The following is a 72089-nucleotide window of genomic DNA, read 5'->3' as shown; positions in this document are numbered from 1 at the left end:
TATATTCATTGATCATTATTGTTTTATATATGTGCACATAATATGTGATATAAATATATCCTGCTGAGTCAGTCAGTTATTTCTGTGTAATGTTTTAGGGATAACCACTCTGCATTGGACAACCAATAAGGGCCTTTTCCCTGTGAGATATTCATTTTTCTTCTCTCAACAGTCATTAGCCCTTTGTAGTTCTTTGTCTAGGAATAGACCCCAGGGAACTTTCTCTTTCCATGTTAACAGGTCCATTGATCTTCCTTTGCCTGGCATTTAGACTTCTAAAAGTTGCAAGTGTTGACCTTGTTATTCTCTCATTTCTAGGGAAGAATGTTTCCTAGCAGACTTTCCGGTATTTTTCCTATTTTCTCTTCTCTCCTCTCCTCTTCTCTCCTCTCCTCTTCTCTCCTCTCCTCTCCTCTCCTCTCCTCTCCTCTTCTCTCCTCTCCTCTTCTCTCCTCTCCTCTCCTCTTCTCTCCTCTCCTCTCCTCTCCTCTCCTCTCCTCTCCTCTTCTCTTCTCTTCTCTTCTCTTCTCTTCTCTTCAGCAATACTAAACTGAGCTATCTAAATGGGTTTAAAGAGTGGGAAGTTATGCTTGATATTGGAAATATAGCCAGTTTCCTGAAGCTAGTGAAGTCATAGACCTTAGGAAAATTTACACTGCCTCATTGCTAGAACAGTCCAATTCTTTACAACATTATATATTTACCATTATATCCACAGGTAAGTACAGCTTCACATGTAAAAGTAATTGTTATATACTTCAGACAATGGCTGACTTGAGAGTTGTACCCCCTAAGACATTTCAGACTCTGAAATTTATTGCGGAATAAGAATGCTTTTTCTAGTTCTTTCTGAACTCAGTTTGCTGCTTCAACTCAGATATTCTGGCACAATCTCCCCTCAAAGCTGACTGATTCAATCTGACTGTTTTAGCATCTCACTGAATCGCTCTGATTGGCTGCAAATAGTAAGACATTATTTACCATACAAATGACTGAACAGAGTACGATCTAAACTCTGTATGAGAATCTGATGCAGACGTGATCATTGTTGAATGTGGTCAGATAAATATGCCTGTTGACAGTTAGAGGCTGTCTTAGTTAGGGTCTTATTGCTGTAAACAGACACCATGACCAATGTAAGTTTTATAAAGGACATTTAATTGGGGCTGGCGTACAGGTTCAGAGGTTCAGAGGTTCAGTCCATTATCATCAAAGTGGGAGCATGGCAGCATTGCAGTATCCAGGCAGGTATGGTGCAGGAGGAGCTGAGTTCTACATCTTCACCCAAAGGAAGCCAGGAACAGATTGAGCATTCCCAGGCATTTAGGAGGAGGGTCTCCATTCTCTTCCTCACAGTGACACACTTCCTCCAACAAGGCCACACCTCCTAATAGTGCCACTCCCTGGGCCAAACATATTGCAAACCATCACAGAGGCAAATTCTATTTTGAAGGAAAATTACACAGTGCATTCTTGTTATGTATTGTTCCTGGTCAGTCTCCCCTCCAAATTGACTGATTCAGTCTGACTTCTCTCAGCTTTTCACTGAATTGCTCTGTTGGGCTGCAATCTAACTCTGACAATCTGTCCTAATTTTCTAGCTTCTTTTTATTCTTTGACTCAGTCTGTCTTCGTTTGTATCTAGCTTGTTCTCTCTGCAACCTGTCTCTGTAAAACTGTCCCTATGAAAACTGTCTCTGAATGTCATGACCTGAACTCCTTCAAAATCCACTCCACTGCACTAACTCTTAACTCACTAATTCAACCAAAATGATTGACTGCAACTCAGAGATCTGCGTGCCTCTGCCTCTTGAGTGCTGGGATTAAAGGCATGCACCACCACATCTCTATCTAAGCTTTTCTTTACCTGAAACCTGCAGTATACCAAGCTGGTCTTAAGATCTGCTTGCCTATGTTTCCTGAGATTAAAGCTGTGCCTGAATTCCAGCTGAATCACACAGACCTAGAAGACCTTTGGATGTCATCCCTTGTCAGAAAAGCCATGATGTTGCTGAATTAAAGTTCCTCTACACTCACCACTAACCAAAGTATTCTCTTTTTAAAGCAAGTGGAAAACAGAAGAGAAAAACAAGACTGGATACAATGAAGGAACTCATGGGCAGCCCAGCTCTGATATACACAATGTAGTTTCTTTTCTTTTTCTTCCTTTCTTTCTTCTTTCTTTCTTTCCTTTCTTCCTTTCTTTTTGTTCTTTTTCTTTCTTCTTTCTTTCTTTCTTTCCTTTCTTTTTTCTTTTTCTCTTTCTTTCTTCCATCTTTCCTTCCTTTCTTTCTTTTTCTTCTTTTTCCTTTTTTTGTTCTTACTCTACTCCTTTCTTCCTCAATTTTCTTTTCTCTTTAAAACATCATTTTATATAATCCATGATAACTTTGACTTTTCTGTGTAGCAGAGGATTGTTTTGAATAGCTGTCCTTCCTTTTTTTGTGTACCCATGATAGGGCTATAGGAACAGGCCACACATCCAGCTGTAATGCATTGCTAGTAATACTTCAACCACCCCAAGAAAGATCTTTGAAGTCAAATAGTAAGACTTTATTTACTGTACAAATGTCTAAACAGAGTACGGTCTGAACTCTATAAGAATCTGACCTAGATGGGGTCATTGTTGAATGCGGGCAATTAAATATACCTGTTGACATTTAGAGGCAAGTTCTAATTTGAAAGAAAATCACTCAATGAGGTCTTGTTACGTATTGACTTTTGCTCCTTACCTGATTCTGACTGTATTGAGGTCTCAGTATAACACAGTATCAGTACACATGATATCAATGTTAAGATGTATCTCATAAAGAGGCAAAAATGATAGACAATAAGTTCCCTCACCACCAAAATATTAGTCTATTAAATTACTAACAGAAAGTCCTAAATTAAAAGCTTAAGTATTTACTAGCATTAGTACCATAAAAAGATTTAACAACGAATGTTATTATTTGAGCAGAAGCATTTGGAAACTTAAAATACCTTTCATTAAAAGTATTTATTTATATGTGTACTTCTTTGTGGTTATTCATTTATTTGAACTCATATTTACCAGGTGCTATAAAATTATTTTCAAAAATTAAGCTAGACTTTACTTTCTATTCATTAAATTAAAGATTTAAACAATATATAATCCTCACTGTATCTTAGCCCAAAGGCCAAGAAGCGATCCTCACTGTATCTTTTTGTAGACATTAAGATTCATCTTAGATTCTATTAGAAAACGTATCTTTCCTAAACAACAACTCCAGCCCTACTAATTATCATTAATTCAGAGTCTGGGCATTATTCACTAAAGAGAACAGGAACTGTCCTTCATATCATTTTCTTATAAGCCTGAATATTTGGAGGAAGGCCTTCTTAGAGTATTGCATATTTGTGGCTTTTCTGCACCTTATAAAGATACCACTGTTTTGTAGTAGATTCTAAACAAGCCAGTTAAACCTGAAGGTTCTGGTATGTGACTGAGCATCTATTCAGATGTCCCCATTACATAGCTGTTTCTTCTATGATGTTGCATTCCCTCCTGGGAGAGGAGAGGTCTCTTCTATCATAGAGCTATAGAAACTTAGTAATTTCTGAAAGTTGCAAGAGTAACAAGGCCATGAGTTAATCGAATGGTAACATTACTGAAGAAAGAACATTATCTGGTTTAGCTGCTTCCAAACTGGCCAGAGGATGTCATTTTCATGAGTTACCACAGATACTTTCTGTAAGGGGCTCCTGAAAGTCGTCACTCACTTATGGTATTTTAAGCGATGCCAATGTAATCACTGGCTCACTAAATGAGACTTAAGTGGGCTTATTTCTCTGGTCTATTATCAGTGCCCTAGCTTGGATCAACAGACATATTTTTTTATGTCTCCCAATGAACAGACGACACAGAATGGCCTTTAGGATATTTTTGCTAGCATCAAGTACAGTACAACTACTAGCATCATCTTTTATCCACAGGAGGAATATAAAATAGTTACAAACAATATTTTAGAAATCTGTATACTCAGATAACTTAGAGTCAATTTACATTCGTGGTATCTGTTCATTAGTTTGTGGTGTGTGTGTATGTGTGTGTGTGGGTGTGTGAGTGTGTGTGTGTGTGTGTGTGTGTGTGTGAGATGAAGGAAAGAGCAAAAGACCATATATGCACAAAATATGTAATGCTTCCTCAGTTTTAATCGGTATAATTGATAATATAAACAATGACTCGTGTTATCCAGATTAATGAAAATGAATTTATCATTTATGCAGATGACAGTACAACATCTATTAACATCATTTTTAAATTTAAAAACATACATTTTAGACCAGTTTCTGAATTATAGAGAAATTGAGTCTGTAGTGTTCAAAGTATTAGCACACTCTGTTTGCTTATGAAATTGTCCCTAAAATTAATGTTTTGAGCTACTATTATGTTGATTTAATTACTAATGAACCCACCTAGACAGATTAAAATAACTCCAATGTGAAGGTTTAGTCTTAGGGCCTTGCATGCTCCTGTGCCATACAGGATGCTGTATCTACCCCCACTCCTGTATTACAAAGCAGTTTCACCTTCTTCTCTCCCTCTGAACTCATGGGGACCATATCTGCACAGATCTGATTACTGTCTCCATAACTTTGCTCACCTTCCCCGTAAATGAAAATCTCCTAGAAAGTGACAGCTTTAATCATCCATACGTATTGAATTTGTCACTTTCCCCTGCTACAATCATGCTTGATGACTTATGCCTGAAATCTTATCACTTGGGAGCTCGAGGGAGGAGGTTCAGGAGTTCCAGGTCACCCTCAGTGACCTACCTATTTCAACAACAGCAGCCTGGGATAAATAAGACCATGTCTCTAAAAGCATAAAGTGTTTTCTTTCTGAAGAGGGTGGCATTTCCTCTTGCATTTTTTTCTTAAAAAGTACTTCATATGTGTTTAGTGTATGGATAGTGATTGCTACTCTTTTATTTCTTATACCTAAATATTGGTTCCTTCATCAATTTTACTTGCACTCCACAGTTAAAAGTCCTTTTCCTCTGATTTTACTTGGATGACTGTATCTGTCCGGATCAGAAGTTATTCCCTGAGATTCGCAGTCATTTGAGACCCAGACTTATCAAAGATGTTTTCTACTTCTGTGTCAAAGATTTTTCCAGACTTTTGAGTATTGACTCGTTCTCAAATTTTCTATCTAAATACTCACATTATGCTGCCTGTCTTATTTTGCTTGTCTTATAATTAAAGTCCTAGTCTCCAAAGCTGAAACCAATCACCAGGTATTGTTTACGAATGCTGACTTCTTTGAGAGGAAGAACACTGAGATGTCCTGTAAACCAGAAATCTTTCTCTTTTCCTGTTTCCCTTTTTCCATTACCACAGTCAGTAAAACTTAAGAATTTTTTTCCCTTAAAGTCCACCAGAGAAATCAGTGCCTTGATATCCCAAAGCCTGCCATAAAACCTAGAGATATTACATTAACCTTCTCTGTCTTACTTTTCTATGAAGCACCAAGTAATAATGAAATTGTCTGAGCTATCTTGTCAGATAGATTAAAAAAAAAGTCTCATTGCAAAAGCAGGCCAGACTCAAGAGGAAACACTACACTAGGATGCCAGGAGTAATCAGACCAGGCAGTCCTAGCCATTTCTCTAGAGCCTAAGACATGCCTTGTGTTGTTCAATCTTAATTTTACACATTGTTCACTTGCTTCCTCCCCAGTGTCTTTGTCTCTTGACTTATGCTGGCTGCTGACTCTAACGTTACTCACATTTTGATGAAATAAATCTATTTTGTTTTTTTCCCCCACTGTCTGCTTATGGCTACAGAAGTGTCAGTGATGACCCTTGTGATGAGGAGAACAGGTTACATATTCTACCATAGTGTGTTGGGTCTATTTTTTTTTATTTTATTTTAAAATTTGAACTATCTCTGTCCTGTCCTAGCTTGACCTGATATATACTTTGTGCCTCCAGGCTTCATCTCTTTTACTTTTATTGCTATTATGTCAACAAAGTATTTAGTGTTGAAAGTTAAATACAATGTATATGCAATGGGGGCTAAGGGAATCAGAAGTTTCCAGGGAAATTTCGGGCTACCTTCTAAGACTTATACTGTTAACATTTTCTACAGCTTGGCTGCTAAATATTTCAGTTTGTGTCACTTCAGTTTTGTTTCATTTTGTGCATTTCCCAAGAATGTCTTGAATCTGTTTGCTGCCGATCTCTGTCACAGCCAACTTTTGGAGCTCTGTTAAAGCCCTGGGGAGGAAAAACCTTGTCTATGCCCAAGATTAATGTAGGCCTGCTTACGTGGTATACACTCCCTATGGTGTTAAGGTATTTCCTAGCCCATTTCTCCACAAAGCATTGCTAGAAAGAGGAGACCGAAGCTGGCTAACAATACTTTTTCTAGGTCAGATACAATTCTTGGAAGTAGCTTCCTTTGATGAGAAGCCCACTTTCCTGAGAACACCTTTTGACATTTTCAAATTGCTTCTTTCCTGAGCTTTCTGCTAGAGCGCTCGCGCGTCTTTGTCTCCTCTCTCATCCGTAAGAACCTTGTGAAGTTCTAGTAAAACCCATGCCGTTTAAAGACTCTATGTCAGAGTGGCCCCAAGATCTCCAGACAATAGGCATGCATCGCCCAGCAATTGCTCACTCCTGCTTTAATTTAAACGGTCCTACCAGCTATGGCTCCCATGCTTTTGCTGCGGCTGACCTGATCTCATGATGATGCTGAATTTGCTTGCCTTTCAATTGTCGGGATGGTGGTTTTTTTTCCTATGACCTCATTTCACTTAAGAAAGGAAGATAGACACTAGCTGGGCGCGTGTCTGTTTTAATTTTAGTGCAGTAGCAATGAATTCCTTTTTTCTATATGTTTAAGTGGAAATCACACAGGACACAGTTTTCTTGCTACAGGCCTTAAGCAATTGGATAAAAGACTGGTGATCATCTTCCTTTGCTATATTCATCAGTCGAAGTTTAACCACAAGGCTGCTTGTTCGTTTATGTGCATGAGAGCTTATATTTATTGATTTTCCATCAAGTATAAACCTTAATAAATTATATATTAACTAGTCATTGCATTATTTTTATGACTTTATATTTTCAGTATTATTTACTACAATTTTGATTACTTAGCTCAGAAAATATATCTGTAGAAGACTTCAGTATATACCTCACTTATATTCATTAATTTTAATTCATTAAGCAGATCATTCTAGGCACCTTGGTATAACTAATATGTGCTTATAAAATTTAGAATTTTTAAATATAAAAGCATTGCTTTATTTTTGAAGTACTATTAGTCATAAAGCTGAATATAAGTCTTGTTATTTTCAGTACACTAAAGATAAAACCTGCATTTATATCCTTTACCTGCATATGTTCTGCTAAAGACACATGGTTCTCTGTGCACTAAAGATACTGCTTTCACCAGAAGATCCTGGACTGATGTTATACAGACCCTAAGAGAACACAAATGCCAGCCCAGATTACTGTATCCAGCAAAACTCTCAATTAACATTGATGGAGAAACCAAGATATTCCATGACAAAACCAAATTTACACAATATCTTTCTACAAATCCAGCACTACAAAGGATAATAAATGGTAAAGCCCAACATAAGGAGGCAAGCTATACCCTAGAAGAAGCAAGAAACTAATCGTCTTGGCAACAAAACAAAGAGAATGAAAGCACACAAACATAACCTCACATCAAATATGAATATAACGGGAAGCAATAATCACTATTCCTTAATATCTCTCAATATCAATGGCCTCAACTCCCCAATAAAAAGACATAGATTAACAAACTGGATACGCAACGAGGACCCTGCATTCTGCTGCCTACAGGAAACACACCTCAGAGACAAAGACAGACACTACCTCAGAGTGAAAGGCTGGAAAACAACTTTCCAAGCAAATGGTCAGAAGAAGCAAGCTGGAGTAGCCATTCTAATATCAAATAAAATCAATTTCCAACTAAAAGTCATCAAAAAAGATAAGGAAGGACACTTCATATTCATCAAAGGAAAAATCCACCAAGATGAACTCTCAATCCTAAATATCTATGCCCCAAATACAAGGGCACCTACATATGTAAAAGAAACCTTACTAAAGCTCAAAACACACATTGCACCTCACACAATAATAGTGGGAGATTTCAACACCCCACTCTCATCAATGGACAGATCATGGAAACAGAAATTAAACAGTGATGTAGACAGACTAAGAGAAGTCATGAGCCAAATGGACTTAACGGATATTTATAGAACATTCTATCCTAAAGCAAAAGGATATACCTTCTTCTCAGCTCCTCATGGTACTTTCTCCAAAATTGACCATATAATTGGTCAAAAAACGGGCCTCAACAGGTACAGAAAGATAGAAATAATCCCATGCGTGCTATCGGACCACCACGGCCTAAAACTGGTCTTCAATAACAATAAGGGAAGAATGCCCACATATACGTGGAAATTGAACAAAGCTCTACTCAATGATAACCTGGTCAAGGAAGAAATAAAGAAAGAAATTAAAAACTTTTTAGAATTTAATGAAAATGAAGATACAACATACTCAAACTTATGGGACACAATGAAAGCTGTGCTAAGAGGAAAACTCATAGCGCTGAGTGCCTGCAGAAAGAAACAGGAAAGAGCATATGTCAGCAGCTTGACAGCACACCTAAAAGCTCTAGAACAAAAAGAAGCAAATACACCCAGGAGGAGTAGAAGGCAAGAAATAATCAAACTCAGAGCTGAAATCAACCAAGTAGAAACAAAAAGGACCATAGAAAGAATCAACAGAACCAAAAGTTGGTTCTTTGAGAAAATCAACAAGATAGATAAACCCTTAGCCAGACTAACGAGAGGACACAGAGAGTGTGTCCAAATTAACAAAATCAGAAATGAAAAGGGAGACATAACTACAGATTCGGAGGAAATTCAAAAAATCATCAGATCTTACTATAAAAATCTATATTCAACAAAATTTGAAAATCTTCAGGAAATGGACAATTTCCTAGACAGATACCAGGTATCGAAGTTAAATCAGGAACAGATAAACCAGTTAAACAACCCCATAACTCCTAAGGAAATAGAAGCAGTCATTAAAGGTCTCCCAACCAAAAAGAGCCCAGGTCCAGACGGGTTTAGTGCAGAATTCTATCAAACCTTCATAGAAGACCTCATACCAATATTATCCAAACTATTCCACAAAATTGAAACAGATGGAGCCCTACCGAATTCCTTCTATGAAGCCACAATTACTCTTATACCTAAACCACACAAAGACACAACAAAGAAAGAGAACTCCAGACCAATTTCCCTTATGAATATCGACGCAAAAATACTCAATAAAATTCTGGCAAACCGAATTCAAGAGCACATCAAAACAATCATCCACCATGATCAAGTAGGCTTCATCCCAGGCATGCAGGGATGGTTTAATATACGGAAAACCATCAACGTGATCCATTATATAAACAAACTGAAAGAACAGAACCACATGATCATTTCATTAGATGCTGAGAAAGCATTTGACAAAATTCAACACCCCTTCATGATAAAAGTCCTGGAAAGAATAGGAATTCAAGGCCCATACCTAAACATAGTAAAAGCCATATACAGCAAACCAGTTGCTTACATTAAACTAAATGGAGAAAAACTTGAAGCAATCCCACTAAAATCAGGGACTAGACAAGGCTGCCCACTCTCTCCCTACTTATTCAATATAGTTCTTGAAGTTCTAGCCAGAGCAATCAGACAACAAAAGGAGATCAAAGGGATACAGATCGGAAAAGAAGAGGTCAAAATATCACTATTTGCAGATGACATGATAGTATATTTAAGTGATCCCAAAAGTTCCACCAGAGAACTACTAAAGCTGATAAACAACTTCAGCAAAGTGGCTGGGTATAAAATTAACTCAAATAAATCAGTTGCCTTCCTCTATACAAAAGAGAAACAAGCCGAGAAAGAAATTAGGGAAACGACACCCTTCATAATAGACCCAAATAATATAAAGTACCTCGGTGTGACTTTAACCAAGCAAGTAAAAGATCTGTACAATAAGAACTTCAAGACACTGAGGAAAGAAATTGAAGAAGACCTCAGAAGATGGAAAGATCTCCCATGCTCATGGATTGGCAGGATTAATATAGTAAAAATGGCCATTTTACCAAAAGCAATCTACAGATTCAATGCAATCCCCATCAAAATACCAATCCAATTCTTCAAAGAGTTAGACAGAACAATTTGCAAATTCATCTGGAATAACAAAAAACCCAGGATAGCTAAAGCTATCCTCAACAATAAAAGGACTTCAGGGGGAATCACTATCCCTGAAGTCAAGCAGTATTACAGAGCAATAGTGATAAAAACTGCATGGTATTGGTACAGAGACAGACAGATAGACCAATGGAATAGAATTGAAGACCCAGAAATGAACCCACACACCTATGGTCACTTGATCTTTGACAAAGGAGCCAAAACCATCCAATGGAAAAAAGATAGTATTTTCAGCAAATGGTGCTGGTTCAACTGGAGGGCAACATGTAGAAGAATGCAGATCGATCCATCCTTATCACCCTGTACAAAGCTTAAGTCCAAGTGGATCAAGGACCTCCACATCAAACCAGACACACTCAAACTAATAGAAGAAAAACTAGGGAAGCATCTGGAACACATGGGCACTGGAAAAAATTTCCTGAACAAAACACCAATGGCTTATGCTCTAAGATCAAGAATCGACAAATGGGATCTCATAAAACTGCAAAGCTTCTGTAAGGCAAAGGACACTGTGGTTAGGACAAAACGGCAACCAACAGATTGGGAAAAGATCTTTACCAATCCTACAACAGATAGAGGCCTTATTTCCAAAATATACAAAGAACTCAAGAAGTTAGACCGCAGGGAAACAAATAACCCTATTAAAAAATGGGGTTCAGAGCTAAACAAAGAATTCACAGCTGAGGAATGCCGAATGGCTGAGAAACACCTAAAGAAATGTTCAACATCTTTAGTCATAAGGGAAATGCAAATCAAAACAACCCTGAGATTTCACCTCACACCAGTGCGATTGGCTAAGATCAAAAACTCAGGTGACAGCAGATGCTGGCGAGGATGTGGAGAAAGAGGAACACTCCTCCATTGTTGGTGGGATTGCAGACTGGTAAAACCATTCTGGAAATCAGTCTGGAGTTTCCTCAGAAAATTGGACATTGAACTGCCTGATGATCCAGCTATACCTCTCTTGGGCATATACCCAAAAGATGCCTCAACATATAAAAGAGACACGTGCTCCACTATGTTCATCGCAGCCTTATTTATAATAGCCAGAAAATGGAAAGAACCCAGATGCCCTTCAACAGAGGAATGGATACAGAAAATGTGGTACATCTACACAATGGAATATTACTCAGCTATCAAAAACAACGAGTTTATGAAATTCGTAGGCAAATGGTTGGAACTGGAAAATATCATCCTGAGTGAGCTAACCCAATCACAGAAAGACATACATGGTATGCACTCATTGATAAGTGGCTATTAGCCCAAATGCTTGAATTACCCTAGATCCCTAGAACAAACGAAACTCAAGACGGATGATCAAAATGTGAATGCTTCACTCCTTCTTTAAATGAGGAAAAAGAATACCCTTGGCAGGGAAGGGAGAGGCAAAGATTAAAACAGAGACTGAAGGAACACCCATTCAGAGCCTGCCCCACATGTGGCCCATACATATACAGCCACCCAATTAGACAAGATGGATGAAGCAAAGAAGTGCAGACCGACAGGAGCCGGATGTAGATCGCTCCTGAGAGACACAGCCAGAATACAGCAAATATAGAGGCGAATGCCAGCAGCAAACCACTGAACTGAGAATAGGTCCCCCGTTGAAGGAATCAGAGAAAGAACTGGAAGAGCTTGAAGGGGCTCGAGACCCCAAAAGTACAACAATGCCAAGCAACCAGAGCTTCCAGGGACTAAGCCACTACCTAAAGACTATACATGGACTGACCCTGGACTCTGACCCCATAGGTAGCAATGAATATCCTAGTAAGAGCACCAGTGGAAGGGGAAGCCCTGGGTCCTGCTAAGACTGAACCCACAGTGAACTAGTCTATGGGGGGAGGGCGGCAATGGGGGGAGGTTTGGGAGGGGAACACCCATAAGGAAGGGGAGGGGGGAGGGGGATGTTTGCCCGGAAACCGGGAAAGGGAATAACACTCGAAATGTATATAAGAAATACTCAAGTTAATAAAAAAAAAAAAGAAAGAAACTAAAAAGTTTCTGTAGGGCAAAGGACACTGTCTTTAAGACAAAATGTGAACCTACAGATTGAGAAAGTATCTTCGCCAACTCTACATCTGACAGGTAGCTAATATCCAAAATTTATAAAGAACTCAAAAAGTTAAACACCAACCACCCAAATAACCCAATTAAAAACTGGGGCAAAGAGCTAAGCAGAAATGGAATAATCTTGATTGGCTAAGAAGCATTTAAAGAAATATTCCAAGTCCTCAGTCATTAGGGAAATGCAAATCAAAACAAAGATCCCATCTTACACCAATCAGAATGGCTAATAAAAATCTCAAATGATAGCATATGGTGATGAGGATGTGAAACAAGGAAAACAGTTCTTTGCTTGTGTGCAAACTTGCATGACCACTTTGGAACTCAACTTGATGTCTCATAGAATTGGGAGATATTTTTCCTCAATACTCATCTGTACCACTCCTAGGAATATACCCCAAAATGCTCCAAAAATCCCACGAAGATACTTGCTCTACTCTTTGTAGCACCTTTATTTTTAAGAGCCAGAAACTGGAAACAATGTAGATGTCCCTCACTTGAAGAATGACTGAAGAAACTATGTAGATGTCCCTCACCTGAAGAATGACTAAAGAAAATGTGGTATGTCAATACAATGGAATGCTATTGAGCTATTAAAAAACATAATACATCTTGAATTTTGCAGGCAAATGGATGGATCTTGAAAATATCTTCCTGAGTGAGGTGACTCAGTTCAAAAAGACCATGCACAGTATGTATTCTCTCATAAATGGATATTTGCCATAAGCTACAGGTTGCCCATGCTATATTCAACAGACACAAGGTGGCTGCACAGAAAGAAGGGCACAAGCAACGACATTTGTGTCTCACTTGGAAGGGGAAATGGAAGAGTCAAGAAAGGCTTCTGGAGTAAGGGTACTGAGTGGAAAAGGGGAATTGGAGGGGAGGAGGGAGGGGTTAGCATTGGCTATGGAAGGTGTAGAGGAGATGGCCAGATAGAATGAATGAAAATTTGCAACTGATAGGAAGAGAATGTGTGGGACATCTCCAGGAAGAGACAGAGACCTGGAATAGGAGAGTTGCCTAAGAATCAGTGGGGCTACCCTAGGTTGTGATTCATAACATTGGGGATATGGAATCTGGAAAGGGTGTGTCCTCTGTCCAGGCAAAAACCCCAGTGGAGTGGACACAAACCCACACACAAAACTTTTGACCCCAAACTTGTCCGGTGTATAAGACATGCAGGGATTTGGTTGGAGCAGAGACTGAGGGAATGGGCAAACAACTACAGACCAACTAGCGACATATACTATAGGCAAGTATAAATCCCTGACACTATTAATAATATTCTGTTGTGCTTCCAAACTTCAGTCTAACGTTGCTGTCCTCTGAGAGGTCATACCCGCCAACTGAGTCAGACAGAGGTATACACCCACAGCCAAATAGTGAATAGAGCTTGGGGATTCTAATGGCAGAAAATGAAGAAAAATTGCCATCCCTAAATGCATAGGAACTCCACAGGGAGACCAACAGCATGAACTAACATGGATCACTGGGCTCTCATAGTGTGAAGCATCAACCAGACTGTACATAGGTCTCAATGCACATGTGTAAAATTTGTGCATCTTGGTTTTTATGTGGGTCCCAAAACAGTGGAGGTGGCTATACCCAAAGCTGTTTCCTGTACATCGGATATGTTCTTCTAACAGGGTTGCCCTGTCTGGCTTCAGCGAGCAAGGAGGAGTCTACAGCTATTCTTGTAGACAGGATGGGGGAATTCCCAGCAGAACCCCATCTGTTCAGAGAAGGGGGCTTAGATGGTAGAAGGTTTGTGGAAGGGTTGACCAGGAGGGTTGTCATAATAAATAAATAAATAAATAAATAAATAAATAAATAAATAAATAAATAAATAAACAAATAAGTAAATAAATAAATAAGTAAATAAATAAATATAATAACAAAAAAAAGATACTGCTTTCATAACTAGCTTCCTCCATTTTTTAAATTTTATTTTAAGGGATACGAATCAGTTTCACACAATGTGCTACGGTACTCTGACCCACTGGAAAGAAGTCCTTTGACAAATAGGTATAGTAAATTGAAATAAGTCAAACATGCTATTGTATTTATGAGTAAATCTATAATTCTGGAATCAGTGAGACTATTATTCTAAAGAGTAGACATGCTTGCTTTATTGTTACAAGATACGGCATTTGGGGGACAATAGATTGATCCTTGCAGATTGTCCAATGTGTTCTTTCATTTAACAGGGATTCCTGCAAAGTTCACTGAGCTGTGTTTATTTCCATATCCCTTCCAAAGCCCTTGTTCACCTCAGCTAGACTGCACTGCCTCCCTGGTCTCCTCTGCTATTCCAACACCTCACCCTCCCAACTCATTCTCAAAAGCTGTCCATGTTACCACAGCTCCCTTAAAACTGCACCATATCTCATCCTGCATTGTTTGAAGCTCACATATGTGTAAGTAACTTGTTAGGAATAATAGTCTAACTTAGATTTTTCTTACTTTGCAAATTTATCTGACCCTTTTTAATAATTTGCATGGAACATCTTTTTTCAATTTGCTTAGAACATTCAACTCTAAACCCAGACTTGCAATGTCTTCTGTTTACCCCCAGGACTGTAGCAGTATGCATTAGATATTTTAACTATGTAAAGAATTGACTCATGGTTTTAGAATGTTTAAACCATGGCTACTTGGCCCAGGGCTCTCGGGAAGAACACCAGACTGGCAGAATTGCATTGAAGAAGAGAGCTATTCACTTCATGGTACATGGAGGAGCTGACACAGTGGAGGGAAGGATGGGCGATTGTGTCCTGAATGATGTAAGCCTGGTGACCTAAGTCCTTCGATTATGTTCCATTTCCTAAAGTAGGCTCTATAACTTCCCAAAGCATTCACAGTTGCACACGATCAGACACGCAAAGCATGAGGTTCAAGGAACGAATAGTCTCCAATCAATAACAAATGACTTCTTCTGTACAATGTAGAAATTGCACGCTTACCATTCAATAATTAGCCTAAAAGTTAGTGATGGCAAAAGTGAAGGCACTCACTGCTTCTTACAAAGCTGTAGGTTTACTGAGAGGGAGGTCGCTTTGGCCTGTGTCGTCTTCAGAGGATCTCAGTTTTCTCCCACGGATTCAGTTAGGCTTCCCTGTTCTTTATCAACACAAGTGACATTTCCGTAATGCCTGTCCTCTACCCTGAAAGCCTTTTATCCCTCCTGGGATGAACTAGGGTTTTCCATACAGGGGACAATGTCCAAACCAAAAGCTCCCTCACACGGTTTGCAACTCCTTATGTGTGGCTATCTAAGCTATTTCTAAGTAAAAATCTAATTCCTGCCCCTTGGCGCATATAAGCAAAATAAGAACCAAGTGCATATAAAGAATGGAAATCAAGCCCGTGCTTCAGTAACAGTAGCGGGAAATCCAAACCACAAAAGGAATTCAAGAAATTATTTCATGCTCCTTTGAAAATAATCTGCCTCATGAAATCATAATCTTACTTCACTTCCTGGTCCCTGAGAAAGAACATCATAAAACTGTTTCATCTACAAGCTTTGCATGGTTTGGAGTCTTCATAGAATGTGTCCTGTTCCCCACTGTCATTGATTATATGCTAATTATGCACAATTAATATACTATACCCATTTATGGATTGTATTTATAATTATCTTAAATTAGAATCGAGTTGTCTCCATGCTCACACCAGTATAGTCAATAGTCACTATTGTACATACTGAACTGACTAAGCTCGTTTATGTAAATGAATGACTAAGGGTATCTGGAGGAGGCACATATGTTTTGTGGGATTAAAACTCTTTGAAATGTTAAATAGCAAATTTTAATATCTAGATATAAAGTGAGTATTGATACAGCATTCACAGACAAAATTTTACTTCCTTGACAGTTACATAGTAACATATTTCGACTTTTGTAAAAGAAATTGAATGCATTAAATTTGAAAATAGTGTATATAAAAAGAAGATAAAATAAAATTATTTTGAACTAGGAAATAGGATGCGCCTTTTAGACTCTCATTTTACTCGTTCCATAATGTGCTTACTCTTTGATAAAAAGATAAGAGGACTGTGAGCTATTATATTTTATCTCCAAGTATAGGACTCACCCATCTTCCTGGCTGTGAATCCTGAAACGTAACAGTCACTGTCCTGACAAAATAGCCCCACTGGTGCACTAATGGAGAAAACACTTTGGGGTTAATTAACCACTCCCTGATTGGGTTTAAGGTCCACTTTATAAGGTGAAACCTGCATCTGCCCTGTTAGCAGGGCGGAGAGCCCTGAAGAGCAGCCCTATGGTGGAATCTACAGTGGTGGTTTTAGCAAATGGTTATAATATTGAGCCAATTCCCAAGGGCTTGCTATTGCCTTTCTCCATCATCCTAAACATTTCTGTTTTTCGGTAGATGTTAACACCAAGACTCACAACTGATCAAGGAGACTGTAGGATGCTCAGCTGGACACAGGCCATCTGTATAAACTTCCTCCTCCCTGGTTTCAGTGATTATCGTAGAAAAGAGAGCATGATGATTGTAGCAGATTGAGGCCTCAGTGGAGAATGCATGGGCGAGGGGAAGAGGAGACTAAACGCCAGTTGATGAGTGACATAAGCAAGAAGTTACACCTGGATCAAGAGGATGGAGCTGTTGTAGTTAATAGTAACCGAGAGGTGGGAAGTTAGGTGTTTGTTTGTTTGTTTGTTTGTTTGTTTTTGAAGAGTCCAAACACTCACAAGTATTTTTGAGTTTGTCTTCTGACATACTCAATTCAATGAGTGCTTTTTGTAGAAATACAAACTAAGTTCATCCAAAGAGAATAATACTATATACATATATATATACACACACATACATATATATATATATATATATATATATATATATATATATATATATATATAGGCTGTGATGAAATGATATTGGATAGAAGGTTACAGGCAGACACAGTGGGGATTCTGAGAGGAACAAGGATCCATACTGGGAAACAACACCTGCAATCGGGACTTGAAATGTTAGAGCAATATCTGATCTTGGAAAGACTGTTGTTTGCAAAAAGATGTTCCTTAAGTAGTTCAATTCCAAATAAAAATAGGACACAAAATTTAGCTATATGAATGCCACTAAGGCTGAGAATAGATGCTATAAATGTCTATAAATCAACTTAAGAATTAATAATTATATATTCAGTTACTTGTAGAATTTATAACAAAATAAATTTTAGATAATTTCATATTACCAAAGTCAAAATTTTAATATCAACATTTGTTCAAAGTATCAAATATATCGATCGAGGAAAAAATATATAAGATATAATCAGTGTTGCCAATGTGTCATTATTTTCTTTAAAAAAAATTCTTCATGAATACAAAGTACAAATTTGCATATAACAACACATAATCTAATTACTTAATAGTTTTTATTATGCTTAATCACATTATAGCTTTAATTTTACTATTTCTTCCTCACAGAGCTGTTAAATATTTAGTCATATTTTCAGTAGCCTGAAGCTTAGATCAAGTGGAAAATAATTGTCACAGTGCCTTTGTGAAGAGATTACCAAGATGTGAACCGCGTTGTTAAGTTACTCATCTTCCAGCAGATGGCGGCCTTACAACAGGTATTGTCTGATTTTACATGTACTTAGAGAAAATGGATATGTAAAACCCTTTGTGTTATTGAAGCCAAAGAAGCACCACCAGCACGTTACCTACATTCCTTTCCCAAGTCTCCAACGAGGAATCTTCACATATCTGTAATAAGTTGCTTCATTTCATGAGAATTCTGGAGAATTCCAGTCTGCAGCTGTAATATGTATACAAAAGCAACTCTTTACTGAGTTATTTTGCCTTAGATTCCTATCTGACTCTGGTAGTTTGCTTATTCTCAGCAAAATAAGGCAGAATTTATATGTTTTTCCTTGACTTCTTAACCTTTATTTGATTATGTGCTTTTAGGTCAGCTTTTTGTTTTATTATTTTGTTTCGTTCTTTTTTTTCCTGATTATTGTTTTAGGAATGTTCGTAATGTTCCTGAAATACAATTTACCAATTATATCCAGGGAGGTGTCATAAGTTAAATAGTCTGTTCCTTTAAACAGATTCCTATTTATTTATATATACAGTTGGTCAGTTTAGTAGCTGAATTTGTGTTTTATTTCAGAATGTAGCAGTGATAACTAATATTATCACCTCATTCTTTTACTTCTGTTTCTTATTATGGCAAACTCTTAAACCAACAATTTTCCTTAATTCATGTCTGCTCCTAAACTCACTCATATACTAATCATTGAATCTCTCAATCAATTAATAGTTTTATTCTATATTTTTCCATGGATTCATATTGATTTGAAAATAGATTGCAATAAACTGGGGCTTATAAACTGGACAGACTGTATTCTTGGTGTCGGTTGGTTTAAATTATAATCGTGCTTACCCTAAGTGAGTGAGCTTCATGGGTGACAGCCAATGATGTCATACAGGATCTAGGAGGACCTCCAGGAAGATACTGGGATAACGAATCTAGTTAACCTGGCAAGTAGACGATGGTGGAAATTGGTCATCTCAGAGGTAAAGGCAATTAGAGAGACTGAATAAGAAAGATGTCCAGAGTCCATTTTGGAGGCTTCAGGCATTACTGAGGGTGTTTTTCTCCCAGTGTGAGTAAAGGCAGTGGGTAAGATGTAAAAATCAAGGCAAAGGGAAGGACTAGGAAATTTTATATTACACTTCCAGTGATGAGTGATTTTTAAAATATTTATTTTATTTTAAGTCACGTGTATTTGTGTATGCAATGGAGGGTAATTATGGCCCCATGTGAGCGCATGTGTCCACATCGTCCAGCAGAGGGCGTCAGTTCTCTATTTCACAGATTTCAGCCCACATTTGACTATTTCTTCGCATTAATTCTCTCTGGGTATTATTTCTTCCCGTTCTAGAGCCTCCAGGAATTTCATTAAATTACAAATATGAAATGTCTATCTTTTTTTTTGATGTAGAGACTTGGTGTTATGAACTTTGTTTTAGAACTGCCGTCTGTGTGTTCAATAGGTTTGATGTTGTCTGTGTTTAATTTATTGAATTCTTTAAAAATGTTAAGCTTCTTTTTTATTTCTATCTTGACACAACTTTCATTCAGTAGTGAGCTGTTCAATTTCTGTGAGTTCATATAGATATTAAAAATAAATAAACCTACTGCTTCTTATGTTCATTTTTTAAAAGTATCTTTTCCATTTTTACCCTACGGTGGTGTCTATTGTTTATGTTGAGATATGTTTCTTTTGTCCAGAAGAAATATTAATCATGGTTTTTTCTTTTTGTTTGTTTGTTTGTTTGTTTTCTTTTTATCGGAGCTGGGGACCGAACCCAGGGCCTTGCGCTTGCCAGGCAAGCACTCTACCACTGAGCTAAATCCCCAACCCCCATGGTTTGTTTTTTAATTTAGTCTCTTAGTCTGTCTTTTTATTGGGGGAAACTAAGGCTATCAATATTGAGCTATCAATCAGCTGTGTTGTTGTGGTTTGATTTCCCTTTTGATTTACTAGTCTCGTATTTTTTAATTAATAGCTATTTAATGGTGTGACTAACCTCTTCAGACTGAAATTTTTCTTCTAGTGCCTTCTAAGGCCTAGATTGGTAGATAGAAATGGCTTAAATTCATATTTTTATGGAATGTGATTCCTTCTCTATTGACTAAGAGTGATAGTTTTGCTAAGTAGAGTAGTCTTCCCTGACATCTGCGGCCTCTCAGATTTTTAGAACACCTCTCCAGACCCCTGTGGATTCCAGGCTTCCATTGGAAAGTCGGCTGTTATTCTAATAGTCCTTCATTTATTATTTCCTTTGACTGAGTTATCTATTTCCTTTACCTTGTCTTCAAGACATGCAATTCTGTCTTCCCCATCCTTTAATTTATTGGTGGTACTTACACCCGAGGTTTAGTTTGACCTCCTAAGTTTTTCCTTTGTAGTTTTCTTTTGGGTTGAATTTTCTTTTTAGTTGCCTTATTTCTTAGTTAAATTCTACTGTCATGTCTTTAGATGTTTTCACTATTTCCTTCAACTGTTTGTGTTATCGCCATCCTTGAGGCATCTATTTTCATCCTCTTTGAGATCCTTGAGCACATTCATAACTTCTGGTCTTGTTCTTCAGCAGAGCCAATGCTTGTCTCTGGAAGAGGCACACTGTCTGGGCTGTTCATGTTTGTATCTACAGTCATAATGTTTGAAGTGTTCTTGTTTTTTATGTAGTTGTGTGAGCTTGTTTTTGTTGTGTGGGTGTCCTTTTGATATTGGTGGATGATAGACTGGATTAATATAGAAAATGTTCTTTATTACTGAGTGCTGCCCTCTTAAAGAAGCGTCATTGCAAAAGGACAAGTGCCATCCACAAATACTTCACACATCAATGTGTAACACCCACAGTTTAGCCTTTTCGTCTGCCTCGTATACAGCTCTCGCTTGCTTTCACTTTAGTCTGTCAGGTACATTATTTCTGTTCACTGATTCCATATTTTAAAAGGAGCAAGTGAAGATTTCAAAAATGATTTCTAATCTCTAATCTAAAATTTGCTTCCTATTGCACTGCATTTATTAAATGTCACAATTCGATACCATTATTAGATATTTCTCCAGAATAACGCATTTAGCTTCATTATTTTGGAAACAAATGGAGCCTGATCATTCATGAAAGAATTCCATACTCAACATTCATTAAATCTGACAGTTCTGAATATATGCTAGGTGCTGGCCTTTCTAAAGCTGAAGTCTTATAGGGAGATGAAAGTATAAGCAAAAATCTGGTAGTGACTCAGTAGACTCATTCAGTGTTGTCTTTGTCATATTGCAGTAAACAACTTCGTATGATCTAGCTGTGTGCTGACATGGAGTAGAGATGGAACTTTACAGTCCTCTCGGGGAGTACAGGAGAGATTTCATTGTTTGACAAAGTGTCTAGTAAGGGCTGATGTGAAAGTCTACTCCCTGGAGCTTTGTTGAAGCGCCACATTCAGAAGTGTATAGATGCTCTCAACAAGAAGAAAAGCAACCGTGATCCACTGAGAAGAATGTTGAAACAGGCGTAGGCAAAAATCTAGATTTCAAAGCGAGTCAAGTGTGAACACCTAAGGTTTCAGGAAAGGTAAATGGCGAAGGGAAAATCCAACCCAAGAAATGACGGTGACATTAAAATTATCTTATTCTTTGGAAATATGAATGGTAAGCTTCATAGGAAACAGGGACATCTAAGAAACATTAAATGTATCTTTGAGTATAAAGGAGGGTAAGAAAAGATTAAGCTCATGGAAGATAGTTCTTAGGCTGGCAGTTTATCTCGGGGCGTTTGATTCCAAGGGAACACTGATGAGAGCCGGAAGGCCTGTAGAGTCTACTGGGCGGTAACTAACACACATTCAAGTAAGTATTCAATAAGATGGAAAGAAAGCTGAGTGTTGGGAAAATGTCATTCTTGCTCTGTACAGTGTATTTGACTGGGAGCATGTAATACAATTAGAATGAAGATGTGTTTGTCCTCAAGGTGCATAGCTGGGGAAGGACCTCAACTCTCCAGAAGCCTGAGAAATGGGAATGGGCTCCTCATGCAAAGCACTAGCTTTGTGACTCTGGTACAACAGTTCTCAACCTAGAGGTCAAATCACAATTTATAAAGTATCAAATTTATAGTTATGAAGGAGCAATGACAATAATTTTATGGCTGGTGGTCACCACAACACAAAGAACTGTGTTACTAGGTCACAACCTTAGAAAGATAGAGAACCACTGCTTCAGGAGGAAAGATGCTTGAGGTATCTAAGAAGACCTAATACCAATACTCTTCAAACTAGATCATACAGATCTAGTTTTAAAATAGAAACAGAAAGAACACCACCCAATTCTTTTCGCGAAGCCACAATGACGCTTATACCTAAACCACACAAAGATCCAATAAAGAGAAGTTCAGACGAATTAACCCCATGAATATCGATGCTAAAATAATAAAATTCTCACAAACTGAATTCAAGATCATATCAAAACAATCATTCACCATGATCAAGTAGACTTCATCCCAGGTATGCAGGGATGGTTCAACATAAGGAAATCCAGTAACATAATCCACTATATAAACAAATTCAAAGAAAAAAACACATGATCATTTCATTAGATGCAGAGAAAGCATTTGACAAAATTCAACACCTTTTCATGATAAAAGTCTTGGAAAGATCAGGAATTCAAGGCCCTTACCTAAACATAGTTAAAGCAATATATGGCAAACAAGTAGCCAACATCAAATTAAATGGAGAGAAACTTATAGCAATCCCACTAAAATCAGGGACTAGACAAGGCTGCCCACTCTCTCCCTACCTATACAATATAGTACTTGAAGCCCTAGCTAGAGCAATTAGACAACAGAAAGAGGTCAAATAGATACAATTTGGAAAGCAAGAAGTCAAAACATCGCTATTTGTAGAAGATACCATAGTATACTTAAGTCACCCTAAAATTTCTACCAGAGAGTTTCTAAACCTGAAAAACAACTTCATCAAAGTGGCTGGATATAAAATAAACTCAAACAAATCAGTAGCCTTCCTCTACTGAAAGGATAAACAGGCTGAGAAAAAATTAAGGCATTGATATCCTTCACAATAGTCACAAATAATATAAAATACCTTGGTGTGGCTCTAATCAAGCAAGTTGTATGATAAGAACTTCAAGTCTCTGAAGAAAGAAATTGAAGAAGATCTCAGAAGATGGAAAGATCTCCTATGCTCATGGATTGGCAGGAATAATATAGTAAACATGGCCATTTTACCAAAAGCAATCTACAGATTGCTTCAATGCAATCCCCATCAAAATTCCAATCCAATTCTTCATAGAGTTATAAAGAGCCATTTGCAACTTCATTTGGAATAACGAAAAACACAGGATAGTGAAAACTATTCTCAACAATAAAAGAACTTCTGGGGAAATCACCATCCCCAACCTCAATCACTGTTACACAGCAATGGTGAAAAAAACTGCATGGTACAGAAACAGGCAGGTAGATCAATGGAATAGAGTTGAAGACCCAGAAATGAACCCATACACCTATGGTCACTTGATATTTGACAAAGGAGCTAAAACCATCCAGTGGAAAAAAGACAGGATTTTCAACAAATGGTGCAGGTTGTCTGCATGTAGACGAATGCAAATAGATCCATTCTTATCCTCTTGTAGAAAGCTCAAGTCCAAGAGGATCAAGGACCTCCACATAAAACTGAAACTAATGGAAGAGAAAATGGGGAAGAGCCTCGAACACATATGCACAGGGAGTGTTCTGTTCAGGAAAATTTCCCTGTGCATGTGTGTTCGAGGTTCTTCCCCATTTTCTCTTCTACTAGCTGCATTTGTAGCAGAGGATGGCATTGTCTAGCGTCAATAGGAGAAGCCCTTGGTCTTGTGATGACTTGTTTCCCCAGTGTAGGGGAATGCCAGGGTTTTGAGGTGGGAGTGGATGGGTGAAAGTAGGAGCACCTTCCCAGAAGCAGGGGTAGGAGAGAAAGGGAATGGGAGAGGAGAGAAAGGGGAAAGCATTTGAGTGTAAATACATAAATACCCAATAAAAATGGGAAAACCTCTGTACATATTATTATAATTACTAGATTTACAACATCACCAAACTGGAGGCAACCACAATGATTTCAGTAGTGAAGCAAAGAGCAGTATCAAGGAATATGTGTTACACAGGCATGATGTATATGCAATACTCTGTAACTGAACTTCCATTGACAACACAGTCATATGAATCACCGAGTGAACCTCCAATTATGCTGATTGAGAAAAATTACAAAAAGGCAGTGTATGCCCTTTGTTAATGAAATATGGTGTCCTTGAAAACACAGTGCTAGAGAAAAGAAGAATGAATAAACATGTACTGGTGATTAAAAGCATGGTCAATATCAAAAGGTCAACCTTTATGACTGTACAGAAATAGAGCATTTTCGCTGTAGTGTGAACATCCTATCTTATTAGTATCAGAATTAACATTCTGGGCCTGTAATCAGATACGGTTTGTTCCCATGGACTCATTGATAATGTTTAGGCCCCAATGAGGCAATATTAAAGGATGGTAGCACTTGGGAATGGGACCCCTTTGAATTGAATAAGGTTTCTTTTCTTCTGGATCTTGTGTTAAGCTTTATCATTTTCAGAGATAAAGACTAGTCTCCTACTCTGCTTGACTTCCCATCTCATTGGGTGCTCTCTCAGAAGCTCCCATTTGAAAGGTGACAGTTCACTGTGACCTGACATTATCAAAACTGCTCTTACCAGGTGTCAAATCATTTAATCAAACATCACTTACCATTCTAGCCATCACAACAGGGATTACCACACTATAATCTGTACCGGATTACGAGACTGCACTAGAGTTTGGAGATAAGGTTTACTATTGATTTGAATCACTATAAACATTGAGAGAATCTGTGCTACTCCTTTGACTACTGTGAATCTCAAAATTTCTCAAACATAATTTTTATTAAGCCAAAATTCAATGGAAATGAAATAAATGTGACGCCTTTTCAGTTACAACATGAGGCTTAGAACCATGACATCACTTTGGTCTGTCACCATGACTCCTGCAGAACTCTCACACTTCAGCAGTTGGTCTGCCAACTGCTGTAGTTGTCTTTGATGTTTAGTGCCAAGGAAGAAGTAGAGTTTCAAGTCCTTTGAAAGACTACCCGGTCCAGGATCCCTGTGAAGGTATTCTCCTTTCAACACCCATTTTCAACCTGAGGAGAACCTGGTGGTTTAAGGAAGTGTTTTTATTTGTTTCCTTCAGAGCACGTGAACTAATTCTTAACATCACCACTGGCCTCATGAAATGTAACTCCTGTTTATAATGTTCAGTGCTGTTCAACTCAAGAAGGCAACATTTATTCTGTTAGGGAGACATGCTCAGGGCTACAAGTCAGATAAATATCTAGGGGAACATCTGAGTTATGAGAGCAGTTTTATGTTCTTTCCTATCTAGTAGTTTTCCTTATTGTGACAATAGACTCTGGTTGACAAAAGATCAAATTTCAAGAAATATATTAAGATGTCTTCTGTTTCCAGAAATAGTTTGATGTTTCAAATGTTACTTGATTTTTCATAACATCTGTTTTCAAAATCTGGATAGAATTGAATTTCCTGTAATGGTTACTTATCTGTGTTGTCAAATAACCTGAAAACAAATTAGAACTATTTCACAATCACCCTACCAATGTCTTACATGTGTACAGATGTCCCCCTTTACCTTTACTTTCACTGGTTATTCGTAACTTAACTTATAAAAACTACTGCCTCTATCTGTCTCCTTTGAAAGCTATGGCTTGTGATTGGGCAGAGTAAACCTTTGTTCATGTAAATATTGAGTTTATAGATATAAATTAGAAAAAAAACCCTCCACGATCTTGATTTTATTTCCTTTAAACTTACTTAAGACAATAGACAAAGTAATGGATTTTACTGTAGTATTTTTTGATATATAAAGCTTATTTTGTTATTTAACCCCATTCAATGTGTCAGACCATTTAAATCAGTAATAATTCAAAGTCAGGCTTCATGTGAAATTTAGTAGATCTTCCTAATTTTTTAATTTAAATATTAATAGGTCAGTAAACACATGAGTTTTCAGACTTCAAAATCTACTATATCACCATCACCAGGGTTTGGAGATTTAAAGACACACTGTATAGACAGAAAGATCTTCTCAGTAATGAGTTTCATTATGGCATTTTGATACATTGATCTAATTTTATTTTATTTCTATTCACCTCCATTCAATACACACACACACACACACACACACACACACACACACACACGCACGCACACACACGCACACACAGTAGTGGAGATTGGCTTTAACAATTGAGACTGTTTTAATTTCATGTCAACCTTTACATTTATCATGTAAAATGTATTCCATAAACTATCTACTGATTATCTGTTCTGTTAGTGTTTGGCCTGTACCAGGAAAAAGCTTTCTCCTCACATGGAAACCCACGGTGAGAAAGCGACACTATTTCATGGCGTACGTGGAAGCTTGCTGCTCGAAGGGCCCGTGGAATTCAGAAGAGGCTGGAGGAAAAAGAAGCGCCATCTCTTCTTGTTGAATGATCTTTTGGTTGTGTCTAATAATATGTATGTGTTTATGTAATCCTTTTCTCCTTGGGAAAGGTGACCATTTCACCAGTCCATAACTGTACAATAATATAAAGGGTTTTTTTTTTTGTTTTCTTTTTCTGGCAAGCAATTTGTCCCTGCTTCTTAAATAAGAATTAGTGAAAGGTCTATTTTGCTGTCCACTCCTGTGGAGAATACGATCAAGAATAAAGAAAGCGCCAGGCATGTTGGCACATGCCAATAATCCCATCACATTTCTGGCTGATTGAGGGAAATTCCAAGTTTAAGGAACTCATTACCTGTATAAAAACATTTTTTCTCCAAATTAAATATCGCTAAATATGACTGACAGGTACCCTCTTGATGCATGTACCCTCTTGATAAATGTATGCTACATAGACGTAAAGGCCGCATGTCACTCCACTTGTAATAAAGTCATGTAATTTCTCCATTTGCTCTCAAAACAAAGACTAAATCCAGTATAAAAGGTAACAGCTCTGGCAAGGAAAGAAAAGGAAGTAGAGAAAGATTGCAGACTTACTCCACAGAATTCATGTCAGCAGATGCTGTGAGAAGTGGGTGAGAACCGCAGGGCCCTGGCCATATCGAGCTGCGGCTGGCAGTTGGGCAGCCTAGGTCACGGTCTAGACCATTCTCTAGTTTATTGACTGCTTTCAGAGTTGCCTCAACTGCAAAGTAGGTCTGGAGAAGATGAGTTTGTGCAGTTATTTGAGGAATGCAGCATTCAATGACCTTAGAATATATGAAATATTTCCTAGCATGTGGCTGCTGCTCAGAATTGTTATGGGATGGGACAGCTGTCTCTTGCTTTTATATAACTTTCGTGGTTTGGCTTATAAGAAAGGAGGACATCATAGACCTTCGGGAAATAATGAGGAGAATTGCTGACGTGGAATGTCTAGCCTCACACATGTGGAGTCTAAAATCTTCACCTTTTAAAAATACACAGTACAGTAATCTTAAACACTTTTATGTTGTAAAATACCAGACAATCTCTGGCTTTTTGTGGTGATGGAAAAGTATATTTAGTTTGAATGTGATATAAACTTTCCTAGCTGCAAGCTTTGTTGAGAGCCATCTACCTTCAGATGAGCTGTGCCTGGATGATAGAGACGGATGGGTGGCCCTCTGCTCTGAAGAGGAAGAGTGGTATTGCCGTGAGCAGTTCCACCTACATTGCAAAGCAAGCTAATAGAGCTGTTTGATTCCCTTCCTAGACACAAGAAGAAGTTTAAGATAAAATATATCATCCCACTGAGTTACCTCTGGATTTGTGACTATGCAGACCTTGTGGGAGGAGACAACAGGACTGCCTCCAAGTCCATCTTCCTTTGCTGGCCCATGGAAAATTTCGTGGCCACCTTCTGGTAAGACCTAAAGCTTGGACCTGCATTAACAAGCTGCAGGCTGTGGAAATCCAGGGTCAGCTTCACACTCTTTAGCAAACAAGGAACCTATAGTTTTTTGTTTTTTTTTAAAGAATCTGTTTTTAGGCGATTGTGTATAAACTGTTGAGTTTTCCTGGCCTGTGTTGACACTTGTTTCCCCTCTACCTCCCACGATGCTGGTTTTTGCATATTAATGTGTATAAATGGATCAACAGTGGGCAGGCTGGGAGAGATTCCTTATATTTTTATCAGCGGAGTTTGAAAACAGTTGTACAAGGTGTGAAAGGTGGGGGCTGCTAAGGTGCTGTAAAGGTTGTGGGCTGCATGGATTTACTCCATGGTCCTCATCTCACAGTGGTCTGCTATTATGGGAGCTCTAAAGCTACATGAGTTTAATCTTTCTTTTCCAGTGATGTTGGGAAGTCCAGGTTAGTTTTACAAATTTATGTTTATTCCCAAATGGATTTTTCTAAAGAATAGTATTGAATTAAGAAAATAATTACATTCCCAAGTGCTGGGCTTTGTTGAGTTTTTCTGCATGCATCCTTAGGTAGACTGAGGAAAGGGATTCTGGCTGGGCACCCTGAACCTCCTGAGTGGGTCTTTTGGATGCAAACTGACTTGCTAACTCTACCCAACTCTGTGTTTCAAGCACACATCAGCTTTTATATTTGTTATTTACATAAAGAGTTCTTCGTGTGCACGTGGTATCCTCCTCCCCTCCTTCCTCCACCCAAACCTCCAGCATCACCACAGAGCCAAACCAGCTAGCAAAGATACCTCTGTGTTTACTGAACTTTGCATAGTTTGTGACTCTGTAAATGACATAGGGTATCCATTTCCACAGCATTTCAGAAAGAAGTTTATGCTTGTCATTCTCCTAATATCTACTTTCTAAAAACCCATTGGCTAACTCATTGTAGATAATCCATTATTGCCACTTGTCCCAGGCTGCATAGGAGAGGAAGTATTTTTAATTAAGGATATATGAAATCTTTCTTGAGAGCATTTCTATGAAGCTTTTTTAATGAAGGAGGTAAAATTTGAAATTATTCCTACACAATTTAGAATATAATTAGCATTCAGTTAAATGTGTCCTAGGAATTTTTAGGCATGCAAACCACCAAATGCCTCTGAGGCTTCAGCTATGTCTGTTTTATAATTCCATGTTACTAAATGTGCTATGCAGGTCTATATGTAGGTTAGGGCCATAGGAATTTCCAGCGTTTCTAATGTAGCTGGTTACAAACACAATACCGGTAGGAAGTGTGGGAGCAGTTAATGGTAGACTCAGTAAATTGCCACTCCTTGGAGGAAGAAGCTGCCCATGATTCCATGGGAAGTTACAATGAATTTCCATGTGACTGTAGCCTCAGTCCTGGGTGTAGCACCCAGATTAAAAAAAATCTGTGCATCAATGTTGTTAAAAGCATGAATCATAATTTTCTAAAAGATGGAAATATCACAAATATTGAAACAAAGGACTGGAAGAGCGTGAAGGGGCTCGAGACCCCATATGAACAACAATGCCAACCAACCAGAGTTTCCGGGGACTAAACCACTACCTAAAGACTATACATGGACTGGCCCTGGAATCTGACCTCATAGGTAGCAATGAATATCCTAGTAAGAGCACCAGTGGAAGGGGAAGCCCTTGTTCCTGCCAAGACTGAACCCCCAGTGAACGTGATTGTTGGGGGGAGGGCGGTAATGAAGGGAGGACGAGGATGGGAAGCCCATATAGAAGGGGAGGGAGAAGGGTTAGAGGGATGTTGGCCCGGAAACCGGGAAGGGGAATAACAATCAAAATGTAAATAAGAAATACTCAAGTTAATAAAGATGGGAAAAAAAGAAGAAGAAGAGGAGGAGGAGGAGGAGGAAGAGGAGGAGGAGAAGAAGAAGAAGAGAGGAAGAAGAAGAAGAGAAGAAGAAGAAGAAGAAGAAGAGAAGAAGAAGAAGAAGAAGAGAAGAAGAAGAAGAAGAAGAAGAAGAGAAGAAGAAGAAAGAAGAAGAAAGAAGGAGAAGGAGAAGAAGGAGAAGAAGGAGAAGAAGGAGAAGGAGAAGAAGAAGAAGAAGAAGAAGAAGAAGAAGAAGAAGAAGAAGAAGAAGAAGAAGAAGAAGAAGAAGAAGAAGAAGAAGAAGAAGAAGAAGAAGGAAGAAAGAAGAAAGAAGAAGAAAGAAGAAAGAAGAAAGAAGAAAGAAGAAAGAAGAAAGAAGAAGAAAGAAGAAAGAAGAAGAAAGAAGAAAGAAGAAAGAAGAATAGAAGGAAAGGAAAACGCCCCCTGGTGTATGAGCCAGGATTTGCTGTTTGGATAAGAAAAGCGCGTTCTTCCATGAAATAATGCTGCGAATGTGACCGATGTCGCTTGATGGAAACACTCAAGCTACATGCAATTTCATTAAGTGTCAGAAATGATGGTGAATACTTGGCTCTTTTAATTACAGTTCTAAATGCTACATGAAGAAGCAGAGGGCTTGTTAGGAGTTAGCGCTAAATGAATTGTTCGTTATGAGACTCTCGGAAATGAAAGCCTGTTTTCGTGAGAACTAAAGTCACATATTACAAATTCTGTAGTCTGCATAAGAAAATAAGTCACAGGATTCTTTTTTTTCCTTTATCGGTCTTCTTTAAAAATAGCTTGTGATTTCTCCAAATGTCAATTGCTTTGCATGTGATTTAATGTGAATAGGGACATGACTTCATATAAACCCAGCCTCAAGCTGTTTGGACACTGTAAGCCTTAATTACACATTTATACACAGGAAACTAAAGCTTAGGGCAGTTGATTGCCCAGACATCAACAAGGCTCTTGTTTCATAGTTACAGTCCGGTCTTTAAACTCCCAATCGGCCTTCACAGTAGTGAACTTTCTATCATATTAGGACACCAGTTAAAGAATTGGTCAATGAAAGCCCAATTTTGTAGAAGACACAAATTACACCTGTACCTCATTGGTAAAAACTGACTTATAATATTTTTATGTTTATTTTAAACATCTTAGCATAAATATTTCCCACATTCTAATTTTTTCTCACTTTTTAAATTACAGTACCAAGGAACAGAAAAAATGGTGGTGGTTTTTCCTCCAAAGGTATTTTCTAATGTTCATATATTAATTCCTTAGTGATAAAGGAATGGCAGTCTCTGCACACCAGTGACCCCAGAAAAGTGCACCATTTCTTAGTAAAATTGTCAGATGCATCCCTCCCCCCGGTGTGGCTTTACTAGATGTAAAGCCTGGTTGCTGCTATCTGTTCTCTAGTTAAAACATACATTTTATCTATTACTTGAGGAGTTCTGGTTGACAAGATCATTGTTTTCTCTTCAGTCTACACATTAGAGTAAGCAGTTCTCCACGGACATATATCATTCCTTCCAGCAGAGTTACTCTATCATGCAAACTCAAAACATGTGATGCTTTCCGCCCTAGAAATTAGGAAGGCTTTTGGTTCTTTCCATGAAGAGCAAACTTCTGGTGTTGGGATTTGCTTCTTAAGCTCACATCGCATAGCCATGCCCTGCCTTCCGAACCACGTCTTTTTTGATGAAATATTCTTGGCATACTTCTCAATCCACACTTCATCACTGAGTTTACACACTTCCATTCACAAGAAAAGAGACGAAAATGTTAGCAATGATTCATTTGACAGTGAGCTACTAATTGCTTCCTCTCATTGTTCTGTGTGTTTGTGTTGCTTTTGAGCAGATACATCAATGAGGCCAAGATGAATGGCGAGAGTAAGAGTGCTGCACTGCAGATGGTCACAGAGGACATCCAACGCTGCACCAGCGCATGCGCCTGTAAGGCCAAAGAAGACAGTTAGGGTTCTTGACTAGGGGAGCAAGGTCAACAGAATGTATAAGAATGGGGGAATGAAGGGTGGTAGAGTAGGGGAGAGAGGCAAAAGAAGAAGCAGGAGAAAGGGAGGGAGATAGATTTCAGACACTACTGTGTGGAAAATGTAGATGTGTATGTCATGCATGCATATATGTGAAAAGGACTAGGAAGAATGAAGGAAGAATAAATTGAGTTAGCTGCAGTTCTAAAAAAGTAAGTAGTTCATATTAAATTTAAATTATTATAAACTGTTCTAAATTTAATTTACAAATTAAATATGTCTTATTTTTATTCAAGTATAATTATAAATATGCAGGAGTTATGAGATAGGGAGACTACTATATACTATTAATTATACATATTTACGTAGTTGGTGACATTTTTCAGTTTTACCTTTTCTTCTGCTATTTCTTTCTCTCTGACTCTCTGTACATTGTACATAAGTCAGGTGCATAATGATAGCTCTTTATTCTCATCTCCTCTTAAATATAAGGATAACTTATTATATAACTACCATTTGAGAATGTGTCTGTGCACGTGTGTGTGTGTGTCTGTGTGTGCATGTGTGTGCATGTGTGTGTCTGTGTGTGTACATGTGTGTGTCTATGTGTATATGTCTGTCTGTGTGCATGTATGTCTGTGTGTCTGTGTGCCTGTATGTGTCTATGTCTGTCTGTGTACATGTATATGTGTGTGTGTATATGTGTATGTGTCTCTCTGTGTGTGCTTGTCTGTCTGTGTGCAGGTATGTGTGTGTATGTCTGTGTGTGTGTGTATGTGTGTGTTCATGCCTGTGCCAAGGCATCTGTGGATATTAGAGCACACTTTGGATTGACCTTTCTGTCCAAATTTGTTGAGGGATCTAACCTTAGTCAACAGGCTTGGTGAAGGATTCTATACCTGCTAATTCCTGATCTCAGCCAGAGAAAACTCCTCTATCCACATTCTGAGCATATGTCTAAGATGGACTACTTACTGATTGCTTTTACACAAGATATCACCTCTGCTCTTGAATTCTTTGATACTTCTTTTATTCTTGGGCCACAGTTAGTAATGTGAAATCAGTGTCAGGTGGCTCAGGTGACATTTTTGTAAAGAGCATTTGCTTGGGATATAGTACATTTATAGAAATAATCCTTAGCACTAAGATTCTCTCTCTCTCTCTCTCTCTCTCTCTCTCTGTCTCTGTCTCTCTCTCTCTCTCTCTCTCTCTCTCTCTCACACACACACACACACACACACACACACACACACACACACACACACGGGAGGAGGTAGACACACACAGACAGGTGGGCATAGAGGGAGCTAAGGCCAGACACACAGAAAGGCAGAGATAAAGACTGATCAATTTATCCTAATCTAGACTTTTCCTTTATCTCCTTAAAAATCACACCTACAGAGACATCTGCTGCTGTCTTTGCCCAATCCAGAGGAAGACTCCCATTTATTCCCTCCAGGATAAATAAAATATTATTTGTGTTGAGAATTTGCTGTCTGGTTGTGTTTTGTGCCAACTCTGGAACCCCCAAATTTGGTGACATGACTCAGATTGTGACAGGACCCTGATCAGTTCTGCACTTTCCAGATCATCTAGTGCCTGCTCCCTTCACCCAACAGAGGCTAACTGGTGACTTTCCCCTTACTAGCCATCCAAAACCTTCTGTAGAACATTGGGTAATGACCCTTGAGCATCTGGCGTCCCAATCTGTGTTCTGGGAATGGGAAGCACACACCTGACTTTGACCTTCAGCAGCTCCTGTGGACTCCCTCAGATGGCTCCCAAGCCCATTCCTCTCAGTTTGGCTTGATGTTTTCCTTTCACGTTTGGGGGCTATACTTCTGGAATTCAGTGTCTGCCTTTAACTATCCAAAAATCCTCTCAAAGGTCCCTGGATTTCTCTTCAGACTATTATGTCACCCTCTTGGTGACAGAGCTTGGATGATGATCCTTCCCTCACAGGTACCTCCATATTGGCCACTCTAGACCATGAGGGATGATGCCCTTGACTACTCACTTTGTCTCCCAGTCACCATTAGCAAAAATATTCACTCCATCTTGACTAATATGCCTCTGCGATGTCTTCTAAAGACTCAGACTCACACCTAGCTCAAAAATGTCCCTTAAACTCCCTACATTAAAAGGAAATAAAATAAAATAAAAGACAACCTTTACAATTGTAATGGGCAAGGAATCATGGAAGATACCCCTCCTCCTTTCTGCCTTCCCTTTCCATAAATACCTTTGTTTCTGCCCTTTTTATTTTTATTTTTACCTCAGCTCCAAGCATTCCCCTTATACTTTGTTTCTTGCCTCATGTTTCATTGGTCATCAAAATCTCCACTGTCACTGCTATGGCAACACAACTCTAGAAGTCCCCCCATGGAGTCCCTGGCTGCACTGCTCTAGGAGCTTCCTGCTAGAGCTCACCTCTGGAGCTCCCTGCTCAGATAGTTCATGAAGCTTGCTGCTTGTACCTCCTGCCCCATTCTTTTACTAGGAAGAGATATTCTTTCCAAAGTTGGCACAGATTTTGACTTCTACTCCAAAAAAGCTCCCAAGGCACTTCAGCATCCTTATTTCTCCTTTTCTTAGCTCCAGTCTTAGCATTTTATTGCTGTGAAATGACAACTTTTTTTATTGGATTTTTTTTTATATTTCAAATGTTATTCCCTTTCCCAGTTTCCTGCCCATAAGTCCCCTATTCTGTCTCCATCCCCTTCTTCTATAAGAGTGTACCCCCTTTCCAACCACCCCTACTTTCTGCCTCCCACTCTGACATTCCTCTATACTAGGGAGTCGAGCTTTGCCAGGACCAAGTGTTTCTCCTCCCATTGGTGTCCAACAAGGCCATCCTCTGCTACATATGCAGCTGGAGCCATGGGTCTGTCCATGTGTTCTCTGGGTAGTGGTTTAGTCCCTAGGAACTCTGGTTGGTTGGCATTCTTTTTCTTATGGGGTTGCAAGCCCCTTCAGCTCTTTCAATCCTTTCTCTAATTTCTCCAATGAGGATCCCGTTCTCAGTTCAATGGTTTGTTGCTAGCATTCGTCTCTGTATTTGACATGCTCTGGCACTGTCTCTCATGAGAGATCTATATCCGGTTCCTGTCAGCATACACTTCTTAGCTTTATAGTTTTGGTGGATATATATATATATATATATATATATATATATATATATATACATAAACATATATATGTGTGTGTGTGTGTCTATATATATGTATGTATATATGTATATATCATACATGTATACATGTATATATGTATATATATGTATATGTATATGGGCTGTATACCCATGTAGGGCAGGCTTTGAATGGCCATTCCTTCCATCTCTGCTCCAAAATTTGTCTTCATATCCCCTGCTATGAATATTTTTGTCCCCCCTTTTAAGAAGGACTGAAGCATCTGCACTTTGGTTGTTGTTCTTCTTAAGCTTCATGTCCCACAGCAACTCTTATAAAGGAAAACATGTAGTTGGATGGATCTGGCTTAAAGTTTCAGAGGGATGGTTTATCTATCATGGCAAGAAAGGTGACAGAGTTCAGGCAGACATGGTGCTGGAGAAGGAATTGAGAGTTCTGCAGGAAGTGAGCCGAGATGTACTTCTTCAATGAAGGCCACACCTATTCCAACACGGCCACACCTCCTGTTGCCTATGAGCCTTAAGGGGACTATTTTCTTTCAAAGCACCAGAGCCTCCATTTGAACACTCAACTCTCCAAATTCCTCAAACCCCTCTTGCCTTCTGGCCACTTGTTTAGGCAATCTCATTATATGGTATGCTACCTCTTCATTCTAATCTCCTGTTACATTTAAAGAGCTTAAAGACCATTCTGCCTACATCTCAACTCCCAAACCCAACCCTTCCACCCTTTACCAGCTGCATAGACCACAAACCCATTATTCCATCTCTGTTATCCACTCGTTGTTAAGCCCAACTATCCTATAATACCTGCTTCAACACAGCGCATCTTTAACTACCCACAGCACAGAATGCACTTTAATATCAAATCTGCTTACCTGGCTCTCACCCCTGCAGGTAAGTAAGACCTTTGTGTATAATCTAACCCAAATCTGAAATGTATTTCAGCAAACCAACCCACCTCCACTATACAACTCCCAGCTTTTCCTACTCATCAACTCATCAAGAATGAAGGTCTAAAATTGTGAGAATCTAAGAAAATATGTAAATGCAAATTGTAAAGGTTAGAGGATGTAAAAACAAGTTGTGGGAACCTCGAAAGAGGAGATAAGATATGTGCTTTGGGTAAATTATATATAGAATCCTTTATAATAAAACTACAGCCCAGATAATTTTTTTATCTTTAATAATATATCCCTTAACAATTTCATACATGTACACAATGCATTCTGCTCACCATCATCTCCTATTCAGGTGTCAAGAAAAACAAAATTATGACATTTTCAGGTAAGTGGATGGAACTAGAAACAATCACCCTGAGTGAAGAAATCAAAGAAACGACTAACTTTTAAACTTATTTTACTTCTGTTTTATTAATTTTAACTCAGCAGGATGGAGGTATGTTAGGAGAAGGGCTGAGGACAGCAAGAAAAGTTTCATCAATTACTGTTCAATGTCGTGTTTGAAGTCTTAGCTAGAGCAATAAGGTAACTGAAGGAGGTAAAAGGAACACAAGTAAGGATATGATTCTATATAAACAAGACCCTTAAAGACTGCACCAGAAAACTCCTATAGCAGACAAATACATTGAGCTAAACCAATTAATTTATAAATTCAATTTTAGGATCAACCCAGATGACAAAATAATATGACACACTAAGCAATGGAATGCACTATATACTTTGTATAACCATCAGTAATTTAAAATGACTACTTAGATATAAACACTTTTTAAATTCTTTGAAATTTTTGTCCAATGTATTTCATCACACTGAATGCCACCCTCCTAACTTTTCTAAAATCCACACCCGTTTATTAACCAACCCAACTTATGTGCTCTTTTCTCCTTTAAAACATGAAAATGTCAAACCTAATTTTATTGCCCATATACTTTTGGGTTTGGAGCCCTCTCATGAAGAATGGTCCATCTATAAATAGCTACACCATTGAATATTATTGATTCTTACTCTTTTGTTAACTATCAATTGCCAATAACTCTTCATTTAAACAAGGAACTTCATCACTACCTCCATCATCCTTGAAGAGACCTTATCTGGAAACTTTAATTTGTAAGGTTATAGTACATGTGTCAATAATTGTTCAGAGTTTCCATGTGCTAACTTCTGTATTGCACATAGAAAAGTAGTTGACATTTATGGCTAGTATTTCAAAGACTCTTACTCTTTGCACGTTTATCTCTGGTAGGTCTCTGTGTTAAACACTATCTACTGCCAAAAAAGAAGCATCTCTGACAAAGGTTGATCTATGAGTATGAGTATACATAATTCAGGGTTAGTTTGAAACTGTGTACATTTAGCAGATTAACAGTGGTTGCTTTTTCACTCACGGCCTCTGATATATATATATACATATATATATATGTATATATATATATACATATATATATATATCAAAAGTGATCTGGTATGGGTTTCATCTAGTCAATTGGATATTAAACACATTTTGCAAAGTTATTGATAAGACCCATGTCAGTCTTGCCACTATTGTTGAACTCCTAATGCCTTTCCAAACCACATTGTAGCTCACAAGATTATAACTGTGCAAGTCTGATTATTTTCTCCTCTGGAAGCATATTTACCACAATCTAGCCCTGTTAATGACTAGGAGACTATAAGAATGATTTTTCTATTTCTGTGAGTCAAGCATATAACAGCTCCAGTGTTAGATTCTAAACATCAAAGACTAGATGAGAAGCAAGATCAATGCAATGACCTATTGTTGATGGGGTTGTGGGAATTCATAGTCAAACAACTCTTTAAAAGGTAACCCATTTCTAGCACTAAGATTTTTATTTGTTAAGTTGGTTCGTCTAGAGGACCATCCTTAGAAAATGACACTGTAAAATATTTAACCTTGATTTTTTGGTATTTGAATGTTTATTTTAGGAAGTTTATATATTAATATGTCTTAAATGTATTATTTTTCAAACTAAAGTTAGTATTAGTTATCCTTGATTCTATTAACTGCCCTCTCACCCTTTTTCCACTTAAACTTGTGTGTGTGTGTGTGTGTGTGTGTGTGTGCGCGCACGCGTCATTTTCTTTTCTGCCATTAAATCACCTTGTTCTGTATCTCCTTCCTTGAAAATTCTCCTTGATGACCTTTATTATTGTTCTGAGTCTATTCTAAATAAAATACACTCAATTAGAGTTTTGAATGACTAACTTATTCTTATATTCCATAGTCAGGATCCTATCTAATATCTTGAATATGCCCTAGGTTTATTTAAGGAACAAATCTCAGACACACCAAGAGAATAATTAAATATGGACATTTGGTGACACATCACCCATCTTCATCTTTGACATGACATCATTTTTAAATGATTAGAAATATGTAGCACACTTAAGCAAGCATTATAGTAGTACAATGTAAAATCATTGTGAAAATTATGATTTTGATTATTCCACAGATTCAGAGAAAACAGAAAACTGCACTGTTTCTTAACCCAGATGGTTTCATGGGATTCCAGTACCTTCCATGACTACCTGCTGCTGGACACACCCACACCAGCCATAAGAGTTCTTTGGAAACTCTCTTATGATTATTTGTGAGGAAAACTATCTGCTTTGTCCAATTCTAATAAGCATTATTTTTTCTCCATCCATCCTCATGGCCATCTTGAATCTTTGAATATCCATAGGAGGGGATATGTGGCACAGTTTAGAGCAGAGACTGAAGTAACAGCCATTCAGAGCCTGCCCCACATGTGGCCCATATATATACAGCCACCAAACTAGATAAGATGGATGAAGCTAAGGAGTACATGCTGACAGGAACTGGATATAGAGCTCTCCTGAGAGACACGGCCAGAGCATGTCAAATACAGAAGTGAATGTTAGCAGCAAACCACTGAACTGAAATCAGGACCCACATTGGAGGAATTAGACAAAGATTAAAAGAGCTGAAGGGGCTTACTACCCCATAAGAACAACAATGCCAACCAACCAGAGCTTCCAGGGACTAATCCACTACCCAAAGACTATATATGGGCTGACCCAGCACTCCAACTGCATATGTAGCAGAGGATGGCCTTATTGGGCACCAATGGAAGGAGAAGCCCTTGGTCCTGCCAAAGTTGGATCCCCAGTGCAAGGGAATGTCAGACAGGGGTAGAAAGGAGCGGCGGTTGGGGAGAGGAACATCCTTATAGAAGAAGGAGTGGGGATAGTGGCTTATGGACAGGGAACCAGGAAAGGGAATAACATTTGAAATGTAAATAAAGAGATATCCAATAAAAAATTTCTTATGTAATTAATTCCCTGGGTGACCGATTATTAGAAAAACCATCACTAGGGTTGAGGAAGCTAGTAAATATTACTTGTTAAAATAATGCCATATTGTTTTGGTAAATCATAGAAACCAGAACAGGAGAATAAATTCTAGTCTTTTTCTACTGGTTTCAGAAATGATCCACATTTACTTGCTGTGTGAGTGTAGTGTGCTCAGTAGGTGTGACACTCTCAAACATCTCTGCCTCACATCCCTCTTCTAATTTATTCTTCAGCTGCACACTGGTGTCAGACCCAGTTTTATGGTTTTATTACATTATAGTCTGACCATTCATATAATCTAAGTATCTGGCATGTTTGAAATCTAAGGGCCTAAATATAAAATGTTTTTTCTTTACTAATAATTAATCCTAAAATCCTAACAAGATATTACAAAGCATGACATTTGTTTTGGCTTATACTATTATGAAGAAGTTATTAAATTAACAGTGGAAACACTGAATGTCCAACATCCTCACTATAAGGATACTTATATTGCATTGGAAGAAATTTATCATATCAGGTACAAGAATGATATTACAACAAATGTTGAATACTTTATAAAAGTTGACAGTAACCATGAAAGTCTTAACCCTGTCCCTGCTAATTACATAAGCAAAAACCTCAGTCTGATTGTTTATAGTACCCAGTCTTACATGGTAAATCACTGGCAGAATAGATTTCAGTTCCCATGAGTTCCTGACAGGACCAGTTACATTCTATATAAAAACACTGACATGAAGACAATAGAAGCAAATGAATGGCTCACACAGAATAATTTATTTAGAAAAAGATCTTTGTGAACACTGATTTAAATTTTATATGTAAGGATTATATATTGGAAGTGAGTTGGATCATAATAAATTAAAGGCAAAAATTCAGTAAGAAATTAGAACTACACAGTGGGGAAAGGCATTCATAGGAAAGAACAGTGAAGTAAGAGGAAACATTGTCAGGAGCATCGAGCCAGAGATTGAGTTAAGATCATTAAATCACAGCAGAAGAAAACCTGATTCAAACACGTCCGCAGTTGTCAGGGTGATGCATTGGAGTGGAGGGGGAAAGAACGTACAAGTAGAGAAGGAAGATCCAGTTCTACATCTCTTCCTTCCTATAGCTCTACCTCTGTCCCTTGTGAGCCATTGATCTTCTCAAGACTCACACCGGTGCTCTGCAAGTGTAGATCCTAAATGAGATGCACTTATCTTGCTCTCACGCAGGATATACTCTTTATTATCATTGGAAAGGGACCAGAAGTGAAGGGAATCTTCATAAATGCAGCCAATATGGCATCATGAGAAACCCTTAAAACAAAACTAGACTCTGGAGAAGAAGTGAACTTGAGTAAAGAATCAATCCTTCCTGTAGCATCAGTCTTCAAGGTAGAGAAAGCTCAAACATCGCCCACAGTCATCATCTCCCAGAAGCTGTGCGAAGCATTTCCTTCTTTATGATTACTTGAGAATGAGAACAGGCACAGCATGTGTTACTTCTCTATTAATCTGTTAGGACACCATCATCAAGGCAGATTACAGAAGGAAGCATTTACTTTGGCTTAGTTCCAGAGAGATAAGTGTCCACCATGAAAGCAGAATGGCAGGAGGAGCAGAAGATCACATCTGTAACCTCAAACTTGAAGCAGAGTTAGGAAACTGGAAGTCAGATGAGGCTATGAACTCTCAATGACATAAGCCTCGGCCAAGGCTGTTATCACTTTCCAAACACAGTGTCACCAAATAGAGCTCCGAGCATTCAGTTGCTTTTGTAGTTTAAGGATCCAATGATATTCACATTCCTCTATGAACAACACAACATCTTGAGAACAATAGCCTACTGTCTGGTATACTTATTTTTATGTTAGTTAATTATGGTTTATGAGATTAAATACCATGAATAAGTTTATTTTTTATTTTAGTTCCAGAGGGATAAAAGAACATCCAACCAGCAGGCAGACACTCCTATTGGCAAGAGCAAGAAGCCTGGCAGAGACGGTTTATAGGAAGTGGGACAAGGCCATGAAATCTCAAACCTGGACCCCATCATGCACTTTCTCCAAACAAGCTTTACCAACTTCCTAAAGAGTATTAACATCTGAGGATCATGTATTCAAAGATCAGAACTCATGGGGGCACTACAGTCATCATAGATTAAGAAAAATCTATGTGGCTTAAGCATTGGTCACATGATGGTAATTACATGAGTCATTCTTTGAGGTTAAGAACCATGCACATGAGATCCCACTTACTTTGTGATCACATACCTCTCTTAATTTCACTCTGAAACTATTTAGTTATGATAATACCAAAATAACTAATAATAAAATTTATTTACATTTTAAACTTCTGTTATATACCTAAGAGACACATCCTGCTGATTTTCATTTCAACACTGTTCTCATCATGAAAGCAACACGTCAAACACTACAGATTTAAATTTAGTAAATACTAATAGAAATTTGACATATAAAATCTACTCAGTAGAACACTGAGAGTTCCAGGCCATTCACAATTCCTGTCCCAATAGCCAAACACCTTTAATTTAAGGGTACCCTACCTATCTCCACTGCCTGCTCTATTTCACCCACACCACTTCTCCAGTTTTTGTTAGTATTTGCCATACCCCATCCACTATCAGACTCATGAAACTCAAAAAGATCCTCATGATAGACAGGAAGTGACTTATCTTGCTTCTTCCAGATCATGTGACCTTCTTAACTCAGCACTGGTCTCATGAAAAGAACCTCATATTAATAAACTTCATCACCTCAAGAAAACAGGCTTTATGCTGTCAGAGAAACAAACCCCCTGGGCTACATGGGAGAAAAGTAGTTGTAAGTCTATAAAGCTATGTCTAGCTTAGGAGAGAGGACTTATGCTCAGCTGAACTCAGTTGCTCTACTCATCATGAGCATGAAGACATATTATATAGTGGTCAGACCTCAGGCAAACATCTGTCAGCTTTGCGATTTTCAAAACATCCATTTCTCAAATTTTGAGCATTGCTTTAGCTAAGATGGGGATGGCTTTTCCAAAATGTCCTGATTTCCTTGACTTGCTATATAATATAAAGCCAAATCTGAATCCCTCTGGCCTTCATTTGGATACGTGCTATGTTATGCCAGTATATGAGTACCACTATTGCATCTTTAAAGGACATCTTGCCATATGTCCATTGCGAAAATGAAGATTGTCATGGATGGACAGGACCATTGATTGTTCCCATCTGTCAGTGGCTTAAAAGGTATGGTCTGATTCTAGAAATGTTAAACCACTGGAAAAGGGGTTTCAGGTCAGATTGAAATTGAGTTTTCAGAGTTCTGTCTCTATTATGTGGTTTCTTTAGCATTGAGAGCTTACCTTCAACCTCTTGAGAGGAGCTGAGGACCAAACCCAGGGCCTTGCGCTTGCTAGTCAAGTGCTCTACCACTGAGCTAAATCCCCAACCCCAACAACCTTCTTTGTATTAGAGTCCTTTGTCTTACTCTGAGAAGCTACTATCCCATTATATAATGAGCATGGCCTTTTCATTATCCATTCATCAGCTGAAAGGCATTCTGGTTATTTCTATTTCCCAGCTATTGGATATGGAGCAGTAGTGAACATCACTGAGTAAATGTCTGAGGAGCAAGACCTGGATCCTTTGGGAATATACCACGGAGATGTACAGCTAGGTCACATGGAAGACATTTTGAGCTCGTTGAGATGTCTCCAGAATGATGTCCAGTGTGGCTTCTCAAGTTTATATTCTTAACAACAGTGAGTAAGAATTGCACATTCCCCTCATTTTTTGTAAGCATGACACATTGGTTGTTTAGTTAACCTTAGCCATTCAGAGCAGAGTGAGATGAAATCTCAAAGACAATCGGAATTGCTAAGGATGATGAACCCTTTCTGAAATATCTCTTAATCAAGACTATCTTAACCTAGTTTTCTAGGTTATGAGAGGTATGTAATATAAAACTAGACATTTTAAAATCAGAATAATATGTGCATATGTTTATGTACAGAACACAAATATACACACACGTGCATGCCCACTTAGCATGTTTATCTGTAACAGATCCTGAAATTAAAACATATATTTAGTTAGATTTAGAAAATTGAACTTATGAGTTTAGCTTCATGTGGCTCTTCAAATGTCTTATAAAATTTTAAGGGGAGTGCTAAGTTTCTCTCCTTTTTATTTTTGAGGCTCCTGTCGGTCTGCACTTCTTTGCTTCATCCATCTTGTCTAATTGGGTGGCTGTATATGTATGGGCCACATATGGGGCAGGCTCTGAATGGGTGTTCCTTCAGTCTCTGTTTTAATCTTTGCCTCTCCCTTCCCTGCCAGGGGTATTCTTTTTCCTCATTTAAAGAAGGAGTGAAGCATTCACATTTTGATCATCCGTCTTGAGTTTCGTTTGTTCTAGGGATCTAGGGTAATTCAAGCATTTGGGCTAATAGCCACTTATCAATGAGTGCATACCATGTATGTCTTTCTGTGATTGGGTTAGCTCACTCAGGATGATATTTTCCAGTTCCAACCATTTGCCTACGAATTTCATAAACTCGTTGTTTTTGATAGCTGAGTAATATTCCATTGTGTAGATGTACCACTTTTTCTGTATCCATTCCTCTGTTGAAGGGCATCTGGGTTCTTTCCATTTTCTGGCTATTATAAATAAGGCTGCGATGAACATAGTGGAGCACGTGTCTCTTTTATATGTTGAGGCATCTTTTGGGTATATGCCCAAGAGAGGTATAGCTGGATCCTCAGGCAGTTCAATGTCCAATTTTCTGAGGAACCTCCAGACTGATTTCCAGAATGGTTTTACCAGTCTGCAATCCCACCAACAATGGAGGAGTGTTCCTCTTTCTCCACATCCTCGCCAGCATCTGCTGTCACCTGAGTTTTTGATCTTAGCCATTCTCACTGGTGTGAGGTCAAATCTCAGGGTTGTTTTGATTTGCATTTCCCTTATGACTAAAGATGTTGAACATTTCTTTAGGTGTTTCTCAGCCATTCGGCATTCCTCAGCTGTGAATTCTTTGTTTAGCTCTGAACCCCATTTTTTAATAGGGTTATTTGTTTCCCTGCGGTCTAACTTCTTGAGTTCTTTGTATATTTTGGATATAAGGCCTCTATCTGTTGTAGGATTGGTAAAGATCTTTTCCCAATCTGTTGGTTGCCGTTTTGTCCTAACCACAGTGTCCTTTGTCTTACAGAAGCTTTGCAGTTTTATGAGATCCCTTTTGTCGATTCTTGATCTTAGAGCATAAGCCATTGGTGTTTTGTTCAGGAAACTTTCTCCAGTGCCCATGTGTTCCAGATGCTTCCCTAGTTTTTCTTCTATTAGTTTGAGTGTGTCTGGTTTGATGTGGAGGTCCTTGATCCACTTGGACTTAAGCTTTGTACAGGGTGATAAGCATGGATCGATCTGCATTCTTCTACATGTTGCCCTCCAGTTGAACCAGCACCATTTGCTGAAAATGCTATCTTTTTTCCATTGGATGGTTTTGGCTCCTTTGTCAAAAGTCAAGTGACCATAGGTATGTGGGTTCATTTCTGGGTCTTCAATTCTATTCCATTGGTCTATCTGTCTGTCTCTGTACCAATACCATGCAGTTTTTAACACTATTGCTCTGTAATACTGCTTGAGTTCAGGGATAGTGATTCCCCCTGAAGTCCTTTTATTGTTGAGGATAGCTTTAGCTATCCTGGGTTTTTTGTTATTCCAGATGAATTTGCAAATTGTTCTGTCTAACTCTTTGAAGAATTGGATTGGTATTTTGATGGGGATTGCATTGAATCTGTAGATTGCTTTTGGTAAAATGGCCATTTTTACTATATTAATCCTGCCAATCCATGAGCATGGGAGATCTTTCCATCTTCTGAGGTCTTCTTCAATTTCTTTCTTCAGTGTCTTGAAGTTCTTATTGTACAGATCTTTTACTTGCTTGGTTAAAGTCACACCGAGGTACTTTATATTATTTGGGTCTATTATGAAGGGTGTCGTTTCCCTAATTTCTTTCTCGGCTTGTTTCTCTTTTGTATAGAGGAAGGCAACTGGTTTATTTGAGTTAATTTTATACCCAGCCACTTTGCTGAAGTTGTTTATCAGCTTTAGTAGTTCTCTGGTGGAACTTTTGGGATCACTTAAATATACTATCATGTCATCTGCAAATAATGATATTTTGACCTCTTCTTTTCCGATCTGTATCCCCTTGATCTCCTTTTGTTGTCTGATTGCTCTGGCTAGAACTTCTAGAACTATATTGAATAAGTAGGGAGAGAGTGGGCAGCCTTGTCTAGTCCCTGATTTTAGTGGGATTGCTTCAAGTTTCTCTCCATTTAGTTTAATGTTAGCAACTGGTTTGCTGTATATGGCTTTTACTATGTTTAGGTATGGGCCTTGAATTCCTATTCTTTCCAGGACTTTTATCATGAAGGGGTGTTGAATTTTGTCAAATGCTTTCTTAGCATCTAATGAAATGATCATGTGGTTCTGTTCTTTCAGTTTGTTTATATAATGGATCACGTTGATGGTTTTCCATATATTAAACCATCCCTGCATGCCTGGGATGAAGCCTACTTGATCATGGTGGATGATTGTTTTGATGTGCTCTTGAATTCGGTTTGCCAGAATTTTATTGAGTATTTTTGCGTCGATATTCATAAGGGAAATTGGTCTGAAGTTCTCTTTCTTTGTTGTGTCTTTGTGTGGTTTAGGTATAAGAGTAATTGTAGCTTCGTAGAAGGAATTCGGTAGGGCTCCATCTGTTTCAATTTTGTGGAATATTTTGGATAATATTGGTATGAGGTCTTCTATGAAGGTTTGATAGAATTCTGCACTAAACCCGTCTGGACCTGGGCTCTTTTTGGTTGGGAGACCTTTAATGACTGCTTCTATTTCCTTAGGAGTTATGGGGTTGTTTAACTGGTTTATCTGTTCCTGATTTAACTTCGATACCTGGTATCTGTCTAGGAAATTGTCCATTTCCTGAAGATTTTCAAATTTTGTTGAATATAGGTTTTTATAGTAAGATCTGATGATTTTTTGAATTTCCTCTGAATCTGTAGTTATGTCTCCCTTTTCATTTCTGATTTTGTTAATTTGGACGCACTCTCTGTGTCCTCTCGTTAGTCTGGCTAAGGGTTTATCTATCTTGTTGATTTTCTCAAAGAACCAACTTTTGGTTCTGTTGATTCTTTCTATGGTCCTTTTTGTTTCTACTTGGTTGATTTCAGCTCTGAGTTTGATTGTTTCCTGCCTTCTACTCCTCCTGGGTGTATTTGCTTCTTTTTGTTCTAGAGCTTTTAGGTGTGCTGTCAAGCTGCTGACATATGCTCTTTCCTGTTTCTTTCTGCAGGCACTCAGCGCTATGAGTTTTCCTCTTAGCACAGCTTTCATTGTGTCCCATAAGTTTGAGTATGTTGTATCTTCATTTTCATTAAATTCTAAAAAGTTTTTAATTTCTTTCTTTATTTCTTCCTTGACCAGGTTATCATTGAGTAGAGCATTGTTCAATTTCCACGTATATGTGGGCATTCTTCCCTTATTGTTATTGAAGACCAGCTTTAGGCCGTGGTGGTCCGATAGCACGCATGGGATTATTTCTATCTTTCTGTACCTGTTGAGGCCCGTTTTTTGACCAATTATATGGTCAATTTTGGAGAAAGTACCATGAGGAGCTGAGACGAAGGTATATCCTTTTGCTTTAGGATAGAATGTTCTATAAATATCCGTTAAGTCCATTTGGCTCATGACTTCTTTTAGTCTGTCGACATCACTGTTTAATTTCTGTTTCCATGATCTGTCCATTGATGAGAGTGGGGTGTTGAAATCTCCCACTATTATTGTGTGAGGTGCAATGTGTGTTTTGAGCTTTAGTAAGGTTTCTTTTACGTATGTAGGTGCCCTTGTATTTGGGGCATAGATATTTAGGATTGAGAGTTCATCTTGGTGGATTTTTCCTTTGATGAATATGAAGTGTCCTTCCTTATCTTTTTTGATGACCTTTAATTGGAAATTGATTTTATTTGATACCAGAATGGCTACTCCAGCTTGCTTCTTCTGACCATTTGCTTGGAAAGTTGTTTTCCAGCCTTTCACTCTGAGGTAGTGTCTGTCTTTGTCTCTGAGGTGTGTTTCCTGTAGGCAGCAGAATGCAAGGTCCTCGTTGCGTATCCAGTTTGTTAATCTATGTCTTTTTATTGGGGAGTTGAGGCCATTGATATTGAGAGATATTAAGGAATAGTGATTATTGTTTCCCTTTCTATTCATATTTGGATGTGAGGTTATGTTTGTGTGCTTTCATTCTCTTTGTTTTGTTGCCAAGACGATTAGTTTCTTGCTTCTTCTAGGGTATAGCTTGCCTCCTTATGTTGGGCTTTACCATTTATTATCCTTTGTAGTGCTGGATTTGTAGAAAGATATTGTGTAAATTTGGTTTTGTCATGGAATATCTTGGTTTCTCCCTCAATGTTAATTGAGAGTTTTGCTGGATACAGTAACCTGGGCTGGCATTTGTGTTCTCTTAGGGTCTGTATGACATCAGTCCAGGATCTTCTGGCCTTCATAGTTTCTGGCGAGAAATCTGGTGTGATTCTGATAGGTCTCCCTTTATATGTTACTTGACCTTTTTCCCTTACTGCTTTTAATATTCTTTCTTTATTTTGTGCGTTTGGTGTTTTGACAATTATGTGACGGGAGGTGTTTCTTTTCTGGTCCAATCTATTTGGAGTTCTGTAGGCTTCTTGTATGTCTATGGGTATCTCTTTTTTTAGGTTAGGGAAGTTTTCTTCTATGATTTTGTTGAAGATATTTACTGGTCCTTTAAGCTGGGAGTCTTCACTCTCTTCTATACCTATTATCCTTAGGTTTGATCTTCTCATTGAGTCCTGGATTTCCTGTATGTTTTGGACCAGTAGCTTTTTCCACTTTACATTATCTTTGACAGTTGAGTCAATGATTTCTATGGAATCTTCTGCTCCTGAGATTCTCTCTTCCATCTCTTGTATTCTGTTGGTGAAGCTTGTATCTACAGCTCCTTGTCTCTTCTTTTGGTTTTCTATATCCAGGGTTGTTTCCATGTGTTCTTTCTTGATTGCTTCTATTTCCATTTTTAATTCCTTCAACTGTTTGATTGTCTTTTCCTGGAATTCTTTCAGGGATTTTTGCGATTCCTCTCTGTAGGCTTCTACTTGTTTATTAATGTTTTCCTGTGTTTCCCTAAGTGTGTTCATGTCTTTCTTGAAGTGCTCCAGCATCATGATCAAATATGATTTTGAAACTAGATATTGCTTTTCTGGAGTGTTTGGATATTCCATGTTTGTTTGGTGGGAGAATTGGGCTCCGATGATGGCATGTAGTCTTGGTTTCTGTTGCTTGGGTTCCTGCGCTTGCCTCTCGCCATCAGATTATCTCTAGTGTTACTTTGTTCTGCTATTTCTGACAGTGGCTAGACTGTCCTATAAGCCTGTGTGTCAGGAGTGCTGTAGACCTGTTTTCCTCTCTTTCAGTCAGTTATGGGGACAGTGTGTTCTGCTTTCGGGCGTGTAGTTTTTCCTCTCTACAGGTCTTCAGCTGTTCCTGTGGGCCTGTGTCTTGAGTTCACCAGGCAGGTTTCTTGCAGCAGAAAATTTGGTCTTACCTGTGGTACCGAGGCTCAGGTTCGCTCGTGGGGTGCTGCCCAGGGGCTCTCTGCAGCGGCAGCAACCAGGAAGACCTGTGCCGCCCCTTCCGGGAGCTTCAGTGCACCAGGGTTCCAGATGGTCTTTGGCTTTTTCCTCTGGCGTCCGAGATGTGTGTGCAGGGAGTAGTCTCTTCTGATTTCCCAGGCTTGTCTGCCTCTCTGAAGGTTTAGCTCTCCCTCCCACGGGATTTGGGTGCAGAGAACTGTTTATCCGGTCTGTTTCTTTCAGGTTCCGGCGGTGTCTCAGGCAGGTGTCCTGCCGCTCCTGGGCCCTCCCCCACGGGAGCCCAGAGGCCTTATACAGTTTCCTCTTGGGCCAGGGATGTGGGCAGGAGTGAGCAGTGTTGGTGGTCTCTTCCGCTCTGCAGCCTCAGGAGTGCCCACCTGACCAGGCGGTTGGGTCTCTCTCTCACCGGGTCTGGGAGCAGAGAGCTGCTGCGGGCCGGGATCCGCGGGTGTGGGACTTCCGGGAAACACAGAACGTGCCCGGTCCTAGAGAAATTCTGCTTCCGTGTGTCCCAAGCTCACCAGGCAGCTTTCTTGCAGCAGAAAATTTGGTCTTACCTGTGGTCCCGAGGCTCAGGTTCGCTCGTGGGGTGCTGCCCAGGGGCTCTCTGCAGCGGCAGCAACAAGGAAGACCTGTGCCGCCCCTCGTAAGCTTAGTTTTAAGTGGTTCCAGACAGTAAAAAGCATACCTTTCCATATAGACAAACATGTGTTTCCCAGTCTAAATCACACATTCTTAGGCGAATTCTGTTCATTCCGACTGGGAAAAGCATGTAGGAAGTCTACAAATCAGATAAACACAAACCTTGTGTTTCACAAAGTGAATTGCTGTTACTTGGCGAATAAGCTTAGGTTTAAGTGGTACTAGACGATAAAAGGAATATTTTTCTGGATAGACGGTAAAAAGTATACTTTTCTACATAGACAAAACATGCGTTTCCCAGTCTAAATCGCACATTCTTAGGCGAATTCCGTTCGTTCCAATTGGGAAATGCGTGTAGGCCAACTTGGCGAATAAGCCTACTTTTAAGTGGTACTAGACGGTAAAAAGCATACTTTTTTGGATAGACAAAACATGTTTTTCCCAGTCTCATTCACACGTTCTTTTGCAAATTCTGTTCGTTCCAAGAGGGAAAAGCTTGTAGGATATTTACGTTTACAAAGGAAAACATAGCCAGTGTTTCGCAAAGTGAATTGCTTTTTCTAGGCGAGTAAACTTAGTTATTAGTGCTCTAGACGGTAAAAAGTATACTTTTCTACATAGACAAAACATGCGTTTCCCAGTCTGATTCGCACATTCTTAGGCGAATTCTGTTCGTTCCAATTGGGAAATGCGTGTAGGCCAACTTGGCGAATAAGCCTACTTTTAAGTAGTACTAGTCGGTAAAAAGCATACTTTTCTGGATAGACAAAACATGTGTTTCCCAGTCCCATTCACACATTCTTTTGCGAATCCTGTTCGTACGAAGTGGGAAAAGCAAGTAGGATGTTTACTTTACCCATGAACACACAGCTAGTGTTTCACAAAGTGAATTGCTTTTTCTTGGCGAGTAAGCTTATTTTTAAGTGGTTCCAGACGGTAAAAGGCATACTTTTCTATATAGACAAAACATGCGTTTCCCAGTCTAAATCACACATTCTTATGCAAATTCTGTTCGTTCTGACTGGGAAAAGCGTGTAGGAAGTCTACAAATCAGATAAACACAAACCTTGTGTTTCACTAAGTGAATTGCTGTTACTTGGTGAATAAGCTTAGTTTTAAGTGGTCCTAGACGGTAAAAAGCATACTTCTCTTGATAGACAAACATATGTTTCCAGTCTCATTCACACGTTCTTTTGCGAATTCTGTTCGTTCCAAGTGGGAAAAGCAAGTAGGATGTTTACGTTTACCCATGAACACACAGCTAGTGTTTCACAAAGTGAATTGCTTTCTCTTGGCGAGTAAGCTTAGTTTTAATTGATTCCAGACGGTAAAAATCATACTTTTCTATATAGACAAAACATGTGTTTCCTAGTCTAAATCACACATTCTTAGGCAAATTCTGTTCGTTCCGACTGGGAAAAGCGTGTAGGAAGTTGACAAATCAGAAAAACACAAACCTTGTGTTTCACAAATTGAATTGCTGTTACTTGGTGAATAAGCTTAGTTTGAAGTGGTACTAGACGGTAAAAAGCATACTTTTCTGGATAGACAATACATGTGTTTCCCAGTCTCATTCACACATCTTTTGCGAATTCGTTCGTTCCAAGTGGGAAAAGCTAGTAGGATGTTTACGTTTACCCATGAACACACAGCTAGTGTTTCACAAAGTGAATTGCTCTCTCTTGGCGAGTAAGCCTAGTTTTAAGTGCTTCCGGTCGGTAAAAAGCATACTTTTCTATATAGACAAAACATGCGTTTCCTAGTCTAAATCACACATTCTTAGCAAATTCTCTTCGTTCCGACTGGGAAAAGCGTGTAGGAAGTTTACAAATCAGATAAACACAAACCTTGTGTTTCAGTAAGTGAATTGCTGTTACTTGGTGAATAAGCTTAGTTTTAAGTGGTCCTAGACGGTAAAAAGCATACTTTTCTGGATAGACAAAACATGCGTTTCCCAGTCTAAATCATAAATTCTTAGGCGAATTCTATTCATTACGACTGGGAAAAGCATGTAGGAAGTCTACAAATCAGATAAACACAAACCTTGTGTTTCACAAAGTGAATTGCTGTTACGTGGCGAATAAGCTTAGTTTGAAGTGGTACTAGACCGTAAAAAGCATACTTTTCTGGATAGACAAACATGTGTTTCCCATTCTCACTCACACATTTCTTTTTCGAATTCTGTTCGTTCCAAGAGGGAAAAGTTTGTAGGATATTTACGTTTACCCAGGAACAGACAGCTAGTGTTTCTCAAAGTGAATTGCTTTTTCCTGGCGAGTAAACTTAGTTATAAGTGGCTCTAGACGGTAAAAAGTATAGTTTTCTACATAGACAAAACATGCGTTTCCCAGTCTACATCGCACATTCTTAGGCGAATTCTGTTCCTTCCAATTGGGAAAAGCGTGTAGGCGAACTTGGCGAATAAGCCTACTTTTAAGTGGTACTAGACGGTAAAAAGCATACTTTTCTTGATAGACAAAACGTGTTTCCCAGTCTCATTCACACATTCTTTTGCGAATTCTGTTCGTTCCAAGTGGGAAAAGCTAGTAGGATGTTTACTTTACCCATGAACACACAGCTAGTGTTTCCCAAAGTGAATTGCTTTTTCTTGGCGAGTAAGCTTAGTTTTAAGTGGTTCCAGATGGTAAAAAGCATACTTTTCTACATGGACAAAACATGCGTTTCCCAGTCCAAATCGCACATTCTTAGGCGAATTCTGTTCGTTCCAATTGGGAAAAGCGTGTAGGCGAACTTGGCGAATAAGCCTACTTTTAAGTGGTACTAGACGGTAAAGCATACTTTTCTGCATAGACAAAAGATGTCTTTCCCAGTCTCATTCACACATTCTTTTGCGAATTCTGTTCGTTCCAAGTGGGAAAAGCTAGTAGGATGTTTACGTTTACCCATGAACACACAGCCAGTGTTTCACAAAGTGAATTGCTTTCTCTTGGCGAGTAAGGTTAGTTTTAAGTGCTTCCAGACCGTAAAAAGCATACTTTTCTAAATAGACAAAACATGTGTTTACTAGTCTAAATCACACATTCTTAGGCAATTTCTGTTCGTTCCGACTGGGAAAAGCGTGTAGGAAGTTTACAAATCAGATAAACACAAACCTTGTGTTTCACAAAGTGAATTGCTGTTACTTGGCGAATAAGCTTAGATTTAAGTGGTACTAGACGGTAAAAAGCATACTTTTCTTGATAGACAAAACATGTGTTTCCCAGTCTCATTCACACATTCTTTTGCGAATTCTGTTCGTTCCAAGAGGGAAAAGCTTGTAGGATATTTACGTTTACACAGGACAACACAGCCAGTGTTTCGCAAAGTGAATTGCTTTTTCTAGGCGAGTAAACTTAGTTGTAAGTGGCTCTAGACGGTAAAAAGTATACTTTTCTACATAGACAAAACATGCGTTTCCCAGTCTAAATCGCACATTCTTAGGCGAATTCTGTTCGTTCCAATTGCGAAAAGCGTGTAGGTGAACTTGGCGAATAAGCTTAGTTTGAAGTGGCACTAGACGGTAAAAAGCATACTTTTCTGGATAGACAATACATGTGTTTCCCAGTCTCATTCACACATTCTTTTGCGAATTCTGTTAGTTCCAAGTGGGAAAAGCTAGTAGAATGTTTACTTTACCCATGAACACACAGCTAGTGTTTCAAAAAGTGAATTGCTTTTTCTTGGCGAATAAGCTTAGTTTTAAGTGGTTCCAGACGGTAAAAAGCATACCTTTCTATAAAGACAAAACATGTGTTTCCCAGTCTAAATCACACATTCTTAGGCGAATTCTGTTCGTTCCGACTGGGAAAAGCGTGTAGGAAGTTTACAAATCAGATAAACACAAACCTTGTGTTTCACAAAGTGAATTGCTGTTACTTGGCGAATAAGCTTAGTTTGAAGTGATACTAGACGGTAAAAAGCATACTTTTCTGGATAGACAAACATGTGTTTCCCTGTCTGATTCACACATTCTTTTGCGAATTCTGTTCGTTCCAAGAGGGAAGAGCTTGTAGGATATTTACGTTTACACAGGAAAACACAGCGAGTGTTTCACAAAGTGAATTGCTTTTTCTAGGCGAGTAAACTTAGTTATAATTGGCTCTAGACGGTAAAAAGTATACTTTTCTACATAGACAAAACATGCGTTTCCCAGTCTAAATCGCACATTCTTAGGCGAATTCTGTTCGTTCCAATTGGGAAAAGCGTGTAGGCGAACATGGCGAATAAGCCTACTTTTAAGTGGTACTAGAAGGTAAAAAGCATACTTTTCTGGATAGACAAAACATGTGTTTCCCAGTTTCATTCACACATTCTTTTGCGAATTCTGTTAGTTCCAAGTGGGAAAAGCTAGTAGGATGTTTACTTTACCCATGAACACACAGCTAGTGTTTCACAAAGTGAATTGCTTTCTCTTGGCGAGTAAGCTTAGTTTTAAGTGGTTCCAGACGGTAAAAAGCATACCTTTCTATATAGACAAAACATGTGTTTCCCATTCTAAATCACACATTCTTAGGCGAATTCTGTTCATTCCGACTGGGAAAAGCGTGTAGGAAGTTTACAAATCAGATAAACACAAACCTTGTGTTTCACAAAATGAATTGCTGTTACTTGGCGAATAAGCTTAGTTTTAAGTGGTACTACACGGTAAAAAGCATACTTTTCTCGATAGACAAAACATGTGTTTCCCAGTCTCGTTCACACATTCTTTTGCGATTTCTGTTCGTTCCAAGTGGGAAAAGCTAGTAGGATGTTTACGTTTACGCATGAACACACAGTTAGTTTTTCACAAAGTGAATTGCTTTCTCTTGGCGAGTAAGCTTAGTTTTAAGTGCTTACAGACGGTAAAAAGTATACTTTTCTATATAGACAAAACATGCGTTTCCTAGTCTACATCACACATTCTTAGGCAATTTCTTTCGTTCCGACTGGAAAAAGCGTGTAGGAAGTTTACAAATCAGATAAACACAAACCTTGTGTTTCACAAAGTGAATTGCTGTTACTTGGCGAATAAGCTTAGATTTAAGTGGTACTAGACGGTAAAAAGCATACTTTTCTCGATAGACAAAACATGTGTTTCCCAGTCTCATTCACACATTCTTTTGCAAATTCTGTTCGTTCCAAGAGGGAAAAGCTTGTAGGATATTTACGTTTACACAGGAAAACACAGCCAGTGTTTTGCAAAGTGAATTGCTTTTTCTAGGCGAGTAAACTTAGTTGTAAGTGGCTCTAGACGGTAAAAATCTATACTTTTCTACATAGACAAAACATGCGTTTCCCAGTCTAAATCGCACATTCTTAGGCGAATTCTGTTCGTTCCAATTGGGAAAAGTGTGTAGGCGAACTTGGCGAATAAGCTTAGTTTGAAGTGGCACTAGACGGTAAAAAGCATACTTTTCTGGATAGACAATACATGTGTTTCCCAGTCTCATTCACACATTCTTTTGCGAATTCTGTTCGTTCCAAGTGGGAAAAGCTAGTAGAATGTTTACTTTACCCATGAACACACAGCTAGTGTTTCACAAAGTGAATTGCTCTTTCTTGGCGAATAAGCTTAGTTTTAAGTGGATCCAGACGGTAAAAAGCATACCTTTCTATATAGACAAAACATGCGTTTCCCAGTCTAAGTCACACATTCTTAGGCAAATTCTGTTCGTTCCGACTGGGAAAAGCGTGTAGGAAGTTTACAAATAAGATAAACACAAACCTTGTGTTTCACAAAGTGAATTGCTGTTACTTGGCGAATAAGCTTAGTTTTAAGTGGTTCTAGACGGTAAAAAGCATACTTTTCTGGATAGACAAAACATGTGTTTCCCAGTCTCATTCACACATTCTTTTGCGAATTCTGTTAGTTCCAAGTGGGAAAAGCTAGTAGGATGTTTACTTTACCCATGAACACACAGCTAGTGTTTCACAAAGTATATTGCTTTCTCTTGGCGAGTAAGCTTAGTTTTAAGTGCTTCCAGACGGTAAAAAGCATACTTTTCTATATAGACAAAACATGCGTTTCCCAGTCTAAATCACACCTGTTTAGGAAATTCCGTTCGTTCCGACTGGGAAAAGCATGTAGGAAGTTTACAATCAGATAAACACAAACCTTGAGTTTCACAAAGTGAATTGCTGTTACTTGGCGAATAAGCTTAGTTTGATGTGGTACTAGACGGTAAAAAGCATACTTTTCTGGATAGACAAACATGTGTTTCCCAGTCTGATTCACACATTCTTTTGCGAATTCTGTTCGTTCCAAGAGGGAAGAGCTTGTAGGATATTTACGTTTACACAGGAAAACACAGCCAGTGTTTCGCAAAGTGAATTGCTTTTTCTAGGCGAGTAAACTTAGTTGTAAGTGGCTCTAGACAGTAAAAAGTATACTTTTCTACATAGACAAAACATGCGTTTCCCAGGCTAAATCGCACATTCTTAGGCGAATTCTGTTCGTTCCAATTGGGAAAAGCGTGTAGGCAAACTTGGCGAATAAGCTTAGTTTGAAGTGGCACTAGACGGTAAAAAGCATACTTTTCTGGATAGACAATATATGTGTTTTCCAGTCTCATTCACAAATTCTTTTGCGAATTCTGTTCGTTCCAAGTGGGAAACGCTAGTAGGATGTTTACTTTACCCATGAACACACAGCTAGTGTTTCACAAAGTGAATTGCTTTTTCTTGGCGAATAAGCTTAGTTTTAAGTGGTTCCAGACGGTAAAAAGCATACCTTTCTATATAGACAAAACATGCGTTTCCCAGTCTAAGTCACACATTCTTAGGCAAATTCTGTTCGTTCCGACTGGGAAAAGCGTGTAGGAAGTTTACAAATCAGATAAACACAAACCTTGTGTTTCACAAAGTGAATTGCTGTTACTTGGCGAATAAGCTTAGTTTGAAGTGGCACTAGACGGTAAAAAGCATACTTTTCTGGATAGACAATACATGTGTTTCCCAGTCTCATTCACACATTCTTTTGCGAATTCTGTTCGTTCCAAGTGGGAAAAGCTAGTAGAATGTTTACTTTACCCATGAACACAAAGCTAGTGTTTCACAAAGTGAATTGCTTTTTCTTGGCGAATAAGCTTAGTTTTAAGTGGTTCCAGACAGTAAAAAGCATACCTTTCTATATAGACAAAACATGTGTTTCCCAGTCTAAATCACACATTCTTAGGCGAATTCTGTTCGTTCCGACTGGGAAAAGCGTGTAGGAAGTTTACAAATCAGATAAACACAAACCTTGTGTTTCACAAAGTGAATTGCTGTTACTTGGCGAATAAGCTTAGTTTGAAGTGATACTAGACGGTAAAAAGCATACTTTTCTGGATAGACAAACATGTGTTTCCCAGTCTCATTCACACATTCTTTTGCAAATTCTGTTCGTTCCAACAGGGAAGAGCTTGTAGGATATTTACGTTTACACAGGAAAACACAGCCAGTGTTTCACAAAGTGAATTGCTTTTTCTAGGCGAGTAAACTGAGTTATAAGTGTCTCTAGACGGTAAAAAGTATACTTTTCTACATAGACAAAACATGCGTTTCCCAGTCTAAATCGCACATTCTTAGGCGAATTCTGTTCGTTCCAATTGGGAAAAGCGTGTAGGCGAACTTGGCGAATAAGCCTACTTTTTAGTGGTACTAGACGGTAAAAAGCATACTTTTCTGGATAGACAAAACATGTGTTTCCCAGTTTCATTCACACATTCTTTTGCGAATCCTGTTCGTACGAAGTGGGAAAAGCAAGTAGGATGTTTACTTTACCGATGAACACACAGCTAGTGTTTCACAAAGTGAATTTCTTTCTCTTGGCGAGTAAGCTTAGTTTTAAGTGGTTCCAGACGGTAAAAAGCATACCTTTCTATATAGACAAAACATGTGTTTCCCAGTCTAAATCACACATTCTTAGGCGAATTCTGTTCATTCCGACTGGGAAAAGCGTGTAGGAAGTTTACAAATCAGATAAACACAAACCTTGTGTTTCACAAAGTGAATTGCTGTTACTTGGCGAATAAGCTTAGTTTTAAGTGGTACTACACGGTAAAAAGCATACTTTTCTCGATAGACAAAACATGTGTTTCCCAGTCTACATCACACATTCTTAGGCGAATTCTGTTCATTCCGACTGGAAAAAGCGTGTAGGAAGTTTACAAATCAGATAAACACAAACCTTGTGTTTCACAAAGTGAATTGCTGTTACTTGGCGAATAAGCTTAGATTTAAGTGGTACTAGACGGTAAAAAGCATACTTTTCTTGATAGACAAAACATGTGTTTCCCAGTCTCATTCACACATTCTTTTGCAAATTCTGTTCATTCCAAGAGGGAAAAGCTTGTAGGATATTTACGTTTACACAGGAAAACACAGCCAGTGTTTCGCAAAGTGAATTGCTTTTTCTAGGCGAGTAAACTTAGTTGTAAGTGGCTCTAGACGGTAAAAAAGTATACTTTTCTACATAGACAAAACATGCGTTTCCCAGTCTAAATCGCACATTCTTAGGCGAATTCTGTTCGTTCCAATTGGGAAAAGCGTGTAGGCGAACTTGGCGAATAAGCTTAGTTTGAAGTGGCACTAGACGGTAAAAAGCATACTTTTCTGGATAGACAATACATGTGTTTCCCAGTCTCATTCACACATTCTTTTGCGAATTCTGTTAGTTCCAAGTGGGAAAAGCTAGTAGGATGTTTACTTTACCCATGAACACACAGCTAGTGTTTCACAAAGTGAATTGCTTTCTCTTGGCGAGTAAGCTTAGTTTTAAGTGGTTCCAGACGGTAAAAAGCATACCTTTCTATATAGACAAAACATGTGTTTCCCAGTCCAAATCACACATTCTTAGGCGAATTCTGTTCATTCCGACTGGGAAAAGCGTGTAGGAAGTCTACAAATCAGATAAACACAAACCTTGTGTTTCACAAAGTGAATTGCTGTTACTTGGCGAATAAGCTTAGTTTTAAGTGGTACTGCACGGTAAAAAGCATCCTTTTCTCGATAGACAAAACATGTGTTTCCCAGTCTCATTCACACATTCTTTTGCGATTTCTGTTCGTTCCAAGTGGGAAAAGCTAGTAGGATGTTTACTTTACCCATGAACACACAGCTAGTGTTTCACAAAGTGAATTGCTTTCTCTTGGCGAGTAAGCTTAGTTTTAAGTGCTTCCAGACGGTAAAAAGCATACTTTTCTATATAGACAAAACATGCGTTTCCTAGTCTACATCACACATTCTTAGGCAATTTCGTTCGTTCCGACTGGAAAAAGCGGGTAGGAAGTTTACAAATCAGATAAACACAAACCTTGTGTTTCACAAAGTGAATTGCTGTTACTTGGCGAATAAGCTTAGATTTAAGTGGTACTAGACGGTAAAAAGCATACTTTTCTTGATAGACAAAACATGTGTTTCCCAGTCTCATTCACACATTCTTTTGCAAATTCTGTTCGTTCCAAGAGAGAAAAGCTTGTAGGATATTTACGTTTACACAGGAAAACACAGCCAGTTTTTCGCAAAGTGAATTGCTTTTTCTAGGCGAGAAACTTAGTTATTAGTGCTCTAGACGGTAAAAAGTATACTTTTGTACATACACAAAACATGCGTTTCCCAGTCTAAAACGCACATTCTTAGGCGAATTCTGTTCGTTCCAATTGGGAAAAGCGTGTAGGCGAACTTGGCGAATAAGCTTAGTTTGAAGTGGCACTAGACGGTAAAAAGCATACTTTTCTGGATAGACAAAACATGTGTTTCCCAGTCTCATTCACACATTCTTTTGCGAATTCTGTTAGTTCCAAGTGGGAAAAGCTAGTAGGATGTTTACTTTACCCATGAACACACAGCTAGTGTTTCACAAAGTGAATTGCTTTTTCTTGGCGAATAAGCTTAGTTTTAAGTGGTTCCAGACGGTAAAAAGCATACCTTTCTATATAGACAAAACATGCGTTTCCCAGTCTAAGTCACACATTCTTAGGCAAATTCTGTTCGTTCCGACTGGGAAAAGCGTGTAGGAAGTTTACAAATCAGATAAACACAAACCTTGTGTTTCACAAAGTGAATTGCTGTTACTTGGCGAATAAGCTTAGTTTGAAGTGGCACTAGACGGTAAAAAGCATACTTTTCTGGATAGACAATACATGTGTTTCCCAGTCTCATTCACACATTCTTTTGCGAATTCTGTTCGTTCCAAGTGGGAAAAGCTAGTAGAATGTTTACTTTACCCATGAACACACAGCTAGTGTTTCACAAAGTGAATTGCTTTTTCTTGGCGAATAAGCTTAGTTTTAAGTGGTTCCAGACAGTAAAAAGCATACCTTTCTATATAGACAAAACATGTGTTTCCCAGTCTAAATCACACATTCTTAGGCGAATTCTGTTCGTTCCGACTGGGAAAAGCGTGTAGGAAGTTTACAAATCAGATAAACACAAACCTTGTGTTTCACAAAGTGAATTGCTGTTACTTGGCGAATAAGCTTAGTTTGAAGTGATACTAGACGGTAAAAAGCATACTTTTCTGGATAGACAAACATGTGTTTCCCAGTCTCATTCACACATTCTTTTGCAAATTCTGTTCGTTCCAACAGGGAAGAGCTTGTAGGATATTTACGTTTACACAGGAAAACACAGCCAGTGTTTCACAAAGTGAATTGCTTTTTCTAGGCGAGTAAACTGAGTTATAAGTGGCTCTAGACGGTAAAAAGTATACTTTTCTACATAGACAAAACATGCGTTTCCCAGTCTAAATCGCACATTCTTAGGCGAATTCTGTTCGTTCCAATTGGGAAAAGCGTGTAGGCGAACTTGGCGAATAAGCCTACTTTTTAGTGGTACTAGACGGTAAAAAGCATACTTTTCTGGATAGACAAAACATGTGTTTCCCAGTTTCATTCACACATTCTTTTGCGAATCCTGTTCGTACGAAGTGGGAAAAGCAAGTAGGATGTTTACTTTACCGATGAACACACAGCTAGTGTTTCACAAAGTGAATTTCTTTCTCTTGGCGAGTAAGCTTAGTTTTAAGTGGTTCCAGACGGTAAAAAGCATACCTTTCTATATAGACAAAACATGTGTTTCCCAGTCTAAATCACACATTCTTAGGCGAATTCTGTTCATTCCGACTGGGAAAAGCGTGTAGGAAGTTTACAAATCAGATAAACACAAACCTTGTGTTTCACAAAGTGAATTGCTGTTACTTGGCGAATAAGCTTAGTTTTAAGTGGTACTACACGGTAAAAAGCATACTTTTCTCGATAGACAAAACATGTGTTTCCCAGTCTAAATCACACATTCTTAGGCGAATTCTGTTCATTCCGACTGGAAAAAGCGTGTAGGAAGTTTACAAATCAGATAAACACAAACCTTGTGTTTCACAAAGTGAATTGCTGTTACTTGGCGAATAAGCTTAGATTTAAGTGGTACTAGACGGTAAAAAGCATACTTTTCTTGATAGACAAAACATGTGTTTCCCAGTCTCATTCACACATTCTTTTGCAAATTCTGTTCGTTCCAAGAGGGAAAAGCTTGTAGGATATTTACGTTTACACAGGAAAACACAGCCAGTGTTTCGCAAAGTGAATTGCTTTTTCTAGGCGAGTAAACTTAGTTGTAAGTGGCTCTAGACGGTAAAAAAGTATACTTTTCTACATAGACAAAACATGCGTTTCCCAGTCTAAATCGCACATTCTTAGGCGAATTCTGTTCGTTCCAATTGGGAAAAGCGTGTAGGCGAACTTGGCGAATAAGCTTAGTTTGAAGTGGCACTAGACGGTAAAAAGCATACTTTTCTGGATAGACAATACATGTGTTTCCCAGTCTCATTCACACATTCTTTTGCGAATTCTGTTAGTTCCAAGTGGGAAAAGCTAGTAGGATGTTTACTTTACCCATGAACACACAGCTAGTGTTTCACAAAGTGAATTGCTTTCTCTTGGCGAGTAAGCTTAGTTTTAAGTGGTTCCAGACGGTAAAAAGCATACCTTTCTATATAGACAAAACATGTGTTTCCCAGTCCAAATCACACATTCTTAGGCGAATTCTGTTCATTCCGACTGGGAAAAGCGTGTAGGAAGTCTACAAATCAGATAAACACAAACCTTGTGTTTCACAAAGTGAATTGCTGTTACTTGGCGAATAAGCTTAGTTTTAAGTGGTACTGCACGGTAAAAAGCATCCTTTTCTCGATAGACAAAACATGTGTTTCCCAGTCTCATTCACACATTCTTTTGCGATTTCTGTTCGTTCCAAGTGGGAAAAGCTAGTAGGATGTTTACATTACCCATGAACACACAGTTAGTGTTTCACAAAGTGAATTGCTTTCTCTTGGCGAGTAAGCTTAGTTTTAAGTGCTTCCAGACGGTAAAAAGCATACTTTTCTATATAGACAAAACATGCGTTTCCTAGTCTACATCACACATTCTTAGGCAATTTCGTTCGTTCCGACTGGAAAAAGCGGGTAGGAAGTTTACAAATAAGATAAACACAAACCTTGTGTTTCACAAAGTGAATTGCTGTTACTTGGCGAATAAGCTTAGATTTAAGTGGTACTAGACGGTAAAAAGCATACTTTTCTTGATAGACAAAACATGTGTTTCCCAGTCTCATTCACACATTCTTTTGCAAATTCTGTTCGTTCCAAGAGGGAAAAGCTTGTAGGATATTTACGTTTACACAGGAAAACACAGCCAGTTTTTCGCAAAGTGAATTGCTTTTTCTAGGCGAGAAACTTAGTTATTAGTGCTCTAGACGGTAAAAAGTATACTTTTGTACATAGACAAAACATGCGTTTCCCAGTCTAAAACGCACATTCTTAGGCGAATTCTGTTCGTTCCAATTGGGAAAAGCGTGTAGGCGAACTTGGCGAATAAGCTTAGTTTGAAGTGGCACTAGACGGTAAAAAGCATACTTTTCTGGATAGACAATACATGTGTTTCCCAGTCTCATTCACACATTCTTTTGCGAATTCTGTTCGTTCCAAGTGGGAAAAGCTAGTAGAATTTTTACTTTACCCATGAACACACAGCTAGTGTTTCACAAAGTGAATTGCTCTTTCTTGGCGAATAAGCTTAGTTTTAAGTGGATCCAGACGGTAAAAAGCATACTTTTCTGGATAGACAATACATGTGTTTCCCAGTCTCATTCACACATTCTTTTGCGAATTCTGTTCGTTCCAAGTGGGAAAAGCTCGTAGAATGTTTACTTTACCCATGAACACACAGCTAGTGTTTCACAAAGTGAATTGCTCTTTCTTGGCGAATAAGCTTAGTTTTAAGTGGATCCAGACAGTAAAAAGCATACCTTTCTATATAGACAAAACATGCGTTTCCCAGTCTAAGTCACACATTCTTAGGCAAATTCTGTTCGTTCCGACTGGGAAAAGCGTGTAGGAAGTTTACAAATAAGATAAACACAAACCTTGTGTTTCACAAAGTGAATTGCTGTTACTTGGCGAATAAGCTTAGTTTTAAGTGGTTCTAGACGGTAAAAAGCATACTTTTCTGGATAGACAAAACATGTGTTTCCCAGTCTCATTCACACATTCTTTTGCGAATTCTGTTAGTTCCAAGTGGGAAAAGCTAGTAGGATGTTTACTTTACCCATGAACACACAGCTAGTGTTTCACAAAGTATATTGCTTTCTCTTGGCGAGTAAGCTTAGTTTTAAGTGCTTCCAGACGGTAAAAAGCATACTTTTCTCGATAGACAAAACATGTGTTTCCCAGTCTACATCACACATTCTTAGGCGAATTCTGTTCATTCCGACTGGAAAAAGCGTGTAGGAAGTTTACAAATCAGATAAACACAAACCTTGTGTTTCACAAAGTGAATTGCTGTTACTTGGCGAATAAGCTTAGATTTAAGTGGTACTAGACGGTAAAAAGCATACTTTTCTTGATAGACAAAACATGTGTTTCCCAGTCTCATTCACACATTCTTTTGCAAATTCTGTTCATTCCAAGAGGGAAAAGCTTGTAGGATATTTACGTTTACACAGGAAAACACAGCCAGTGTTTCGCAAAGTGAATTGCTTTTTCTAGGCGAGTAAACTTAGTTGTAAGTGGCTCTAGACGGTAAAAAAGTATACTTTTCTACATAGACAAAACATGCGTTTCCCAGTCTAAATCGCACATTCTTAGGCGAATTCTGTTCGTTCCAATTGGGAAAAGCGTGTAGGCGAACTTGGCGAATAAGCTTAGTTTGAAGTGGCACTAGACGGTAAAAAGCATACTTTTCTGGATAGACAATACATGTGTTTCCCAGTCTCATTCACACATTCTTTTGCGAATTCTGTTAGTTCCAAGTGGGAAAAGCTAGTAGGATGTTTACTTTACCCATGAACACACAGCTAGTGTTTCACAAAGTGAATTGCTTTCTCTTGGCGAGTAAGCTTAGTTTTAAGTGGTTCCAGACGGTAAAAAGCATACCTTTCTATATAGACAAAACATGTGTTTCCCAGTCCAAATCACACATTCTTAGGCGAATTCTGTTCATTCCGACTGGGAAAAGCGTGTAGGAAGTCTACAAATCAGATAAACACAAACCTTGTGTTTCACAAAGTGAATTGCTGTTACTTGGCGAATAAGCTTAGTTTTAAGTGGTACTGCACGGTAAAAAGCATCCTTTTCTCGATAGACAAAACATGTGTTTCCCAGTCTCATTCACACATTCTTTTGCGATTTCTGTTCGTTCCAAGTGGGAAAAGCTAGTAGGATGTTTACTTTACCCATGAACACACAGTTAGTGTTTCACAAAGTGAATTGCTTTCTCTTGGCGAGTAAGCTTAGTTTTAAGTGCTTCCAGACGGTAAAAAGCATACTTTTCTATATAGACAAAACATGCGTTTCCTAGTCTACATCACACATTCTTAGGCAATTTCGTTCGTTCCGACTGGAAAAAGCGGGTAGGAAGTTTACAAATCAGATAAACACAAACCTTGTGTTTCACAAAGTGAATTGCTGTTACTTGGCGAATAAGCTTAGATTTAAGTGGTACTAGACGGTAAAAAGCATACTTTTCTTGATAGACAAAACATGTGTTTCCCAGTCTCATTCACACATTCTTTTGCAAATTCTGTTCGTTCCAAGAGAGAAAAGCTTGTAGGATATTTACGTTTACACAGGAAAACACAGCCAGTTTTTCGCAAAGTGAATTGCTTTTTCTAGGCGAGAAACTTAGTTATTAGTGCTCTAGACGGTAAAAAGTATACTTTTGTACATACACAAAACATGCGTTTCCCAGTCTAAAACGCACATTCTTAGGCGAATTCTGTTCGTTCCAATTGGGAAAAGCGTGTAGGCGAACTTGGCGAATAAGCTTAGTTTGAAGTGGCACTAGACGGTAAAAAGCATACTTTTCTGGATAGACAAAACATGTGTTTCCCAGTCTCATTCACACATTCTTTTGCGAATTCTGTTAGTTCCAAGTGGGAAAAGCTAGTAGGATGTTTACTTTACCCATGAACACACAGCTAGTGTTTCACAAAGTGAATTGCTTTTTCTTGGCAAATAAGCTTAGTTTTAAGTGGTTCCAGACGGTAAAAAGCATACCTTTCTATATAGACAAAACATGCGTTTCCCAGTCTAAGTCACACATTCTTAGGCAAATTCTGTTCGTTCCGACTGGGAAAAGCGTGTAGGAAGTTTACAAATCAGATAAACACAAACCTTGTGTTTCACAAAGTGAATTGCTGTTACTTGGCGAATAAGCTTAGTTTGAAGTGGCACTAGACGGTAAAAAGCATACTTTTCTGGATAGACAATACATGTGTTTCCCAGTCTCATTCACACATTCTTTTGCGAATTCTGTTCGTTCCAAGTGGGAAAAGCTAGTAGAATGTTTACTTTACCCATGAACACACAGCTAGTGTTTCACAAAGTGAATTGCTTTTTCTTGGCGAATAAGCTTAGTTTTAAGTGGTTCCAGACAGTAAAAAGCATACCTTTCTATATAGACAAAACATGTGTTTCCCAGTCTAAATCACACATTCTTAGGCGAATTCTGTTCGTTCCGACTGGGAAAAGCGTGTAGGAAGTTTACAAATCAGATAAACACAAACCTTGTGTTTCACAAAGTGAATTGCTGTTACTTGGCGAATAAGCTTAGTTTGAAGTGATACTAGACGGTAAAAAGCATACTTTTCTGGATAGACAAACATGTGTTTCCCAGTCTCATTCACACATTCTTTTGCAAATTCTGTTCGTTCCAACAGGGAAGAGCTTGTAGGATATTTACGTTTACACAGGAAAACACAGCCAGTGTTTCACAAAGTGAATTGCTTTTTCTAGGCGAGTAAACTGAGTTATAAGTGGCTCTAGACGGTAAAAAGTATACTTTTCTACATAGACAAAACATGCGTTTCCCAGTCTAAATCGCACATTCTTAGGCGAATTCTGTTCGTTCCAATTGGGAAAAGCGTGTAGGCGAACTTGGCGAATAAGCCTACTTTTTAGTGGTACTAGACGGTAAAAAGCATACTTTTCTGGATAGACAAAACATGTGTTTCCCAGTTTCATTCACACATTCTTTTGCGAATCCTGTTCGTACGAAGTGGGAAAAGCAAGTAGGATGTTTACTTTACCGATGAACACACAGCTAGTGTTTCACAAAGTGAATTTCTTTCTCTTGGCGAGTAAGCTTAGTTTTAAGTGGTTCCAGACGGTAAAAAGCATACCTTTCTATATAGACAAAACATGTGTTTCCCAGTCTAAATCACACATTCTTAGGCGAATTCTGTTCATTCCGACTGGGAAAAGCGTGTAGGAAGTTTACAAATCAGATAAACACAAACCTTGTGTTTCACAAAGTGAATTGCTGTTACTTGGCGAATAAGCTTAGTTTTAAGTGGTACTACACGGTAAAAAGCATACTTTTCTCGATAGACAAAACATGTGTTTCCCAGTCTAAATCACACATTCTTAGGCGAATTCTGTTCATTCCGACTGGAAAAAGCGTGTAGGAAGTTTACAAATCAGATAAACACAAACCTTGTGTTTCACAAAGTGAATTGCTGTTACTTGGCGAATAAGCTTAGATTTAAGTGGTACTAGACGGTAAAAAGCATACTTTTCTTGATAGACAAAACATGTGTTTCCCAGTCTCATTCACACATTCTTTTGCAAATTCTGTTCATTCCAAGAGGGAAAAGCTTGTAGGATATTTACGTTTACACAGGAAAACACAGCCAGTGTTTCGCAAAGTGAATTGCTTTTTCTAGGCGAGTAAACTTAGTTGTAAGTGGCTCTAGACGGTAAAAAAGTATACTTTTCTACATAGACAAAACATGCGTTTCCCAGTCTAAATCGCACATTCTTAGGCGAATTCTGTTCGTTCCAATTGGGAAAAGCGTGTAGGCGAACTTGGCGAATAAGCTTAGTTTGAAGTGGCACTAGACGGTAAAAAGCATACTTTTCTGGATAGACAATACATGTGTTTCCCAGTCTCATTCACACATTCTTTTGCGAATTCTGTTAGTTCCAAGTGGGAAAAGCTAGTAGGATGTTTACTTTACCCATGAACACACAGCTAGTGTTTCACAAAGTGAATTGCTTTCTCTTGGCGAGTAAGCTTAGTTTTAAGTGGTTCCAGACGGTAAAAAGCATACCTTTCTATATAGACAAAACATGTGTTTCCCAGTCCAAATCACACATTCTTAGGCGAATTCTGTTCATTCCGACTGGGAAAAGCGTGTAGGAAGTCTACAAATCAGATAAACACAAACCTTGTGTTTCACAAAGTGAATTGCTGTTACTTGGCGAATAAGCTTAGTTTTAAGTGGTACTGCACGGTAAAAAGCATCCTTTTCTCGATAGACAAAACATGTGTTTCCCAGTCTCATTCACACATTCTTTTGCGATTTCTGTTCGTTCCAAGTGGGAAAAGCTAGTAGGATGTTTACATTACCCATGAACACACAGTTAGTGTTTCACAAAGTGAATTGCTTTCTCTTGGCGAGTAAGCTTAGTTTTAAGTGCTTCCAGACGGTAAAAAGCATACTTTTCTATATAGACAAAACATGCGTTTCCTAGTCTACATCACACATTCTTAGGCAATTTCGTTCGTTCCGACTGGAAAAAGCGGGTAGGAAGTTTACAAATAAGATAAACACAAACCTTGTGTTTCACAAAGTGAATTGCTGTTACTTGGCGAATAAGCTTAGATTTAAGTGGTACTAGACGGTAAAAAGCATACTTTTCTTGATAGACAAAACATGTGTTTCCCAGTCTCATTCACACATTCTTTTGCAAATTCTGTTCGTTCCAAGAGGGAAAAGCTTGTAGGATATTTACGTTTACACAGGAAAACACAGCCAGTTTTTCGCAAAGTGAATTGCTTTTTCTAGGCGAGAAACTTAGTTATTAGTGCTCTAGACGGTAAAAAGTATACTTTTGTACATAGACAAAACATGCGTTTCCCAGTCTAAAACGCACATTCTTAGGCGAATTCTGTTCGTTCCAATTGGGAAAAGCGTGTAGGCGAACTTGGCGAATAAGCTTAGTTTGAAGTGGCACTAGACGGTAAAAAGCATACTTTTCTGGATAGACAATACATGTGTTTCCCAGTCTCATTCACACATTCTTTTGCGAATTCTGTTCGTTCCAAGTGGGAAAAGCTAGTAGAATTTTTACTTTACCCATGAACACACAGCTAGTGTTTCACAAAGTGAATTGCTCTTTCTTGGCGAATAAGCTTAGTTTTAAGTGGATCCAGACGGTAAAAAGCATACTTTTCTGGATAGACAATACATGTGTTTCCCAGTCTCATTCACACATTCTTTTGCGAATTCTGTTCGTTCCAAGTGGGAAAAGCTCGTAGAATGTTTACTTTACCCATGAACACACAGCTAGTGTTTCACAAAGTGAATTGCTCTTTCTTGGCGAATAAGCTTAGTTTTAAGTGGATCCAGACAGTAAAAAGCATACCTTTCTATATAGACAAAACATGCGTTTCCCAGTCTAAGTCACACATTCTTAGGCAAATTCTGTTCGTTCCGACTGGGAAAAGCGTGTAGGAAGTTTACAAATAAGATAAACACAAACCTTGTGTTTCACAAAGTGAATTGCTGTTACTTGGCGAATAAGCTTAGTTTTAAGTGGTTCTAGACGGTAAAAAGCATACTTTTCTGGATAGACAAAACATGTGTTTCCCAGTCTCATTCACACATTCTTTTGCGAATTCTGTTAGTTCCAAGTGGGAAAAGCTAGTAGGATGTTTACTTTACCCATGAACACACAGCTAGTGTTTCACAAAGTATATTGCTTTCTCTTGGCGAGTAAGCTTAGTTTTAAGTGCTTCCAGACGGTAAAAGCATACTTTTCTATATAGACAAAACATGCGTTTCCCAGTCTAAATCACACCTGTTTAGGAAATTCCGTTCGTTCCGACTGGGAAAAGCATGTAGGAAGTTTACAAATCAGATAAACACAAACCTTGAGTTTCACAAAGTGAATTGCTGTTACTTGGCGAATAAGCCTACTTTTAAGTGGTACTAGACGGTAAAAAGCATACTTTTCTGGATAGACAAAACATGTGTTTCCCAGTCTCATTCACACATTCTTTTGCGAATTCTGTTAGTTCCAAGTGGGAAAAGCTAGTAGGATGTTTACTTTACCCATGAACACACAGCTAGTGTTTCACAAAGTATATTGCTTTCTCTTGGCGAGTAAGCTTAGTTTTAAGTGCTTCCAGACGGTAAAAAGCATACTTTTCTATATAGACAAAACATGCGTTTCCCAGTCTAAATCACACCTGTTTAGGAAATTCCGTTCGTTCCGACTGGGAAAAGCATGTAGGAAGTTTACAAATCAGATAAACACAAACCTTGAGTTTCACAAAGTGAATTGCTGTTACTTGGCGAATAAGCTTAGTTTGATGTGGTACTAGACGGTAAAAAGCATACTTTTCTGGATAGACAAACATGTGTTTCCCAGTCTGATTCACACATTCTTTTGCGAATTCTGTTCGTTCCAAGAGGGAAGAGCTTTTAGGATATTTACGTTTACACAGGAAAACACAGCCAGTGTTTCGCAAAGTGAATTGCTTTTTCTAGGCGAGTAAACTTAGTTGTAAGTGGCTCTAGACGGTAAAAAGTATACTTTTCTACATAGACAAAACATGCGTTTCCCAGTCTAAATCGCACATTCTTAGGCGAATTCTGTTCGTTCCAATTGGGAAAAGCGTGTAGGCAAACTTGGCGAATAAGCTTAGTTTGAAGTGGCACTAGACGGTAAAAAGCATACTTTTCTGGATAGACAATACATGTGTTTCCCAGTCTCATTCACACATTCTTTTGCGAATTCTGTTAGTTCCAAGTGGGAAAAGCTAGTAGGATGTTTACTTTACCCATGAACACACAGCTAGTGTTTCACAAAGTGAATTGCTTTCTCTTGGCGAGTAAGCTTAGTTTTAATACCTTTCTATATAGACAAAACATGCATTTCCCAGTCTAAGTCACACATTCTTAGGCAAATTCTGTTCGTTCCGACTGGGAAAAGCGTGTAGGAAGTTTACAAATAAGATAAACACAAACCTTGTGTTTCACAAAGTGAATTGCTGTTACTTGGCGAATAAGCTTAGTTTTAAGTGGTTCCAGACGGTAAAAAGCATACCTTTCTATATAGACAAAACATGTGTTTCCCCGTCCAAATCACACATTCTTAGGCGAATTCTGTTCATTCCGACTGGGAAAAGCATGTAGGAAGTCTACAAATCAGATAAACACAAACCTTGTGTTTCACAAAGTGAATTGCTGTTACTTGGCGAATAAGCTTAGTTTTAAGTGGTACTACACGGTAAAAAGCATACTTTTCTCGATAGACAAAACATGTGTTTCCCAGTCTCATTCACACATTCTTTTGCGATTTCTGTTCGTTCCAAGTGGGAAAAGCTAGTAGGATGTTTACTTTACCCATGAACACACAGTTAGTGTTTCACAAAGTGAATTGCTTTCTCTTGGCGAGTAAGCTTAGTTTTAAGTGCTTCCAGACGGTAAAAAGCATACTTTTCTATATAGACAAAACATGCGTTTCCTAGTCTACATCACACATTCTTAGGCAATTTCGTTCGTTCCGACTGGAAAAAGCGGGTAGGAAGTTTACAAATCAGATAAACACAAACCTTGTGTTTCACAAAGTGAATTGCTGTTACTTGGCGAATAAGCTTAGATTTAAGTGGTACTAGACGGTAAAAAGCATACTTTTCTTGATAGACGAAAACATGTGTTTCCCAGTCTCATTCACACATTCTTTTGCAAATTCTGTTCGTTCCAAGAGGGAAAAGCTTGTAGGATATTTACGTTTACACAGGAAAACACAGCCAGTGTTTCGCAAAGTGAATTGCTTTTTCTATGCGAGAAACTTAGTTATTAGTGCTCTAGACGGTAAAAAGTATACTTTTGTACATAGACAAAACATGCGTTTCCCAGTCTAAAACGCACATTCTTAGGCGAATTCTGTTCGTTCCAATTGGGAAAAGCGTGTAGGCGAACTTGGCGAATAAGCTTAGTTTGAAGTGGCACTAGACGGTAAAAAGCATACTTTTCTGGATAGACAATACATGTGTTTCCCAGTCTCATTCACACATTCTTTTGCGAATTCTGTTCGTTCCAAGTGGGAAAAGCTAGTAGAATGTTTACTTTACCCATGAACACACAGCTAGTGTTTCACAAAGTGAATTGCTCTTTCTTGGCGAATAAGCTTAGTTTTAAGTGGATCCAGACGGTAAAAAGCATACTTTTCTGGATAGACAATACATGTGTTTCCCAGTCTCATTCACACATTCTTTTGCGAATTCTGTTCGTTCCAAGTGGGAAAAGCTCGTAGAATGTTTACTTTACCCATGAACACACAGCTAGTGTTTCACAAAGTGAATTGCTCTTTCTTGGCGAATAAGCTTAGTTTTAAGTGGATCCAGACGGTAAAAAGCATACCTTTCTATATAGACAAAACATGCGTTTCCCAGTCTAAGTCACACATTCTTAGGCAAATTCTGTTCGTTCCGACTGGGAAAAGCGTGTAGGAAGTTTACAAATAAGATAAACACAAACCTTGTGTTTCACAAAGTGAATTGCTGTTACTTGGCGAATAAGCTTAGTTTTAAGTGGTTCTAGACGGTAAAAAGCATACTTTTCTGGATAGACAAAACATGTGTTTCCCAGTCTCATTCACACATTCTTTTGCGAATTCTGTTAGTTCCAAGTGGGAAAAGCTAGTAGGATGTTTACTTTACCCATGAACACACAGCTAGTGTTTCACAAAGTATATTGCTTTCTCTTGGCGAGTAAGCTTAGTTTTAAGTGGTTCCAGACGGTAAAAAGCATACTTTTCTATATAGACAAAACATGCGTTTCCCAGTCTAAATCACACCTGTTTAGGAAATTCCGTTCGTTCCGACTGGGAAAAGCATGTAGGAAGTTTACAAATCAGATAAACACAAACCTTGAGTTTCACAAAGTGAATTGCTGTTACTTGGCGAATAAGCTTAGTTTGATGTGGTACTAGACGGTAAAAAGCATACTTTTCTGGATAGACAAACATGTGTTTCCCAGTCTGATTCACACATTCATTTGCGAATTCTGTTCGTTCCAAGAGGGAAGAGCTTGTAGGATATTTACGTTTACAGAGGAAAACACAGCCAGTGTTTCGCAAATGAAT

At 38.5% G+C, this 72089-nt stretch overlaps 1 protein-coding gene across 1 annotated transcript; it reads left to right on the top strand.

The window, feature by feature from the left end:
* Positions 1-24921: 24921 nt before the first annotated feature.
* LOC134484002 (rho GTPase-activating protein 20-like) lies at positions 24922-33205 on the top strand. The gene is made up of 6 exons (XM_063280360.1): positions 24922-25061; positions 26302-26486; positions 27707-27856; positions 30928-30969; positions 31585-31679; positions 33119-33205. Coding segments are annotated over exons 2-6 (438 nt in total). The 5' UTR covers positions 24922-25061; positions 26302-26337; the 3' UTR covers positions 33121-33205.
* The last annotated feature ends 38884 nt before the right edge of the window (positions 33206-72089 follow it).

The sequence above is a fragment of the Rattus norvegicus genome, chromosome X, assembly GCF_036323735.1.
Source record: "Rattus norvegicus strain BN/NHsdMcwi chromosome X, GRCr8, whole genome shotgun sequence".
Lineage (NCBI taxonomy): Eukaryota > Metazoa > Chordata > Mammalia > Rodentia > Muridae > Rattus > Rattus norvegicus.
Note: the sequence above shows the minus strand (reverse complement) of the source record. Positions and strands in the feature narration are given on the sequence as shown.

Excerpts from the sequence above, each read along its gene's own strand:
- LOC134484002 (XM_063280360.1), top strand. The coding sequence starts at position 26,338 with ATGGAAACCCACGGTGAGAAAGCGACACTATTTCATGGCGTACGTGGA. Across the intron at positions 26,487-27,706 it reads TTGGTTGTGTCTAATAATAT|ACACAAGAAGAAGTTTAAGA; the intron begins GTATGTGTTTAT and ends TTCCCTTCCTAG. Across the intron at positions 30,970-31,584 it reads TGGTGGTTTTTCCTCCAAAG|ATACATCAATGAGGCCAAGA; the intron begins GTATTTTCTAAT and ends GCTTTTGAGCAG.